We start from the raw sequence: 72089 nt of genomic DNA, 5'->3' as shown, positions 1-72089 counted from the left end.
GATACCCATGGTAATGGGATTGCTGAGTCCTTGTGGCTCATAGATTACTACAACAACAGTTGCAGGTACAGGTAATGCGATGATCTGACACGAGTGCAATGCTTGCTTCTTTGGAGTTCTTCTTTTGCATCTTCTTTGATCAAGGGATATAGGTTCCGGGTCGGGAGCCTGGGAAAGCAGGGTGGATGTCGTTCTTCTCTTTCGCTTGATTTCATCCGTAGTCGGATCCTGCTCTTCTATATGATGATTGCTATGTATTGATGTATTGTTGTATTGATGTTGTAGCTTGTGGCAAGTGTAAGCCTTTATCTGGTACTATCATCTATTCAGTACATTGTATGTTGTATTGATATCCACCTTGATATGCGCTCGAAATGTGATTGTGAGTCGCATCTTGGGTGCTACACCTACCTGGCGCGCCAAAGATGTCGTGGGAAACCACGACCACCTATGGGGCCGTGAGCCCCTTTTGGTTCGGCACGGGGATAGACACGTTGCACAAAGAGAGAAGAAGCACAACACAGCATGGCAGAGATCACACGGGCAGTTTTACCCAGGTTCGGGCCACTGCGAGGCGTAAAACCCTACTCATGCTTTGGTGGATTGATGGTGGACTGTGGTGGAAGATGCAGTGCTCTTGCCCGGCCGGGTTGCCTCGGGGAAAGAGCAGCTATTTGTATGAGTGTACAGGGATCCGAATGGCCAAAGCTCCCCACCCTTTCTAAGGTTGCCATGGGCCTCCTTTTATAGAGAAAGGGGTCACCACAATGGCAAATCAGTCTTTGTGTACTAATTAGATAGCAAACGAGCTATCATACCTATCATACATGATTCTGCAGGCGGATAGAGCGCATTAAATGCATTGCTTAGTGTCACATCATAGCATGCCCGGCAAGCCTTGCCGGGCTAATTTTGCCAGCTTCGCGCCTGCTTGCTTGACATGTCTCAGGACGGGTGTCATTTGGAGGTGTTTTCTGTAGGAAGTGGCCGCCATGTGGCAGGAAACAACCACTTAGTCAATTGGGGGCTAGACACCGCACCGATCGATGACTTGCGTTGTGGTGAGGTAGAGCGGTGAAGCCTTGGCGGGGTAATCCGCCCTTGCTATGCCCAGCAAGCCTGTCGGGGCGGTATGTTGTCTTGTCTCCGGGGCAACCTTGCCCTCACCAGGCTCTCTAGCCCGGCAAGGGAGGTTTTGCCCTTAGCAACATCTTGCTCCTCTAGCTTGACTTGGTCTTCTTGATCTGCATTCTAATTCTTCAAAGAGTTGATCTCTTATGCTTGGTCTTCGTCTTGGATGCTGCAACCTTATCCTTAGACCTGTGCACAGTCTAGGCAACAGACCATGGTTTGTTGCACTGACACCAGACGTCTAGCCCAACAACAAGGGCCCGGACATCCAGCCCCTATTTGTGCATAGTGAATGGGCCAACGGTGTCGCGCCCAAGATGCGATTCTATCCCAATCACGTGATGAATCCATGATTAGGCACAATCGCATTTCGAGCGCATAGCAAGGTGGATGTCATTACAATTACAACATACCATGTACTGAATAGATGAGAATACAGGATAAAGGCTTACACTCGCCACAAGTTACAACATTCATACAAAAATACATCAATACCTAGCATTCATCAAATAGAAGAGAAGGATCCGACTACGGATGAAATTAAACGAAATAGAAGAGCGACATCCACCCTGCTATCCCAGGGTCCGACCTGGAACCTAAATCTCTTGATCGAAGATGCAGAAGAAGAACTCCAAACAAGCAAGCATCGCACTCGCGTCAGATCATCGCATTACCTGTACCTGCAACACTTGTTGTAGTAATCTGTGAGCCACGAGGACTCAACAATCCCATTACCAAGGGTTTCAAGACTAGCAAAGCTTAATGGGTTTGGAATGGATAAGTGGTGAGGTTGCAGCAAGCGACTAAGCATTGTATGGTGGCTAACTTATGAGTACAAGAATAAGATGAGAAGCTACGCAAACGGTCGCAACTAGTAATGATCAAGAAGTGATCCTGAACTACTTACGTTCAAACATAACCCCACCGTGTTCTCTTCTCAAACTCATGTGAAAATAGACCATCACAGTTACACACATGCTTGGTGTATTTTAAATCGAGTCTGGTGTCCGGTTCTCTACAACCGGATATTAAAAACTCCCATCTGCCACATAACCGCGGGCATGGCTCTCGAAAGTTTAAACCCTGCAGGGGTGTCCCAACTTATCCCATGACAAGCTCACGATCCGCGGAGACAATCCTCCATCACGTGACATCCGATCAAACTCGGGATCCCGGTGCACAAGACATTTCGACAATGGTAAAACAAAACCAGCAAGACCGCCCGATGTGCCGACAAATCCCCGCACGTATCTCGTTCTCAGGGCACACCGAATGAGCAAAGCGTACAGGAGCCAAATACCCCAAGTTTCCTAGGGGCGGTCCCGAACGATGCTCTAGTTTGGACCAACACTCAGAGGAGCACTGGCCCGGGGGGTTGATTAAGAGTCCTCGGGTGCTAGCCTATCCCTATGTATGTTTTAGTTGTTATTAGGCAAATGGTAAAACCAATGTTGGGCCTTGCTGGAAGAGTTTTATTCAAAGCGAACTGTCAAGAGGGTCCCATGAACCCTCATCATGTAAGGGACGCAAAACAAAGGAACATACCACCAGTATGAGGGAAACTAGGGCGGCAAGAGTGGAACAAAACACTAGGCGTAAGGCCGAGCCTTCCACCCTTTACCAAGTATATAGATGCATTAATTAAATAAGAGATATTGTGATATCCCAAGATATCCATGTCCCAGCATGGAACAACCTGCAACTGCACCTGCAACTTGCAACACTATAAGAGGGGCTGAGCAAAGCGGTAACATAGCCAAACAACGACTGCTAGGATGATGGAAAAAGTTAGAGACTGTTCATGGCATATAGGGAGACTTGATAAACAAGTGGTGGGTAGCATGACATAGTGATAGCATCGAGACAACTAGCATAGCAAAGATAGTAGTGGGATCCAGGGTAATGGTCATTAAGGGAGTCCTGGATTACGGGGTATCCGGACAGCCAGACTGTATACAACGTCCGGACTATTGAAGCGTGAAGATACAAGACTCAAGACTTCGGCCCGTGTCCGGATGGGACACTCCTTTGCGTGGAAGGCAAGCTTGGCGATCCGGATATTATATTTTCTTCCTTGTAACCGACTCCATGTAAACCCTAGCCCTCTCCGGTGTCTATATAAACCAGAGAGGTTGGTCCTTAGAAGGCCGATCACAATTACAATCATACCATCACAGGCTAGCTCTTAGGGTTTAGCCTGTATGATCTCGTGGTAGATCTACTCTTGTACTACCCATATCTTCAATATTAATCAAGCAGGAAGTAGGGTTTTACCTCCATCGAGAGGGCCCGAACCTGGATAAACATCTGTGTCCCTTGCTTCCTGTTACCATTATCCTTGATGCACAGATCGGGACCCCCAACCCGAGATCCGCCGGTTTTGACACCGACATTGGTGCTTTCATTGAGAGTTCCTCTGTGACGTCGCCACAAGGCTCGATGGCTCCTTCAATCATCGTCAGCGACACGGTCCAGGGTGAGACTTTCCTCCCCGGACAGGTCTTCGTGTTCGGCGGCTTCGCACTGCGGGCCAATTCGCTTGGCCATCTGGAGCAGATCGACAGCTACGCCCCTGGCCATCAAATCAGGTTCGGAAACCTAAACTACATGGCGGATATCCACGGAGACTTGATCTTCGACGGGTTCGGGCCCGCGCCAAGAGCACCGGACAGTCACGACGACCATGGCCTGGACCTGCTGTCGGACAATGCTCGGATGTCACCCCTGCAGCAGCCCCGAACTCAAATCGAGAGCAGGCTGCGTTGCCTAGGGATGGAGGGATGGACTCCGCCCCGCAGGCCGTACCCTCATCGGCGATGGAGCCGAACACAGGCCTCGCTTCTGAGGAAGCCTGTGATTCCGGACCTCCAGATTTGTATCCGGTTGTAGGATCCAGTCTGCGCATTCCCGAGCTCGCCGAGCCTGGTTGGGCTCCGGTAATGGAGTTCACCGCTGCGGACATCTTTCAATACTTGCCCTTCGGCGACATGCTGAACTCATTAAAGTCTCTCTCTCTGTCAGGAAGCTCCCGACCGAACTATGTCCGGCTCGAGTGGGAGGCAGGCGACGAAGGAATTCGCTGCCCACCCACCACCCACTTCATAGCCACGATCGATGATTTAACCGACGTGCATGACTCCGACTCCGAAGACATTGACGGTATGGACGACGATGCAGGAGAAGTACAGGAGCCACCGCTCACAGGGCAGCGGACGGCAACGGAGGATGGCTCATACGATATATATATGGTGGACACTCCGAAGGAAACTAATGGGGATGAGGCAACGGAGGATAACCCCTCGGGAAGAAAAGCAAAGCATGGGCGTCGTCGGCTCCGGTCCAAGCCCCGCCACAGCAATACCGGCCCCGGAGACGAAAGTAATCCGGATGGCGCCGAAGAAGAATATGACCCTGACCAGCCCGCCTTCGAGCAGGCCGAACAAGAAGATGAGCAGGTTAGCCCAGAAGAACAGGCGACAGACACATACCCAGAGGAGGATAACTACATGCCCCCCCTCCGAAGACGAGATTAGCCTCGGCGACGACGAATTCGGCGTGCCTGAGGACCCCATGGAGCAGGAGCGCTTCAAGCGTAGGCTTATAGCCACTGCGAGGAGACTGAAGAAGAAGCAGCAGCAACTCCAAGATGATCAAGACCTGCTCACAAATAGATGGACTGAAGTCCTGGCAGCCGAGGAATATGGACTCGAACGCCAAATGGCTGACCGGCCACCCCGTGGCCGGTATAAAACGGGATATCAGCCCGAATACCAGCCTGCACCCCCACGCCAATACACTACGGCCCAGGGCAACAGGCAAGACCTGCAAGATATTCTGGAAAACAAAGCAGGACAACCAAGATCGATCTACGGATCGCGGGGGCGCGCCCCAGCGCGCGAGGATGACCGTCGTGCCGGATACATCATCAACAAGTCCGGTCGGGCCGAACACAGCAACCCAGACCAATTCGAGCTGCGTAGCCACATAGCCCGGCACAGAGGCGCCGCACACCCCCTCTGCTTCACTGACGAAGTAATGGATCATGAATTCCCAGAAGGGTTCAAACCCGTAAACATCGAATTGTACGATGGCACAACAGACCCCGCTGTATGGATCGAAGGTTTCCTTCTCCACATTCACATGGCCCGTGGAGATGATCTACACGCCATCAAGTACCTTCCCCTTAAGCTCAAAGGACCAGCCCGACACTGGTTAAATAGCCTGCCCGCAAATTCCATTGGCAGTTGGGAAAACCTGGAAGACGCATTCCTCGACAACTTCCAGGGCACATATGTGTGACCACCGGACGCTGATGACCTGAGCCACATTACTCAACAGCCCGAAGAGTCAGCCACAAAATTCTGGCCTCGGTTCCTAACTACAAAGAACCAAATAGTCGACTGTCCAGACGCCGAAGCCCTGACGGCTTTTAAGCATAATATCCGTGACAAATGGCTTGCTCGACACCTCGGCCAAGAAAAACCCAAGTCCATGGCAGCTCTCACAACACTAATGACCCGCTTTTGTGCGGGTGAGGACAGCTGGCTGGCCCGCAGCTGCACCACGCCATATTCCGGCACTTCAGACGGCCGTGATACTAATGGCAAGCCACGGCGTAACAAACATAAGAGATGGAACAACGGTGACAATGCTGAAGACACGACTGTCAACAGATCTAAGTCCGGTCAGCGGAAAAAGCCGTTCAAAAGAAATAACCGGGGACCGTCCAGTCTGGACGGCATACTGGAGAGCTCGTGCAAAATTCATGGCACCCCGGACAAGCCAGCCAACCAAAACAATAGAGACAGTTGGGTGTTCAAATAGGCCGGCAGAAAAAACGCTGGAAATAAGGACAAGGGGCTGCACAGCGACGACGACGAAGAGCCCCGGCATCCGAACACGGGGGGTCAAAAGAAATTTCCCCCCAGGTGAAAACGGTCAATATGATATACGCCACTCATGTCCCAAAGCGGGAACGGAAGCGAGCACTACGGGACGTCTATGCGATGGAGCCAGTCGCCCCCAAATTCAACCCATGGTCAGCTTGTCCGATCACCTTTGATCGTAGAGATCATCCTACTAGCATCCATCACCGCGGCTCAGCTGCATTGGTCTTGGACCCGATCATCGACGGATTCCATCTCACGCGAGTCCTTATGGACGGCGGCAGCAGCCTGAACCTGCTTTATCAGGACACAGTGCGCAAAATGAACATTGATCCTTCAAGGATCAAGCCAACCAAAACCACCTTGAAAGGTGTCATTCCTGGAGTAGAGGCCCGCTGTACGGGATCTATAACATTGGAAGTGGTCTTCGGATCCCCGGACAACTTCCGGAGTGAAGAGTTAATGTTCGATATCGTCCCTTTCCGTAGTGGTTACCACGCACTGCTCGGACGAACCGCATTCGCTAGATTCAATGCGGTACCACATTATGCATACCTCAAGCTCAAGATGCCAGGTCCGTGCGGGGTCATAACAGTAAATGGAAACATGGACCGCTCTCTCCGTACAGAAGAGCATACCGTAGCCCTCGCGGCAGAAGTACAATGCGGCCTCCTCTGGCAAACCTCCAATCCAGCAACGACAACCTCAAGCACCATCAAGCGAGTCCGGAGCACCCTGCAACAGGATCATCGGGAACGCCAAGAGTGTGATTAGCAGTCCGGCCTCCACTCAAGCCCCATCAAAGCAGCATTCGTGCCACGCGTACATAATTACGCACTCGAGATACCATGGGCATGGGTGGAGGCGCATCAACGACTCAGACAATAGTACGGGTAACCGCCAAATACCTTCATAATCTTTCCCTCTTACCTTTCAGGACATCGCTCTAGTGTAGCATCCTCAGAAGAGCCGAATTGCCGGACTTACATGGTAGAGACATCCACAGACGCTACAGACGTTGTGCACAGAAGGAAATACCCAGGTGGAATCTATTTACGATCATTATACTTGATTTATCTATCTGTACCCAGCCTGCCCCTGGATCGGACATGTCAAACAGTCCTATTTATCTCCGCTTAAGGCATCCATTGTAAACATACGCTTAAATGTATTATTCATTAATGGGAGATCATATATAGCGTCGGCTTATTATTCTTATTTGAGAATTTTTACACTTATAAATGTTTATTTGATATTGCATCCGTACACCTTGGTACGGTCTATTTGCCAGGGGCTTCTCATGGCGCCGCGTAATATGGCAAGTAAAAGTCTGAACACTTTCAACAGTGCGGCACCCCGAACTTATAGCACTATATGCATCAGCTCCGAATAATGTCTTGGGTCTACAGTTGGGATAGCCCGGCTCCCTTGTTTTGGTGCCTTACGTTCCGTTATATCGGCTAAGGTAGAGCAGGGAGAACTACTGTGATTGTGTGCCGATTCTTCCGAACGAGCACCTCAGTAGAGAAAGCCGAAAACTGACCGGCATGATGTGGCGAGAGCTGGTCGCTGTTCGAGAGGTCCTAAAATCCTTAAAGATTTTCCGCTTTAGGCGATGAATCGGCTTCATCCAATCTAGGCGTGTACAGCGCCCCAGTTCCGCCTTCCGAATTCTAGGGGCTTCGCCGAAATTTAAAATTGTAGACTTCTATGGCTAAGTGAAAGTTATAAAGCCGTATAGTCCGATTGCCTTGTTCGCAGTGCCGGACACCTCCTTAAGGGACCAAACACTTGGATAAAGAGTGTTCGGGTTTTCCACGAACACCCCAGTACTAGTTACGTGGGGGCGGAAGCTGACGACTGGCCTACTTTCAGAGTTTTATAAATAGCCGCACAGAAGGTAATATTTTAAATAACAAAAGCACTACATAGCACGAGTAACTTCGTCTTTAAATTACAAACATGACAGAAGTGAATTCATTCAAAAATGGTGTCCTTGGTACACTCATCGGCCACGAGACGAGCACCCTTCATAACGCCATCATAGTACATATCGGGATGGCGATGCGCCTTTCCCTCCGGCGGCCCGTCCTTGACCGGCTTCTCCACATCCAGCTTGCCCCAATGCACCTTGACGCGGGCAAAGGCCCGGCGGGCACCCTCAATGCAAACGGATCGCTTGATCACTTCAAGCCGCGGACAGGCCTCCACCATCCGCTTGATCAGGCCAAAGTAGCTAGTGGGCAAGAGCTCACCAGGCCAAATCCAGACTATGAAACCTTTCATAGCCAGTTCGGCCGCCCTGTGGAGTTCGACCAACTGCTTCAGTTGGTCACTCAGAGGCATCAGATGTTCAGCCCCGGCATACTGGGACCAGAACAACTTCTCCATTGAGCTCCCCTACTGGGCACAGTAGAACTCCGCAGCGTCTGATACGCTGCGTGGCAGATCTGCGCATGCCCCTGGAGAGCTCCGAATTCGAGTAAGTAAAACAAACGCCTCCTGCACATGTTTGCTTTGCATAAAGAACTTCTTACCCGCTGCTATCTTTTTGGCCTCCTGGATCTCCTTCTGTGCTTTCTCGGCTTCGGCCTTGGCGTCTTTCAAATTCACAAGGGCCTTCGCAAGCTCGGCCTCTTTCATCTTCAGATCATGCTCCACGGACTCGCACTTCTTGCCGAGGTCCCGGAGCTCTTGCTGTACCTCGCCCACTCTAGCACTTTGCTTTTCGCGCTCCTTGCATTCCAAGGCCGCTTTGTCTTCGGCCTCGGACAGCACTTTCTTCAGGGACGCCACTTCGGCGGTGGCCCCTATTACACAGTCACGACGCTTTGGCGTTAGACTAGCCAATTTTGCCTATCTTTAAATACATGCGAGCGGGGAATCGCTCACCTTTATTCCCCTCGAGCTGCCTCTTCGTGAGGCCGAGCTCTCCCCGCGCCTGCTCTAGGTCCTGCTTCAGTTCGGCAACCTCGGCAGTACGAGCAGCAGCAACAAGCAGCACAGCTTGCTTATGCACACGAATATTTATCGTTAGACTCCTACGGATTATTATTGACCCTCTGTTTGGTTTTTCTTTCCGAACACCACACAGAGTATCAGGGGCTACTACCTATCGGGTGGTAATTTCTCAGACTTTTATTACTTACCTCAAAGCCTGTTAGGAGGCTGGTGCAAGCTTCGATTAGTTCGCTCTTGGCGGACGAAACCTTCCGAATCACCGCACTCATAAGAGTACGGTGCTCTTCATCCATGGAAGCGCCGCGCCGCGCTTCCAGCAGACAATCCGGCGCCTCGGGCGCGACGGAAGTCCTCGATGCAGACGGATTGCCCTCCCTAACGAGGGGCTATCTGCCTGAGTTCGGAACTATTGAATATTCCGGGACAGTGTGCGGCTGAGAGCCCGGCCTAGTGTGGCTCTCATCGACACGATCCGCGGGGATCTTGAACCCCGCGTGTCCGACGTCTGGGATCCCGCCTCGGGGCGTCTCCAGAGTCACCTCCCCATGCTCTGGGAGCCTTCGGGACAACACCTCCGTGTCATCCGCGGGCTGAGGAGTAGTGGCTGTCGGAAGCGAATTGATCTCCGAATCGCTCAGGGACCCGGAGGAAGACACTTCGGGGTGAGCCCTGGCCAGACTGCACATATGTTCGGCATTAAACAAAAGCTATAGAGTGAAGTTATGATGGAGTGCGGACACTGACGATCGCACTGGGGGCTTCCCCCTGGGCAGCCACCCCTCCTCACTATGAGCGGCCATGGCGGAGTAGTCCAGAAGGGACACCTTCCCCTTCTTGGACGTCCCAGCCTCCCCCTCCGGGGTGGCTTTTCTCTTCTTCTCCCCCCAGTGCGGGGAGGTGGATTTTCTTCTTGATTCCCCTACCTCCGCAGGAGGAATCTGTCTTGTCATCATCAGACGACAGGGGTATGACGGCCTTACGCCGAGGGCCTTTTCCGGCCCCCTGGTCCGCCTACCCGTGCCCCTCATCCTTTTCGGATGGGGCGTCTTCTTCTTCTTCCTCCTCCCCTTCGTGGGAGGAGTGTGCCTCGTCATCTTCGGACGAGGCTTTTGGCATAACCTTACGCCGGATACCCTTTCGGGTCCCTAGGGCCTTCTTTTCGGCCTTCTTCTCCGGCACCTTGTATGGTGCCAGGACCAGCATCTCCGTCAGGAGAGCATCAGTTGGGCCTTCTAGCAGTGGAGCCGGACAGTAAACTTGCTCCGCTGTCTCCACATAATCCTGAAGCAAATATGTATAACTACTTAAAGCTCTCCCATGGATATATTGGGAAGAACCGGGTCCGGTGGTAGTCTGAGAGCTCACCTGACTAGGAGCCCGCACGGCGTGAAGCCCGCAGTCCTCGGATGTGGAAGGAGGTACTTCATAGGCCTTGAACAACACCTTCCATGCGACTTTATGCATCATGTCGTAGAGCTTCCAGAGCGTCTGGTGTTCGGCCGGGACGAATTCCCAGAGATTGAATGCCTGCCTTTGGCAGGGAAGGATCCGGCGAACGAGCATGACCTGGACCACGTTGACAAGCTTGATGTTCTTGTCCTTCATGCTTTTGATGCATGTCTAGAGTACGGTCAGCTCCATAGAATTGTCCCAGGACAGGCCCTTCTTTTCCCAGGAAGTGAGCCGCATGGGGGCTCTGGATCGGAACTCGGGGGCCGCTGCCCAGTTGGCGCCACGTGGCTCGGTGATGTAGAACCACCCCGATTGCCATATTTTTATGGTCTCCGTGAAGGAACCGTCCAACCAGGTGACGTTAGGCATCTTGCCCACCATGGCCCCTCCGCACTCCGCTTGCTGGCCGCTTACAATCTTCGGCTTCACGCAGAAGGTTTGCAGCCATAGGCCAAAATGAGGCCGGATGCGGAGGAAGGCCTTGCATACGACGATGAACGCCGAGATGTTGAGGACAAAGTTCGGGGCTAGATCATGGAAATCTAGCCCGTAGTAGAACATGAGCCCACAGACGAAGGGATGGAGTGGAAATCCCAGTCCACGGACGAAGTGGGCGATGAATACGACCCTCTCATGGGGTCATGGGGTCAAAATGACCTGCCCGGCGTCCGGTAGCCGGTACGCTATGTCCACGGCCAAGTATCCGGCCGCCCGAAGATTTGTGATGTGCTTCTCCTTGACGGTGGAAGCCACCCACTTGCCTCCTGCTCTGGACATGTTTAGCTGTGCGGAGAAGACTTGGGCTTGGGTGCTGGAGCTCACGGGGGCAAGAGTGGGCAAAGAAGGAAGAAGGCGTGGGCAAAAATGGGGAAATCTTATCCCTTTATAGAGGCACTGAAAGCGGTACACCTCCCCACTTGCCCGTTGGGAATCGCTTGCTTCCCAAGCACCACGATTGATGGCGTGGTGGGATTACCCATACCCGTATTGATGAGAATCCCGTGATAAGGGGACACGATCTCTGCTTTGACAAGACGTGTCACAAAAACTGCCTCGTAATATGCGTTGTAGCTGGTTGTGGGAAAACGGTTCGAGTAATGATCCGACCGTAATAACATGTCACGTCATCAGAAAAAGTTGTCAGCAGATTGCGTTTGTGAAATATCATTCTCTCTACAGCGGTGTGTAAAGATCATTTTGTGGATCCGGACATGATTCAAGTGTTCGATAACTACTTTGGAGTATTCGGAGAAGGAACCCTCCTTGCAATGCCGAAGACAATACTGCAAGCCAGACTCATTGTCATTGAAGCCTGGTTCAGGGGCTACTGAGGGAGTCCTGGATTAAGGGGTATCCGGACAGCCGGACTGTATACAATGTACGGACTATTGAAGCGTGAAGATACAAGACTCAAGACTTCGGCCCGTGTCCGGATGGGACTCTCCTTTGCGTGGAAGACAAGCTTGGCGATCCGGATATTATATTTCCTTCCTTGTAACCAACTCCATGTAAACCCTAGCCCTCTCCGGTGTCTATATAAACCGGAGAGGTTGGTCCTTAGAAGGCCGATCACAATTACAATCATACCATCATAGGCTAGCTCTTAGGGTCTAGCCTCTACGATCTCGTGGTAGATCTACTCTTGTACTACCCATATCTTCAATATTAATCAAGCAGGAAGTAGGGTTTTACCTCCATCAAGAGGGCCCGAACCTGGGTAAACATCTGTGTCCCTTGCTTCCTGTTACCATCAGCCTTGATGCATAGATCGGGACCCCCTACCCGAGATCCGCTGGTTTTGACACCGACAATCATCTTGCCTGAAATCCCGCTAGGAAGAAGATCGAGTCCATGAAGAAGACGAACGGGCATAGACAAACCAAGCGTAGTCGAACAAATCCTCATGATCGCAACGAAACAGGAACTATCAAGAAGAAGCATAACCGGAAAGAAGGAAACAACATGGTAAACAACCATCACATAATCATGACCAGATGCGTAACCAAGTATGATGCATGTCCGGTTTATTGATTCATGGCATGGCAAAGTGCAACAAACAATACTACAAATTAAGTGGAGCTCAAGATGCAACAAGTTGCATATTGATGAAACACCACATGCAATTATTTTGCTTAATCTCGTTTAAGCTACCCAACAATATTAAATGTTGTTAAACATGGCAAGAGGTGAAACCTAAGTAATCTACCTATCCAGGCAAGTTTAAATGAGGCGGAAACAACAAACAACAATTCCGGAAAATCCTCATATGCAATTTATGAATTTTCTACCATTTTTCCCTATACACAATTTTAGAGTTGTTAATCATGTAAAGTAATGCCACCATGTTAATCTATGCATTTTTCTACCCCATTTACATATAAAGTTTAATTAAAACCAAGCTATGGTTATTTAGTTATGAAATAAACCAATTTAACATGTTATTTAAGCAAATTAAAGAAACAACAAGTTTACGCATTTTAACATGGATGAAAGTGGATATTATGAAAGTACACACAATTCTAAGCATTTTACATGTTTAAATCATTTTAATCTGATGCACGGTTGTGAAGTTATTAAATGCATGAACAAGGGGGGCCAAACTGTAAAACTGACATTCTTTGGATAATTAGCAAAATCGCAGAACCTAAAAAAACTATATGGGCCGAATCTGGATAGCCCAGCAATGCAGAAGAGGGGTTTGGGCAGCTGCTCACATTGGGCCAAATCTGGCCTGTCGGTTGGGGAGATCGGACTCAGACCGGTTGGGTCAACGCGCAACGACAACGGTCATCTCGTCTCTGCTCGAACGAAGCTGAGGCGTGACACGGCGAGGCTTCAGGGCATGGCGAGGCGTGGCTCCAGCAGGCAGGGGCCTAAGACGGGGCGGCAGAGCGGCATGGATCCGGGCGCTGGACGACGTCACAGGCGAGGCGCTAGGCGAGCGTGCGGTCGCTGGAGCGGTCAACGCGGGGCAGCGAGCGCTCATCCTCCTACTCGAAGTAGAGGATGCAGGGGTCGACGACTGCGGCCGGGCATGGAAATGGAGACGGCATGGAGACGAGCGGAGGCTGGGCACAACGTATGGGTGGTGGACGTCCTCGCCGGAGAAGGAACTCGACGACTTGGTGGTTCTCGGTGTCAAAAACGGCGGATCTCGGGTAGGGGGTCCCGATTTGTGCGTCTAAGGCTAATGGTAACAGGAGGCAAGGAACACGATGTTTTACCTAGGTTCGGGCCCTCTTGATGGAGGTAAAACCCTACTTCCTGCTTGATTGATATTGATGATATGAGTGTTACAAGAGTTGATCTACCACAAGATCGTAGAGGCTAAACCCTAGAAGCTAGCCTATGATGATTATGATTTTGTCTCTAAGGACCAAACCCTCCGGTTTATATAGACACCAGAGAGGGCGAGGGTTTACATGGAGTCGGTTACAAAGAAGGAAATATAATATCCGGATCGCCAAGCTTGTCTTCCACGCAAAGGAGAGTCCTATCCGGACACGGGATGAAGTCTTGAGTCTTGTATCTTCACGGTCCAACAGTCCGGCTAAAGTATATAGTCCGGTTATCCGGATACCCCCTAATCCAGGACTCCCTTAGTAGCCCCTGAACCAGGCTTCAATGATGATGAGTCCGACGCGCAGTTTGTCTTCGGCATTGCAAGGCGGGTTCCATCGCCGAATATTCCAAAGTAATTATCGAACAATTAAATCGTGTCCGGATCTGCAAGATGATCTTCACATACCACTGTAGAGAGAATGATATTTCACAAATGTAATCTGCTGACCACTTTAGACAACGTGGCATAACACTACGGTCGATTCATTATTCGAACCATTTTCCCACAACCATCAATAGTGCATATTGCGAGGCGGTTTCCTCGGCACGTCTTGCCAAAGCAGACATCATGTCCCCTTATCACGGGATTCCCATCAATACGGGTATGGGTAACCCAAGCGCGCCATCAATCATGGCGCTTGGGAAATAAGCAACCCTCAACGGGCAAGTGGGGAAGCGCCCCGTTTTCGTCACCTCTATAAAGGGATAAGGATTCCTCATTTTTACCCACGCCTTCTTCTTCCTCTGCTTATCCATTCCCACACCCTCGAGCTCCAGCGCCCTAGTTCACACCTTCTCCGCATAGCCAAACATGTCCGGAGCAGGAGGCAAGTTATAAAACAGGTATAACGATCGTGAACAGATTCCACCTGGGTATTCCCTTTGTGCGCAAAGCCGTTTGCCTCCTTGGTTTTCTCTCCTGTGCAAGTCCGACAATCCAGCTCTTCTGAAGAGGCTGCCCGAAAGCAGTGTCTTGAAAAATAAAGGGGGGTTATTAAAGTATGTTGCGGCTGAACCGTACTGTTGACTGAGTCACTATTCTGCCTCCGCCTATGCCCATGGTATTTTTAGTGCTTAATTGTGTATGCGCGGCACGAATGCTGCGTTGATGGGGCTGGAGCGGAGGCCAGACTGCTACTCGTGCTCTTGGCATGCCTGGCGATCCTGTTGCGGGGTGCTCCGGACTCGCTTGGCGGTGTTCGGGGTTTTTGTCGCCGGATTGGTTGTTTGCCGGAGAAGGCTGCATTGTACTTCTATCGCGAGTGCTGCAGTATGCTCTTCTGTACGGAGAGAGCGATCCATGTTTCCGTTGACTGTTATGACCCCATGGGGTCCTGGCATCTTGAGCTTGAGGTATGCATAGTATGGTATCGCATTGAGTCGAGCGAATGCGGTTCGTCCAAGCAGTGCGTGATAACCACTGCGGAAAGGGACGATATCGAAGATTAACTCCTCGCTTCGGAAGTTATCCGGAGATCCGAAGACCACTTCCAGTGTTATGGAGCCCGTGCAACGGGCCTCTACTCCTAGAATTACACCTTTGAAGGTGGTTTTGGTGGGCTTGATCCTTGAAGGGTCGACGCCCATTTTGCACACTGTGTCCTGATAAAGCAGGTTCAGGCTGCTGCCGCCATCCATAAGGACTCGCGTGAGGTGGAATCCGTCGATGATTGGGTCTAGGACCAATGCGGGTGAAACGCCATGAAGGATGCTGGTAGGGTGATCCTTACGATCGAAGGTGATCGGACAGGCTGACCATGGGTTGAATTTTGGGGCGACTGGCTCCATCGCGTAGAGGTCCCATAGTGCTCGCTTCCGTTCCCGTTTGGGAATGTGGGTGGCGTAGATCATGTTGACTGTTTTCACCTGGGGAGGAAATTTCTTTTGTCCACCCGTGTTCGGACGCCGGGGCTCCTCGTCATCATCGCTGTGCAGCCCCTTGTCCTTGTTTTCGACATTTTTTTTACCGGCATGTTTGAATACCCAGCAGTCTCTATTAGTGTGGTTTGTTGGCTTATCCGGGGTGCCCTGAATTTGGCACGAGCGGTCAAGTATGCGGTCCACACTGGATGGTCCCTGATTGTTTCTCTTGAACGGCTTTTTCCGCTGACCGGATTTCGAGCCAGTCAATCCGGCGTTGACTGTCGTGTCTTCAGTGTTTTTACCGTTGTTCCGTCAGCTATGTCTGTTGCACCGTGGCTTGCCATTGTTGTCGCGGACATCCGAGGTACCGGAATTGATTGGCGTGGTGCTACTGCGAGCCAACCAGCTATCCTCACCCGCGCAAAAGTGGGTCATGAGTGTCGTGAGGGCCGCCATGGACTTTGGTTTTTCCTGGCCGAGGTGTCGGGCGAGCCACTCATCACGGATATTATGCTTAAAGGCCGCCAGGGCTTTGGCATCCGGACAGTCGACTATTTGGTTCTTTTTGGTTAGGAACCGAGTCCAGAATTTCCTGGCTGACTCTCCGGGCTGTTGGCTAATGTGGCTCAAGTCATCGGCATCCGGTGGTCGCACGTATTTGCCCTATAAGTTGTCGAGCAACGCGTCCTCCAGGTTTTCCCAACTGCCAATGGAATTTGCCGGTAGGCTGTTTAGCCAGTGCCGATCCGGTCCTTTGAGCTTAAGTGGAAGATATTTGATGGCGTGTAGATCGTCTCCGCGGGCCATGTGAATGTGGAGAAGGAAATCTTTGATCCATACTGCGGGGTCCACTGTGCCATCGTATGATTCGATGTTTACGAGTATGAACCCTTCTAGGAATTCATGATCCATCACTTCATCAGTGAAGCAGAGGGGGTGTGCGGCGCCTCTATGCCGGGCTATGTGGCTACGCAGTTCGAATGATTCTGGTTGGCTGTATTCGGCCCGGCCAGACTTGTTGATAGTGTATCCGGCGTTACGATCATCGTCACGTGTTGGGGCGCGCCCCCGTGATCCGTAGATCGATCTTGGCTGTCCTGCCTTGTTTTCCAGTATGTTTTGCAGGTCCTACCTATTGCCCCGGGCCTTAGTGTATTGGTGTAGGGGTGCGGGGTGGTATTCGGGTTGATACGCCGTTTTATCCCGGCCACGAGGTGGCCGGTCAGCCGTGTGGCGCTCGAGTCCGTATTCCTCAGCTGCCAGGACTTCGGTCCATCTGTCTGTGAGCAGGTCTTGATCAGCTTGGAGCTGCTGCTGCTTCTTTTTCAGGCACCTCACAGTGGCCATAAGCTGGCGCTTGAAGCGCTCCTACTCCATGGGGTCCTCAGGGCACGCTGAACTCGTCGTCGTCGAGGCTAATCTCGTCTTCAGAGGGGGGCATGTAGTTGTCCTCCTCTGGATATCCCTCCGTCGCCTGTTCGTCTGGGCTGACATGCCCGTCTTCCTGTTCGGCCTTCTCGAAGGCAGGCTGATTGGGGTTGTATTCATCTTCGGCATCATCCGAATTGTTTTCATCTCCTGTGCCAGTATTGCTGTGGCGGGGCTTGGAGCGGCGCCGACGACGTCCATGCTTTGCTTTCTTCCTTGAGGGGTTATCCTCCATTTCTTCATCGCCATTGGTTTCTTTCGGAGTGTCCATAATATATATATATCATATGAGGAGGTGGCTGTCCACCGCCCCGTGGGCGGTGGTTCTTCTCCTACATCATCATCCATACCGTCGATGTCTTTAGAGTCGAAGTCAAGCACGTCGGTTAAATCATCGACCGTGGCAATGAAGTGGGTGGTGGGTGGGCCACGAATTCCTTCGCCACCTGCTTCTCACTCGAGCCGGACATAGTTCGGCCAAGAGTCTCCTGACAAAGAGAGAGACTTTAACGAGTTCAGCACATCGCCAAAGGCGAGTGCTGGAAGATATCCGCAGCGGTGAACTCCCTTACCGGAGCCCAACCAGATTCGGCAGGCTCGAGAGTGCGCAGACTGGAACCTATAGCCGGATACGAGTCCGGGGGTCCGGTGTCACAGGCTTCCTTGGGTGTGAAGCCTGTGTTCGGCTCTACCGCCGATGAGTGTGCGGCCTCCGGGGCAGGGTTCATCCACCCGTCCTCGGGGGACGTAATCTGCTCCAGATTTAGGTTCGGGGCTCCTGCAGGGGCGATATCCCGAGCATTGTCCGACAGCAGGCCTAAGCCGTGCTCATCGCGACTGTCTGGCGCTCCTAGCGCATGCCCGAATCTGTTGAAGATCAAGTCTCCGCGGATATCGGCCGTGTAGTTCAAGTTTCCGAACCTGACCTGATGGCCAGGGGCGTAGCTGTCGATCTGCTCCACATGGCCAAGTGAATTGGCCAGCAGTACGAAGCCGCCGAACACGAAGATCTGTCCAGGGAGAAAAGTCTTACCCTGGGCCATGTTGTTGTTGATTGAAGGAGCCATCAAGTCTTGCAGCAACGACACAGAGGAACTCTCAATGAAAGCACCAATGTCGGTGTCAAAACTGACGGATCTCGGGTAGGGGGTCTCGATCTGTGCGTCTAAGGCTAATGGTAACAGGAGGCAAGGGACACGATGTTTTACCCAGGTTCAGGCCCTCTTGATGGAGGTAAAACCCTACTTCCTCCTTGATTCATATTGATGATATGAGTGTTAGAAGAGTTGATCTACCACGAGATCGTAGAGGCTAAACCCTAGAAGTTGGCCTATGATGATTATGATTTTGTCTGTAAGGACCAAACCCTCCGGTTTATATAGACACCGGAGAGGGCTAGGGTTTACATGGAGTCGGTTACAAAGAAGGAAATATAATATCCGGATTGCCAAGCTTGTCTTCCACGCAAAGGAGAGTCCCATCCGGACACGGGACGGAGTCTTGAGTCTTGTATCTTCACGGTCCAACAGTCCGGCCAAAGTATATAGTCCGGCTGTCCAGATACCCCCTAATCCAGGACTCCCTCAGCGGGGTCGACGGATCCCGGCGGAGGTGGCGCTTGACGGCAGAGGCGACGCGAGGGGTTCAGGCAGAGGCATGGGCGTGCAGCGCCGGGGTGCTGCAGACAAGGACCAACATCGGGGGAGCTTTGGCATCGAAGGAGAACGGCAGGACGCCGGTGCTTGTTGGAACCGAGCGGAGGAGGCAGGCTTGGCGCGGAACTTGGCGAGGCAGAGGGCGAGGTCGAGCTCGGGGACGAGCCCCTGTCGCTCGGGGAGGCGCGAAGCAGAGGAGGCTCGAGCAGGGGAGCTCACGAGCAAGGGGCACAGAGTTCCGGTGCAAAAACCATGGTGGTCGGTGCATCCTGTGCTCCCTAAGAGAGAAATGAAGGGGGAGAAGGAGAGTTACGATAGAGATGAGGGAAGGAGGGATCAGAAGGAGAAGGAGACAGGAGGCTAGCCTGGCAGATTAGCGCGGTAGAGCTGCTTGGCCTCGAGGTGCTGCTCGATGAGGTCGACGTGATGCAGGGAAACCAGATGCCTCGGGCGTTAGTTGCAGGAGCGAGAGTGAGGGAGTCCTGGATTAGGGGGTGTTCGGATGGCCGGACTATGACCTTCGGCCGGACTCCCGGACTATGAAGATACAAGATTGAAGACCCCGTCCCGTGTCCGGATGGACTTTCCTTGGCGTGGAAGGCAAGCTTGGCGATACGATATGAAGATCTCCTCCCATTGTAACCGACTCTGTGTAACCCTAGCCCTCTCCGGTGTCTATATAAACCGGAGAGTTTTAGTCTGTATGACGAACAACAATCATACCATAGGCTAGCTTCTAGGGTTTAGCCTCTCTGATCTCGTGGTAGATCCACTCTTGTACTACCCATATCATCAATATTAATCAAGCAGGAGTAGGGTTTTACCTCCATCGAGAGGGCCCGAACCTGGGTAAAAACATCGTGTCCCTTGTCTCCTGTTACCATCCGCCTAGACGCACAGTTCGGGACCCCCTACCCGAGATCCGCCGGTTTTGACACCGACATTGGTGCTTTCATTGAGAGTTCCTCTCTGTTGTCACCTTTAGGCCCGATGGTTTCTTCGATCATCAATCACGACGCGGTCCAGGGTGAGACTTTCCTCCCCAGACAGATCTTCGTATTCGGCGGTTTCGCACTGCGGGCCAACTCGCTTGGCCATCTGGAGCAGATCGAAAGCTACGCCCCTGACCATCAGGTCAGGTTTGGAAGCTTAAACTACACGGCCGACATCCGCGGGGACTTGATCTTCGATGGATTTGAGCCACGACCGAGCATGCCGCACTGTCTCGATGGGCATGATCTAGCTCTGCCACCGGACAGCGCCCAGAGCGCCGCTCAGATGTCCGCTCCGACCATTAGCCCGGAGCCGACTACGCTAACCAGGGACGGACGGTTAGACGCCGCCCCAGGAGCTGCAATCTCTACGGCGATAGAGCCAAATACCAGCCTAGTCCTTTGCAAGGCCCGTGACTCCAAGGTGCCGGACTCCGTTCCGGACTCCGAATCTTCCGCACCCCTTCCGATCGAACCCGATTGGGCTCCGATCATGGAATTCACCGGCGCGGACGTCTTTCAGCACTCGCCCTTTGGAGATATCCTGAATTCACTAAAGTCTCTCTCTTTGTCAGGAGAGCCCTGGCCGGATTACAGTCAGCATGGTTGGGATGCGGATGACGAAGAAATTCGAGGCCCACCCACCACCCACCTCATAGCCGCTGTCGACGATTTAACCGACATGCTGGACTTTGACTCCGAAGACATCGACGGTATGGACGCCGATGAAGGAGACGACCAAGAACCAGCACCTATAGGGAACTAGAAAGCCACCTCGTCATATGACATACACATGGTGGACACCCCCAAAGCAGGGGATGGCGAGGAAAAAACGAAGGATGACCCCTCCAAGAAGCAACCCAAGCGCCGACGTCAGCGGCGCCACTCTAAGTCCCGCCAAAGCAAAAACAGCGATTCCGGCACCGGAGATAACAACACGCCGGACAGTGCCGAAGATAACCCCCTCCAGCAGGATCCAGTGTAGGAGGACGAAGGAGCCAGCCCTCATGAGAGAGCGGCCGACAGAGAGGTTGAGGACGACAACTATATGCCTCCCTCTGAAGACGAGGCAAGCCTCGACGACGACGAATTTGTCGTGCCAGAGGATCCCGTCGAACAAGAGCGTTTCAAACGCAGGCTTATGGCCACGGCAAGCAGCGTCAAGAAAAAACAGCAGCAGCTTAGAGCTGACCAAGACTTGCTAGCCGACAGATGGACCAAAGTCCTGGCGGCCGAAGAGTATAGACTCGAACGCCCCTCCAAGAGCTACCCAAAGCGCAGGCTGCTACCCCAACTTGAGGAGGAAGCAATTAAACCTACATCACCAGCATACGATGCGCCCGAACAGCCACCCCGTGGCCGCGATAGAGAGTCCTTCAGGCCCTCGACCCAAGCCACACCCCGGCACCGCTCAAAACATACCAGAGTATGGGGAGACGCAACAGACTTGCAAGACATATTGGAGAATAAGGCAAGGCAAACAAGATCGATCTACGGATCGCATGGGTGCCCCACTTCACGTGACGCTAGCCGTCACGCCGGACATGATAAGTACGGCTAGGCCGAATACAACAGACCAAGCTCATCCGAGCTGTGTCGTGATATAGCCCAGTACAGGGGCGCCGCACACCCACTATGCTTCACAGACGAAGTAATGGATCATCAAATCCCCGAGGGCTTTAAACCGTAAACATCAAATCATATGATGGCATAGCAGATCCTGCGGTATGGATCGAGGATTACCTCCTTCATATCCACATGGCCCGGGGTGATGATCTACACGCCATCAAATACCTCCCGCTCAAGCTTAAAGGACCAGCTCGACATTGGCTTAACAGCCTGCCAGCAGAGTCAATTAGTTGTTGGGAGGACCTGGAATCCGCATTCCTTGACAACTTCTAGGGCACTTATGTGCGACCACCAGACGCCGATGACCTAAGCCACATAATCCAGTAGCCAGAGGAATCGGCCAGACAATTCTGGACATGGTTCCTAACCAAGAAAAATCAAATAGTCGACTGTCCGGACACCGAGGCCCTTGCAGCCTTCAGGCACAACATCTGAGACGAATGGCTTGCCCGGCACCTAGGACAGGAAAAGCCGAAATCTATGGTAGCCCTCATGACACTCATGACCCGCTTTTGCGCGGGAGAAGACAGCTGGCTAGCTCATAGCAATAACATAACCAAGAGCCCTGGCAATTCGGATACCAAGGACAACAATGGCAGGTCACATCGTAACAAACATAAGCGCAGCATTAACGGCGGCAATACTGAAGATACGGCAGTCAATGCCAGATTCAGAGGCTCTAAACCCAGTCAGCGGAAGAAGCCATTCAAAAGAAACCCTCCGGGCCCATCCAGCTTAGACCGGATACTCGATCGCTCATGCCAGATACACGACACCCCCGAACAGCCAGCCAACCACACCAACAGGGATTGTTGGGTGTTCAAGCAGGCAGGCAAGTTAAGTGCCGAAACCAGAGATAAGGGGTTGCATAGCGATGACGAGGAGGAGCCCCGGCCGCCGAACAACAGAGGACAGAAGGGATTCCCCCCGCAAGTTCGAACGGTGAACATGATATACACAACCCACATCCCCAAAAGGGAGCGGAAGCGTGCTCTCAAGGACGTTTATGCGTTGGAGCCAGTCGACCCAAAGTTCAAGCCGTGGTCCTCCTGCCCGATCACTTTTGATTGAAGGGACCACCCCACTAGCATCCGTCACGGTGGATTCGCCGCATTGGTCCTAGACCCAATTATCGACGGATTTCACCTCACCAGAGTCCTAATGGATGGCGGCAGCAGCCTGAACCTGCTTTATCAGGATACAGTGCGAAAAATGGGCATCGATCCCTCAAGGATTAAGCCCACAAAGACAACCTTCAAAGGTGTCATACCAGGTGTAGAAGCCAGCTGTACAGGCTCGGTTACACTCGAAGTGGTCTTCGGGTCCCCGGATAATTTCCGAAGCGAAGAGTTAATCTTCGACATAGTCCCATTCCATAGTGGCTATCACACCCTGCTCGGACGAACCGCATTTGCAAAATTCAACACGTTGCCGCACTACGCATATCTCAAGCTCAAGATGCCAGGACCTCGCGGAGTCATCACGGTAAATGGAAACACCGAACGCTCTCTCCGAACGGAGGAGAACACGGCGGCCCTGGCGGCAGAAGTACAGAGTAGCCTCTCAAGGCAATTCTCCAATACAGGTGTCAAACGTCCGGACAACGTCAAGCGAGCCCGAAGTAACCTACAACAAATCCGGCTGGCACGTTCCGAGCAAGCATAGCAGTGCGGCCCCAACTCCAGCCCTCGCTAAATGGTGATATCGGTACCACGCGTTCATAATTACGCCTTAGAGATACCATGGGCATAAGGGGAGGGGCACAACTACGGCATGCCCAGAATGCGGCTCAACCGCACTAAGGGGCTCCTTATTCCGCCGTTTCCTTCTTACACACTTTCAGGACCAACTATTCGGAAGGCCTGTCCAGCAATACACTCGCCGAACACACGATGCAACAGCCAGGGAGAGAACAAGCCGCGTCAAATGTCCAGGTGGTCTCTATAACAAGCTTAATACCTGTTTTACTTAAAATCCCGCAGCTTTCCCCTGGAGGGGAACATGTCAAATAATCCCATCTCTTTCTTATCGCACTACTTGTATCGTTCTGCTTTCGTAGCAGCCCTTTTTTAATAAACAATACATAGCTCTTATCTATTATTGTACTCATTTATTTTTTATATATACAAATATGTTCAGTCATGACATTCTGCAACCGTACACTTTGGTACGGCCAATACACCAGGGGCTTAAGCACCCCATAACATGGTGTGAGAAGACCGAACACTCTCATGAGTGCAGCACCCCAAACTTATAGCACTATATGCATCGGCTCCGAATCATGTCTTTGGTCAATAGTTGGGTTTGCCCGGCTCCCATGTTTTGGTACCTTACGTTCCGCAATGTTGGCTAAGGTAGCGCTGGGAGAACTACTGCGATTGTGCCCCAGTTGAGCTGGGTTAACACCTCAGTAGAGAAAGCTAAAACTGACCGTCATGATAGTGCGAGAGACCGGTCGCTGTTCGCGAGGTTTTTCGAGTCCTTAAAGACTTATGCCGCTTAGAGCGAGGAACCGGACTTATCCGGCCTAGGCGTGGATAGCGCCCCGAACTCGGTCTTCCGAATACTAGGGGCTTCGCCGAAATTTAAAATTATAGAATTATATGGCTAAGTGAGAGTGATAAAGCATTATAAGTCCAACGGCCTGGTTCGTTGTGCTGAGCACCTCCCTAGATGGACCCAAGAATGGGAACAAGAGCGCTCAGGTTTATCCCGAACACCCCAGCACTCGTGGCATGGGGGTCAAAGCCGACGACTTGCATCTCTCAGATTTGATAAACGGCCGCACAGAAGGTAATATTTTAAATTAACAAGCGTTGCTTAACGCACATGAACAAAGTTTTCAGCGTACATGATAACAAATGCGAGTCTACTCAAAAATTACATCTTTGGAGCACTCATCCGCTATACAGCAGGCACCCTTTAGGACGCCCTTATAATACATCTCGGGCGTGCGATACTCCTTGCCCGGCGGTGGCGCATCCGTCAAAAGCTTCTCCGCATCTAGCTTGCCCCAGTGCACTTTAGCACGGGCAAGGGCCCGACGGGCACCTTCAATGCAGAGCGCTTGATGACCTCAATCCACGGACAAGCATCCACCAGCCGCTGCACCAGACCGAAGTAGCTCCCAGGCATGGCTTCCCTAGGCCATAGTCGAACTATGAGGCCCTTCATGGCCTGTTCGGCCACCTTGTGGAGCTCGACCAGCTGCTTCAGCTGGTCGCTCAGGGGCACCGGATGCTCGGCCTTAGCATACTGAGACCAGAACACCTTTTCCGTTGACTCCCCTCCTCGGCTCGGTAAAATGCGGCAGCATCAGACACACTACGGGGCAGATCGGCGAACGCTCCTGGAGAGCTCCGGATTCGGGTAAGTAATAGATAATTTACTTTTACATGCTTGCTTTGCATAAAGAATGCCTTCCCCTATGCTATTTTCTTTATCGCCTCGATCTCTTGGAGGGCCTTCTGGGCTTCGGCCTTCGCGTTTTTGGCACTCTCAAGAGCCAAGCGAGCTCGGACTCTCGAGTCTTCGAGTCATGCTCCAAACTCTCATGTTTTTCCACGAGAGCCTGGAGCTCTTGCCGCACCTCCGCCACCCGCGCCTCCTGCTTCTCTCGCTCGGTGCGCTCCAAGGCCGCACTGTTCTCGGCCTTGGACACCGCCTCCCTCAGGGTCGCCACCTCGGTCGTGGCCCCTGCAACGTTTACGTTGGTCCTGTCATTATTTGCAACCAAGTATTTCTATATACATTTACATATGGTACTACGTACCCTCTTTATCCTCGAGCTGCTTCTTGGCACGGCCGAGCTCGCTCTCGGACCGCTCGAGGCTTTCCTTCAATACATTGACCTCCACAGTCAGTGCGGTAGAGGTCAGCAGCGCAGCCTGCATTCCCATATTGACATATTTTTATTAGACTCCTGCGTATATCTTTTTAGATCCTCAGCTCGGCTTTTCTTTCCGAACACCGAACTGAGCATCAGGGGCTACTGTCTATGCGGTAACATTTTTATATGTTAATGAACACATACCTCAAAGCCTGTTAACAGACTTGTACAGCCTTCTGTCAGCCCGCTCTTGGCAGACTGAACCTTCTGAATCACCGCACTCATAACAGCGCGGTGTTCCTCATCGATGGAGGCGCTGTTAAGCACCTCCAGCAAATTGTCCGGTGCCTCCGGATGGATGGAGGTCGCCGACGTCATAGGCTTTCCCTTCTTATGAAGGCGCCGCCTGTCGGACTCTGGAACCATTGATGGTTCCGGAGCAGTGTCCGTCCCGGGGCCGGACTTGGATCCCTCCGAGGCTTTACACCCTTTGGGCCTGGAGTCCGGAAGGTCGCCCGGCGGCGCCTCCAAGACCACCTCCTCCTGGTTTAGTCCCTTTCGGGACTCCACCTTGGCGTCGTTCATAGGGAGAGGGGAGGAGGCCGTCGGAAGTGAAGTGCTATTCACATCCGACGAATCCAAGGAGCCGCTCGTCGAATCGTCGAGCTGAGCCTTGGGCGGACTACATGATCAAATACGGCGTCAGAAAACGCCAAATAATGGAGGGGCGTCGTAAGTTATTCGGATAGCCAGACACTTACGATCTTGCCATGGGCTTGACCCTGGACGGCCATTCCTCCCCACCGCCTTCCGCACCGGAGGCGTAGTCCAACGGAAGGGTTTTCCCCTTCTTGGACCCTCTGGCCTCCCCAGTTGGGGCGGCCTTTCTTTTCTTTCCTCCCCCCGTCGAAGGGGGAGAGGCTTCTTCTTCCTCCTCCTCCTCGTCTTCAGAGGCGGAGGGTGCTTCGGGGTTGTTGGGCGATGAACCCGACTCCCCCAGGCGCCGGGAGCTCTTCCGAGTCTCCGTGGCCTTCTTCTTGGCCTTCCTCTCCGGCACCACGTGAGGTGCCGGAACCAGCAGCCCTGTCAAATGGGCGTCCGCTGGGTCTTATGGTAAGGGAGCCGGACAGATCATCTGCCCGGACGTCTTCTGCCAGTCATGTTAAAGGAAAGGGAGATTAGACCCTACATAGAATCAGACTATGAAAGATAAAGGTCCCGTAAAGGGTAGAGTAGCTTACCTTGCTGGCCTGGCGCCGCGAGCTGAATCCGTGATCTTCGGTAGCGGATGCGGGTGCCCCAGCACCCTTAAACAGCACCTTCCAGGCATCTTCGTACGAAGTGTCGAAAAGCTTGCTCAAGGTTTGGTGTTGTGCCGGATCAAACTCCCACAAGTTGAAGGCCCATTGTTGGCATGGGAGGATCCGGTGGATGAGCATGACCTGGACTACATTGACAAGCTTGAGATTCTTGTTCACAAGCTTTTTGACGCATGTTTGAAGTTTGTTCAGCTCCTCCGAATCCCCCCATGTTAAGCCCATCTCTTTCCAGGAAGTGAGCCGTGTGGGGAAGCCAGATCGAAATTCGGGGGCCGCCGCCCATTTGGGATCGCCTGGCTCAGTGATGTAGAACCACCCCGATTGCCATCCCTTTATTGTCTCCATGAAGGAGCCCTCGAGCCATAGGACGTTGGCCATCCGGCCCGCCATGGCACCTCCGCACTCCGCTTGGCGCCCGCCCACTACCTTCGGCTTGACACTAAAAGTCTTCAGCCATAAGCCGAAGTGGGGCTGGATACAGAGGAAGGCCTCGCACACGACGATAAACGCCAAGATGTTGAGGATGAAGTTCGGGGCCAGATCGTGGAAGTCCAGGCCGTAGTAGAACATGAGCCCCCAGACGAACGGGTGAAGAGGAAAACCCAGTCCGCGGAGTAAATGGGGGAGAAATACAACCCTCTCATGGGGCCTAGGGGTGGGGATGAGTTGCCCCTCATCTGGAAGCCGGTGCGCGATGTCGTTAGACAAGTATCCGGCCTTCCTCAGCCTTTTGATTTGCCCCTCCATAACAGAGGAAGTCATCCATCTACCTCCCGCTCCGAACATGATTGGAGAAGGTTGAGGTGGGAAGTGCGGGCTTGGGCGTTGGAGCTCGGGCGCACAGGGACGAATAAGCAAAGGAGGAAGAAGGCGTGAATGGAAAGGGCGGATTCTTATCCCCTTATATGGGCGGCCGAAAACTATGAGCCCCCACCAGCCTAATAAAACTCGCTTATCTCCCAAGCGCCGCGGTTAATGGCTAGGGGCTAATCGATTATATAGTAGGTGGGTTTTTGGCTAGGGGCTAATCGGACCCTCCGATCGTAATTGAGCGGTTTGAGAATAATAGGCTAGGAGAGTCCAACAAAGAACCAAAGATATTTTAGGGATGTTTGGGGATCATCCGGACCCATCAGTCACAAGTGCCCGGTTTAGTTTCGGGGAAGTTCTGGACAAGTTACGATGTGGGAAAAGTGGGTTGTGCAGAGAAATTAGGTGGTCGCAAGTGCGGTTAGTTTCAGAACAGTCAATGAAAACACGGAGAGAAGTGGCGGCTACCAACGGATGCAAAGAGAGAAGGGGCAAGTGTGAACGGCTATGAGTTCTATGAAAACATGCGGGATGCAATTCGCATGATGCTATGATGAAATGCAAGAAACAAATAAAACACACGACGGAACTCGGAATAGCTGGAAGTCTTCTGCAGCGTCGGTCTCGAGGCGTCACAACTCTCCCACACTAACAAAGGATCTCGACCCGAGATCCTAGCGATGGCACCGGAGAGAAATGGAAAAGAAAGAGGTAAAACTAATTTGCTTCTTTGACAAACGAGTGAAACCAACAAACCTTGAGAGGTTGAACAACTTGAAAGAAAAAATACAATGGAGATGAATGAGACTGCAAATAGTCCGTTGGACAAGAGGAACAAGGAATACAGTGAGAATGACAAGATAGACATTGAAACCACTGCGGTTAAAACAAGATAGAGGGGGAATAAGAATGAAATAATTCGGACAGCACTCCAACTGAAAATGGAAGGTATTAACATGAACTTGGGAAGATTGGATAATACTTGATGAAATCAACAACACACTGTCTCCAGAACTATTGAAAGAATAGCACAAGTAGTAAGAAGAATTTTAGACAGCACCCTGGTTGAAAAGAGGCAAAACTTGATAAGATGAGAGAACTTGGATGGAGGACACGACACCCCTGTTAAATGGACCAGAAAGAAAAAAGAACATGATCTTGACAAAAGGAGATGACGGAACGAAGAGGGCAACATCATGATGCCTTCGGAATGAAAGAATATAAGTTGGACCATTGGAAAGAAAAGAATTGAGAAGACAATGGCATCTTGTACCACAATTGAATTGAAAAGCATCCTTACGAAGAAGGATTGAATGGGGTTATGGAAAACATCTCAAAATTATGTGGTGACAACCAGCCACTAACGGAAACAATTGCTTGCTTGAGATCAACGAAGAGATGAATTTTTTTTCACCAAGATGATAACAAGATAACTTGGATCATTGTTAAACACCACAATTAGCAACATTCTTTAGGGAAGGCTTTAGGAGAAATCTTTACCAAGGTAACTCCAACGAAGAGATTGATGAGTTTAAATATCACCTGAATGAAGAGAAAATGATGGGTTTAAATATCTCATGAAGAAAGAGAAAATGATGGGTTTAAATATCTCATTCTTAACAACTTGTGAACCTTGAAACACGAAGGGAAATTGTCAAGAATGACATAACACCACCTCAAAAGATAAGGTTGAAAGAATTGCACACCGGAATACACCATGAACAATGCTTGATCTTCTCCAACAAGGGTGTTGACCAACACTTGAAGAATGAATTAAATTCTTAATGAACCACTTTGTTGAGCCTTTGTCAGAACTCTAGTAATAAAAGAATGATCCAACGAAAGAAAAGTTGAAAAGAACGAGATGAAGCCTTGCAATGATTTTAGATGGTTCTTCATGACAAGACATCCAAAAAAAGCTCGGAACTCCGAAAAAGAAGGATGAACAACTGAGAACCGAGAATTCAATATCGTGAACAAACTCCGAAAGAAGGAATTAAACCATCTTGATGGAATAAGAATAAGAATTATGTCATGCTTACCCTTCATCAACTTAAATTGATGACAAGCAACGGATAGGCATGCTACTTATTCTTGTTGAAAGGGTTAAGTGAGATATAACGCAAACTTGAATAAGGTGTTTAGCGAACCACCAGTAGGAATTGAAAATGGACATAGCAAAGGTATGAATCACCGGGAAGAATTAGAAAACGAATTTAGATACTTGGGGAAAGGTACAAGAGAATGAAGAGATCACGAGCTGACTAGAGCATACTTGAGCGATGCACTGGTAAGATTAGGAGAACGAGAGCTGAAAGCTCAGAATGAATAATTCTGAGATGATGGGTTCTGTAGAATCAAACTGAAAAGACTCCTGAATTGCTCCAGATGGGTGAAAAGAATTCTCACAATAAAAAAAACAATTATGAGAGGATGGCATAAAGCTAGAGCCATGCATCTTCAAGAGAACGGGCAAGATTTGAGAGCAACTCTTCTTTGGTATTCAAATGCTGAGAATGACGACAAGAACGACCAAAATTATTTGAGAACTCCGGAGAAATGAAGAACAGAGAGGTTAAGCCAAAGATTAAAAGAATTTGAAAGCTATCTTGGACAAGGCATATGAATGATGATAATTCATTCTTACGTCAAACATTGAAAGAATTTGAGAATCGCTCTGGATAAATTAGAAGAGTCAGTTAAGATCCTAGGAAAAGACCTGTGGGTTAGGGCCCACTCAAATGAAAACACCATTGAACGATTCCTTGAAAGGGAGATTGCACCGATTGATTTAAATGGCTTGAATGAGATATCAACCTTGAAACAACTTGGACGGGTTAAGAATGGAAACATGAATCTTCTGAGATATCTTGTACAATCTGGATATGAATAGAGGTGAATAAATAAGAGAGCCTTGGATAAGGCATTCCAACATTGGAACACATGTGAAACTAAAGGAAGAGATATAATCAACGCCAAAGCTTGAGTTTAGTCCACCGGAGAAGAAAGAGAATGAATAATGATGAACTTGTAGAGCATCTTCATGAGAACCACCGGGTACAACATGAAAGGAAAGGAATGAAGAGACTTATCACGAATAAAATGGATAAATGATTAAGAAATATGAGTCCTTGAAGAAAAGGGTGGGATGGCGGGAAAACAAAGGCACCTTGGGACGGATGAAACAAACACCGTTGCGAAGAACTGATAATTGATCTAACAACAATTGAAAGGATAGGATTAACTTGAAGAGAAGCACACCGGTTGAAAAATAATTGACATGACAATCTTGATGACCAAGAAGAATTAGCACTCCCATAGTAATATGAGAACAACGCTTAGGGCAGATATGGAATCAATCGTTGACATTAAGAAACTTGAATACCACAACTCAAAACAAAACAAAGGATTGGCTTGCAGAAATAAGCCGGAAACAAACATATGATAGAGATTTCGCCCAAAGTGTTCGTGATGAGGCCCCATGGGCACGACGTAGGGCGGACATCACAAATGACAAACAAGACGTCCCCGAATTAGCATAGCCAAGGATTCTTTAAGACGCCTTGCGACCATTGTAAATCGACCGTGAAAAACGAACCACTAGACGTTGGACCACAATCTCACATCATGCATCTGTCAGGAAGATATCCTAGGTAACTACTTGAATTCCCACCTATGAACTCCTGAAACTTTCTTGTTATGCAATCTGGTGTTGGGGACAGAGGGATGCACAAATATATCACACAACTAACAAATCCTACACTCCAACTATATCCATCCGTCAACACATAACCAAGAAAACCCTGGAAATCGTGTACCTCAGACCTTCGAACACACAACAATACTAGTCATGGAGGATCATCCGTGCTATCTCCTCTAGTACTAGGGATAAGTCACGACACTATTTGCCACCATGAAAAGTATGGGAGCATTTCGATGTCGGCGTCCTCTAGTATTCCGGAACTGAAAGATAGCACTATGACGAAAACACCTTGGAGCTCAACTCCCCGGGTCCAATCCATACAATCGGGAGGCACCAAGACAGAATTCCCATCACATCAATATCGCAACGATTCCAACAATACCCGCATGATCCTAAAAAAATTTAGTGAAAAAGAGGAGAGTGAAGTCAAAACATCCACGTCATGAGTCCTCACCAGAGCGACGAAGGGGCTGAGGAGTAAAAAGAAATCCTACTCTCCGATATAACTAGACTCAAAATAATTTTTTTCTAGAGTCAACAATGGCAGCGGTTCGATCAATCAAGGGGTCTCCTAAGGTCAGTAAGGCACTGATACCAACTTGCCGTGCCCAAGATTCGATTACATCCCAATCACATGATGAATTCATGATTGGGGCACAATCGCATTTTGAGCGCATAGCAAGGTGGATATCATTACAACATACCATGTACTGAATTGATGAGAATACAAGATAAAGGCTTACACTCGCCACAAGTTACAACATTCATACAACAATACATCAATACATAGCATTCATCAAGAAGAAGAGCAAGATCCGACTACGGATGAAATCAAACAAAAAGAAGAATGACATCCACCCTGCTATCCCAGGGTCCTGACCTGGAACATAAATCCCTTGATCGAAGAGGCAGAAGAAGAACTCCAGACAAGGAAGCATCGCACTTATGTCAGATCATCGCATTCCCTGTACCTGCAACTGTTGTTGTAGTAATCTGTGAGCCACGGGGACTCAACAATCCCATTACCACGGGTATCAAGACTAGCAAAGCTTAATGGGTATGGAATGGATAAGTGGTGAGGTTGCAGCAAGCGACTAAGCATTGTATGGTGGCTAACTTACGAGTACAAGAATAAGATGAGAAGCTACGCAAACGGTCGCAACTAGTAATGATCAAGAAGTGATCCCGAACTATGTACGTTCAAACATAACCCCACCTTGTTCGCTTCTCAAACTCACCCGAAAAGTGACCATCACGGTCACGCACGAGGTTGGTGTATTTTAAATCAAGTCTGGTGTCAAGTTATCTACAATTGGATATTAAAAACTCCCATCTGCCACATAACCATGGGCACGTCTCGAAAGTTTAAACCCTGCAGGGGTGTCCCAACTTAGCCCATGACAATCTCACGATCCGATCAAACTCGGGATCCCGGTGCACAAGACATTTCGACAATGGTAAAGCAAGACTGCCCGATGTGCCGACAAATCCCGATAGGAGCCGCACATATCTCGTTCTCAGGGCACACCGGATGAGTGAAGCATACAGGAGCCAAATACCCCAACTTGCCTAGGGGCGGTCCCGCACGGTGCTCTAGTTTGGAACAACACTCAGAGGAGCACTGGCCTAGGTGGTTGATTAAGAGTCCTCGGGTGCTAGCCGGTCCCTATGCAAGTTTTAATTGTTATTAGGCAAATGGTAAAACCAATGTTGGGCCTTACTGGAAGAGTTTTATTCAAAGCAAACTGCCAAGAGGGGCCCATAAACCCTCATCATGCTAGGGATGCAAAATCAAGGAACATAACACCGGTATGACGAAAACTAGGACGGTAAGAGTGGAACAAAACACCAGGCATAAGGTCGAGCCTTCCACCCTTGACCAAGTATATATATGCATTAATTAAATAAGAGATATTGCGATATCCCAAGATATCCATGTCCCAACATGGAACAAGCTGCAACTGCAACTAGCAACGCTATAAGAGGGGCTGAGCAAAGTGATAACATAGCCAAACAACGGCTGCTAGGATGGTGGAAAAGGTTGGAGGTTGTTCATGGGATATTGGGAGGCTTGATAAACAAGTGGTGGGTACCGCAACATAGCGATAGCATCGAGACAACTAGCATATCGAAGATAGTAGTGAGATCCAGGGTAATGGTCATCTTGCTTGAAATCCCGCTAGGAAGAAGATCGAGTCCATGAACAAGACGAACGGCCGTAGGCGAACCAAGCATAGTCGAACGAATCCTCATGATCGCAACGAAACAGGAACTATCAAGAAGAAGTACAACTGGAAAGAAGGAAACAACATGGTAAACAACCAACACATAATCATGACATGATGCGCAACCATGTATGATGCATGTCCGGTTTAATGATTCATGGCATGGCAAAGTGCAACAAACAGTACTACAAATTAAGTGGAGCTCAAGATGCAACAAGTTGCATATTGACGAAACACCACATTCAATTATTTAGTTTGATCTCGTTTAAGCTGCCCAACAATATTAAATGTTGTTAAACATGACAAGAGGTGAAACATAAGTAATCTACCTATCTAGGCAAATTTAAATGACGCCGAAAACAACAAACAACAATTCCAGAAAATCCTCATATGCAATTTATGAATTTGCTACTGTTCTGCCCTATACACAATTTTAGAGTTGTTAAACATGTAAAGTAATGCACCATGCTAATCTATGCATTTTTCTACCCCCTTTACATATAAAATTTATTTAAAACCGAGCTACGGTTATTTAGTTATGAAATAAACCAATTTAACATGTTATTTAAGCAAATTAAAGAAACAACAAGTTTAAGCATTTTAACATGGACGAAAGTGGATATTATGAAAATACACACAATTCTAAGCATTTTACATATTTAAATCATTTTAATCATATGCACGGTTGTGAACTTATTAAATGCATGAACAAGGGGGACCAAACTGTAAAACTGGCATTCTTTGGACAATTAGCAAATCGCAGAACCTAACAAAACACTATACGGGCTGAATCTGGCTAGCCCAGCAGTGCAGAGCACGGGGTTTGGGCAGCTGCTCACATTGGGCCAAATCTGGCTGTCGGTTGGGGAGATCGGACGCGGGCCGACTGGGTCAACACGCGACGACAGCGGTCGTCTCGTCTCTGCTCGAACGAAGCAGAGGCACAGCACGGCGAGGCTACAGGGCACAGGGAGGCATGGCTCCAGCGAGCAGGGGCCGGAGACGGGGCGGCGGAGCAGTGTGGATCCGGGCACTAGACGGCGTCCGAGGCGAGGCGCTAGGCGAGCTTGCGGTCGCTGGAGCGGTCAACACGGGGCTGCGAGCGCTCATCCTCCTGCTCGAAGCAGAGGATGCAGGGGATGACGGCTGCGGCCGGGCTTGGCGAAGGGGATGGCGTGGAGATGAGCAAAGGCCGGGAGCATTATACGGGTGGTGGAGATCCTTGCCGGAGAAGGAACGTCGATGGCTTGGCGGGGTCGACGGATCCGGACGGAGGCGCCGCTTGACGGTATAGGCGACATGAGGGGTCGACGCAGAGGCATGGGCGCGTGGCACCGGGGTGCAGCAAACAAGGACCGGCATCGGGGATGGCTTTGTCGGATGTTGGGTTCCGGCAGACCCTTAAGGTTCGAACTCTGGGGTGCGCACGAAGATCTCTCCCCTACCGATCTACGTCTGATCGCCTCGTGAGATCTAAGCTGAAAACGATGAACAACACAAGGGACAAGAGATTTATACTGGTTCGGGCCACCGTTGTGGTGTAATACCCTACTCCAGTGTGTGGTGTGGTGGATTGCCTCAGGGGCTGATGATGAACAGTACAAGGAAGAACAACCTCGCGAGAGGTGTTCTTGAGCTGGTGCGATGAACTACTCGGATGAGTTCGGTCGCCTCTCTCTCTCTACTCAGTCTCCCCCTTTCGCTCGGTGGTGGCTAGTCCTATTTATAGAGGCCCTGGGCCTCTTCCCAAATATTGAGCGGGAAGGGTGCCAACAACGGCCATTTTGAAGGGGGAACATCTAGTACAAGTTATCCTGACTAAAGTTAGTCTTCGGCTGCCAAAGGCACTGGCGATGATGCTGTCTTGGGCTCCATGATGAACTCCATCATGCCGCTCTGCTGGTCTTGGTCTCGTAGCGCTGAAATGGCAACCTTTGCCTGATGCCTCGGTACTCCACGTCTGTGCTTGCCCCCTTTGAACCAAAGAGGAAACAAGGACACTGCGCAGGCCGGCGCCCGCCTGGTCTCGATTGTCATGGCTTGCATCACGAGCACCTCGCGAGGTACCCTGCCTTGATCTCTCTGCCTCCTTGCGAGCCTGCCTGGTGAGGCCGTTCCTGAGGAAGCCTAGCGTCGTCCGCCCCGCGAGGCTTGTCCCCTCGCGAGGGTCTTGAGTCCTATGGTGATGAAGTGGGCCGTACTGGGTCACCACTTGAGCCACGCCGCAGGCCGCAGGCAGGCAAGTCTGGGGACCCCCGTTCCCAGAATGCCGCAGTACCCCCCGGGCACAAGGCGTGATCGGACTTGGCTTAGCGGAGAAGCAAAGGGGCAAGTGCGGAGCGCCGCGGGCCCCATCAGCCTGCGGCCTTGGGCGCCGCGTGGCGGTTGATTGGACGTGGGTGTCTCCGCTTTCCCACGCTGCCTCGGCAACCGCTCGACTTGACAAGTCCCTGTATGCAGAAACGGGTCATGATTACCTGCGATCGTGGAGGCCGACGGTTGGCTTCCTCCCGGTTATAAATGCGGGAGGGTGCAAGCCTCCACTGTACATCTCCCTCCTTGCTTCCTTCTTTCTCCCCATCCCAGCTACTCGCCATCTCCCATGGCGCCACCGAAGAGGTTCCCGGCCGCAGAGAAGGGGAAGGCTCATCAGGAAGGGCCTGACTCTCCCCCGCCCAAGCGTGGCCGAGGTCGTCCACGCAAGCATCCTGCGGCTACCGCAGCGGCTTCTCGTGGTCATGGTGGCGATCCCCTGCATGGCGAAGGGCGCCAGGTTGTCGAGGGAAGGCGCGCCGTGGCTGCAAGGCCTCCCAGGCCGCGCTTCCACTCGGCAAAGGTGCTGCCGGAGTTCGCCGTGTGGTCGGTGGACCCAACTAGCACCTAGCTCCAGCTTTCCCGCTTCTTTGTAGGTGAACTTCCGGGCGGCGCTTCGGGCGGCCTCTGGCTTCAAGCGGACGGTTGCTGCAGCAGGACCTCCTAGGCTTTACTGGAGGTCTCTGTCGCCGGGAATGTGGCCCTGACTCGCGGCTAGCAAACATTTGCCCGCGCCCGCGGCCTGAGCCAGCGGTGCACCTTGCACTTCAAGTTTGATGGCGACGCCACCCTCTACGTGAGGGTGTTCGGAGAGGACGGTCGCCGCCCTAGGTGCTGCCCCGAAGGCGAGGACCGCGTCCGGCTTCCCAGCCCCGGCGACGATCGGGACGAAGATGATGGCAGGCGCATGGTCGGCAGCGTTCGTGGCTCACCAAGCTTCGGCGGCTCTCCTTCGGACAGCAGCCCCTCCAGTAGTGGCTGCGACCAGCCTCCATGCCGTCGCGCTCGCCTTGAGGGAGGTAGCAGGTCCGTCCGCTGTCGTGCCTCGGTGAAGCACGAGGAGGAGTCTGACTGAGCTCTAGAGGTACTACGAGCCCTCGCCGCGAGTTGGTGCCGAGCAAGCCACGCCTATTTTGTCTTTCTCCCTTCCCTGCGCAAAGAGAAAGTAGTTTAGGGCCCCGTGGGGGCGTGCTGGACTGTTGCTGTTAATTATCATGTTGTTTCCGCTATTTCTATGCTATGTTTTGGTGCTGCATGCCCGCGTGCAGGAATTACTTAGCTCGGGGGGTGGGGGGGTTGCCGCAGTCTTCGGTTCCCGAGGCTGAGGCCTTGCCGTGTGCTTCATGTCCTGCAAGGATTAGTCAGGAGTGGTAACTTCCGGTCTCGGTCATGGAGGCGACCGACTCAGGTCCTGTGTTCGTGTCGTGATGCCCGTGGGGCACATACTGGGATGGGTGCTCCCGTAGTGGACTTGGATAGGAAAGCCTCACACGACTGGGGCAGAAAACACTCACGAGGGCGCCCGCGTAGCCCCCTCGCGAGACTTGCGCGAGAGAAAACGAGGCAAGTAGGCGAAAAAGACAGAGTCACAAGTCAAGGATGGCAACAACTCCAATAAAACTTCAAATAGGGGCGAATAAGCCAACTGCAGAAAGCAAATGAAAAAGCCGCGTACGGCACCTAATCTAGTCTTCGACGTCTTCTCACCAGCGCGGAGCTAAGTGCTGCCACTGGGCGTGTGCAGGAGCCCCCGAGGCCCGAGGGCGGCTCTCCGGAGACTCCGGGGCTTGTACAGCCCCAACTCATTATTACGTGAGAGTGTCATGGGCGGTGAGCTTCACAGGCATTGGCCTTCTTCACAAGCTCCGGGCCTTTCCCGGGGCGATGAACTTCACAGGCATTAGCCATTCTTGGTTCGTCTAGCTTCACAGGCGCCGGGCCTTCTTTACAGACACTAGGCCTTCCTTCAAGGGTAGAACTTCCGGAGGTGCTGGATGTTCCACGCGTTCGGAATGGGCACCCCCTCCTGAGGCTCCAAGTGTGCGGCGCCAGGCCTAGAGACATGAACAACCTTGAATGGGCCCTCCCACATGGGCGAGAGCTTGTGCAGCCCCTCCCTAGAGAGCACCCGTCTGAGTACAAGGTCACCTACCTCGAGGGTCCTGGGGCGGATGATGCAACAGTGGTACCGCCGCAGCGCCTGTTGGTATCTCACAGCCTGAAGCGCAGCCTCCCGACAGCGTCCCTTCCCAAGCATGAGGTCCATCCCCCGCATGGCGTCCTACTGTGCTTCATTGAAAGAGAGGACCCGCGCGGAGCGATTGCTTGACCTCGAGAGGAAGGACCGCCTCAGCACCATAGACGAGGAGAAGAACGGGGTTTTGCCGGTCGACTTGGTTGCGGTAGTGCGGATGGACCATAGCACGGACTGGAGCTCGTCATGCCAGCCCCTGCCGTAGGCCTCCAGCTTCTTCTTGAAGGTCTGGGTTTTGAGGCCTTTCAGGAGCTCCGCGTTGGCGCGTTCAGCTTGGCCGTTGCTGCGAGGTTGTGCCACTGAAGCGTAGCATATCTGTGTTCCAAGGTTACCACAATATTTTTGGAAGAGATTGCTGGTGAACTACGAACCGTTGTTGGTGATGATGCGATTAGGTACCCCAAACTGGCTCACGAGGCCCTTGATGAACTTGACCGCTGAGCCAGCCAAGATGGTGCGGACAGCCTCCACCTCTGCCCAATTCGTGAACTTGTCAATGGTGACGTAGACGTAGCGGTAGCCCCCTGGCGCCCGAGGAAACGGGCCAAGGATGTCCAACCCCCAAACAGCAAAAGGCCATGAGAGGGGAATGGTCTGGAGGCCCTGAGCTGGCTGATGAATCTGCTTGGCGTGGAATTCACAGGCTTCACAAGCCTTCACTAGCTCCATTGCGTCGTCGAGTGTTGTTGGCCAATAGAATCCGCTGCAAAACGCCTTGCCGACGAGTGTGCGTGAAGACGAGCGGTGCCCGCAGTCTCCACCGTGAATGTCTCCCAATAACTCTTTCCGTTGCTCCCTGGAGATGCACCATAGGGTAACGTCATTTGGCCGCTTCCGGTAGAGCTCTCCGTCTTGGATGCAGTAGGCCTTGGCCTGCTGCGCCACGCGTTCGGCGTCCTCCTCCTTTTCTGGCAGAATCCCTTGTACCAGGTAATCCTTGAACTCCGTACTCCAGCATCCCTCCTGAGGTTCTAGCGCTAGGAGCAGGCGCACTCCTGAGGTCGGGCCACATGCCGGGGCCCTCGAGGCAGACGGTTGAGGGAGCTCCTCCCGTGGATGTGCTGCGCTTGATAGTGATGGTGCCGCTGAAGGTTTGAAGAGCTGTTCCTCAAAGACGCCAGGCTCCTGAGGTAACTGCCTGGATGCACTCCTCGCGATGTCATCCGCCTCTTGATTGGTGCCGCAAGGCACATGCTGCAACTCCAGCCCCCAAAATTGCATCTCCATCCTGCGTACCTCCGCAAGATATGCTTCCATGTGTTCGTATTTCGGCTCGTGTACCTTGTTGGAGAAATTGACGAGGAGTTGTGAATCGCCTTTGATGATGAGGCGCTTTACCCCTAAGGCGACTGTAGCTTTCAAGCCAGCTATCAGGCCCTTGTATTCTGCTATGTTGTTGGAGACCTTTTTCCATGCTGGAAGCAGAGTTGCACGGCATAGTAAAGCTTGTCCTGAGTGGGAGATATGAGCACCACGCCAGCCCCCGCGCCATGTGGCGAGAATGCCCCGTCGAAGTACATGACCCAGCCGTCCGGCGCCTCACTTCCTGGGGAAAGTGACCGGTCCTCGCCTGCTTTGAGCCCTGGTGCCTCCATCCATTCTGCCACGAAATCTGCAAGTGCAGCTCCCTTGATGACTCTGGTCGTGCTGAATTCCAGCTCAAACGCTTGCAGCTCAATGTTCCATCCAGCGACCCTTCCAGCTGAGTTGGGGCTCCTGAGTACCCTTTCCAAGGGATATGCCGAGACGACCTTGATGGGATGGCCTTGGAAGTAGTGCCACAGCTTGCGTGAAGCCACTAAGAACGCGATTAGGAGTTTCTGGGGTATGGGGCACCGCGCCCTCACGTCCAATAGCACCGTGCTGACGAAGTATATAGGGTGCTCGAAGAGGTTGAGGGTGCTGGCGCAGCCCGCGTCTTCCGGAGGTTGAGGCGCCTCCTAAGGCAGCGGAACCCCCAGCGCCTGGTCGCCTGGCGGGGCCTCCTCCGTTCTGGGTGCGTCCACCTGCTGAGGCTGATCCTCTTTTGCTGCGGTCATGGTCTTCGCAAGGTTTTCTTGGCACTGCTCCGCCTCGGCCGGGGCCGCGGCTGGCGAGGCCTTGGCCCAGTGCTCCTCCCTAACTGCCACCAGGGCTATGCTTGCGGAGTAGGGTGTGGCCGCGAGGTAGAGCACCAAGGGCTCCTGAAGGTGCGGAGCTACCATCACCAGAGGGCTGGTAAGGTACTTCTTGAGATCTTGGAATGCCCTGTCGGCCTCTTCAGTCCATTCGAACGGGCCCTTCTTCTTCATCAGCTTGAAGAAGGGCAGCGCTCACTCCCCCAGCTTGGAGATGAAGCGTCCCAACGCGGTTACGCGCCCGGTGAGCTTCTGCATTTCTCTGAGGGTCTTCGGTGGACTCATGTCTTTGACTGCTTTGACTTTCTCCGGGTTGAGCCACATGTCCACTTCACGAAGGCTCTCAAAGGTTTCTTCCAGGTCCTGTATCAGGGTTTTCGCCTCCCGAGACTTCACCACAATGTCATCAACGTAGGCCTCAGTGTTCTCTCGAGCTGCCGGCTCAAGGCAATGTGCATCAGCCGCTGAAAGGTCGCACCCGTGTTGCGCAACCCGAACGGCATGCAGGTATAGCAGTATACTCCGCACGGGGTCAGGAAAGACGTTTTCTCTACATCTTCCACTACCATCTTGATCTGGTGATAGCCCGAGAAGGCATCCATGAAGCACAACAGGTCACACTCGGCGGTGGAATCGACGATCTGGTCGACGCGAGGGAGCGGGAATGGATCTTGTGGGCAGGCCTTGTTGAGGTTGGTGAAGTCGACACACATGCGTTCCTTTCCTCCCTTTTCGGCACAACAACAGGGTTGGCCAACCATTCAGGATAGCAAACCTCGCGAATGACGCCTGCCTCTTCTAACTTGTGAGTTTCTTGGACGATGAAGGCCCGCTTCTCGGTGGACTGTCGGCTTGCCTTCTGCTTCACGGGGCGCACGTTGGGGCACCCATTGAAGTGGTGTTCAATCACATCCCTCGGGACCCCTTCCAGCTGATCAGGTTCCCACACAAACACCTCCTTGTTTGCGCGCAGAAACTTCACTAGGGCCTCCTCCTGCTCAGGGTCGAGATTGGCCCCTATGGTGAAGGTGGCACCAGAGGATCCATCCTCATCGACTGGTACTTGCTTGGTCTCCGCCTTGTCTTGGGTAAATAGCTGCTTCTTCTTGGTCGGTGCAGCCCCCTTGGGCTCGAGAGTATCCGTGCTGGCGGGCTGCGCCACTGCGGACATCTTGAAAGCAAGCTTGAGCGCCTGCAGCGCATCTCTGGTGTCTCCGGGCACGGTAAGGACGTCGCTACTCCCAGGCATGAGGTTGTAAGCCGGGTGAGTCGCTGCCTTGAATTGGGCAAAGGCTGAGTAGTCGAGGATGGTGTTGTATGGAAGGCCGGTGGGGGCGATGTCAAAGTGGACCAGCTCCGTGCGGAAGTTTTCGTGGGTGCCGAAGGTCACTAGGAGGCAGATCTGCCCCAGGAGCCGGTGGAACCGCCTCCGACGCCCGAGAAGGGCCTGCTAGGTTGAAGCCACTCCAGTGGCACATGGAGGAGGCTGAAGGACTCCATCGAGAGCACGTTGAGGCCAGCACCGCCATCGATGAGGGTCCTGGTGACGGCCACCTGGTAGATGGTGGGGGTGCATAGCATCGGGAGTGCACCCAAACAGGTGGTGTTGGAGGGGTGATCATCCGAGCTGAAGGCCAAATCAGCCTTGGGTGCCACCCAGCCGGGGGGGGGGGGTTCGCGGCTCTTGAGGACGGCGCAGCATGATGGGCGAGGAAGAGGTTGCGCAACTCCTCCCAGGAGGCCACAGAAGTCGGTGGCAGGTGGAGGAGCCACATGCACGGGACGCCTGTGAGGGCCATGGGCAGCCAGTTCGCCATGACCTTGCCGTCGCCTCCGGCCTTGAGGACGGCTTCTTCATATGCCAGTAGGAAGGCCAGCGGGTCGGCCGCACCGTTGTAGCCCGATGGCATGTCCGGCTTGAACTTGTTCGGCCACTGCACCTGTCGCAAGGCGGGGGCCAGGGCTCGGAGCCCCCTGGTTTCCGCGCCGGCGTCGAGAGCCGGAGCAGGCGATGTGTTGGCCGCCATGAGGGCAGAGCGCGGTGTTGATGGAGAACGGGTCGACAGAAGGGAAAGCTCCAGCGCACCCCTACCCGGCGCGCCAAATGTCGGATGTTGGGTTCTGGCAGACCCTTAAGGTTCGAACTCTGGGGTGCGCACGAAGATCTCTCCTCTACCGATCTACGTCCGATCGCCTCGTGAGATCTAAGATGAAAACGATGAACAACACAAGGGACACGAGATTTATACTGGTTCGGGCCACTGTTGTGGTGTACACAGGGGACATCAATTATTTAGTTCTCTCTCGATTATGTATCCAACAATATTAAATGTTATTAAACATGACAAGAGGTGAAGCATAAGTAAACTAACTATTTAGGCAAGTTTAAATGAGGCTGGAAACAACAAACAACAATTCCGGAAAATCCCCAAATGCATATTTCGAATTTGATATTGTTCTGCCCTAAAACATATTTTAATGTTGTTAAATAGTAAACCAAGTGCACCAAGTTAATCTATGCATTTTCCACCCCATTTACTTATAAAGTTTATTAAATTTAGAGCTACGGTTAAATAGTTATGAAATAAATCATTTTAGCAAGTAATTTAACCAAACAAATGCAAACAACAATTTTAAAGATTCTAAACATGGATGAAAGTTGGATATTATTAATCTATGTAAAATTCTAAGCATCTTACATATGTAAAACATTTTAATCCGATGCACGGTTGGTGATTGATTATATGCATGAACAACAGGGGGCAATTTGTAAATATGCAGTTTCTGGACAAAAATAGCAAAATTCACAACGCATGGAAAAAAATACGTGGGCCGAAACAGAAGGATATGTGCTGCTCACATTGGGCCAGGCCCAGTCGGTGGAGAGGATGCATGCCGACTGGCTTGGGGTTGGGCCTTGGAGGCCGCTGGAGGCGCGGTCAATGCTCGGGACGAGCGGGCTCCTGCTGCTCGAATGAACCGAGGGAGAGGCGCCGTCCTCAGGAAGCCGAGGAGTGACAGCGTGGGATTTGCAGGTTGGCGCGCGAGCCGGCAAGGAACTACGGCGACAGGGATGGAAGCAGGGGCGCGATGCAAGGGCAGGGACCAGCGGGCGAGGAGGCAGGGGCCCGTCCTCGTCCTCGTGAAGCAGGGCGACGGTGGGGCTTCGGTTCGTCCTGGAGGCAGCGCAAGGACGACGGGGATGGAGCTGCGGCGAGCTTGAGGCGGATCCGGTCCCTGGGCCATGGATCTGATCGGAGATGGGAGAGGGAGGCGTGGTCATGGAGCTCCAAGCGGCGGCGCCATGGTTCCCTGAGAGAGAAACACGACCAGGGGGTGGTCAGAGAGAGCTTCAGCAAAGAAGAGGAAGGGAAGGGAGAGGGAGGTGGAGCACGGGCCTGGGGCTGGTGGTCGCCGATGACGCAGCTGGTCGCGAGGACGGGCACTGGGTTCGGGCGTGAATGCAGCTGAGCTCCTGCTCGGGATGGAGGTGGTTGCGGGAGCCTCTGGCGAGCTCCTACTCGGGAGAGGAATGCGGAGGCCTGTGTGGCCGGGACAGGAGGCTCGCGGCAGCAAGGCTGCGGGTGTGGTGGCTTGGCAAGAGGAGAAGGAAGCTGCGATCTGGTTGGGCGGCGCTAAAAGCAAGGTGGAGGTGCTCGGGTGGATGGGGAAAATGAGGTGGATCTGGCGAGTGGGTAGTTGGCTGGCGGCGGGACGGGGCAGATGGGACAAGCTCCCTAGGATCTAGGGTTCATCTTCTTATATAGCAGGTAAGTAAAAGGAGGGATGATTTGGATCATCGGATCGGGATCGGGCAGACGAAAAATATGGCTAGGCAAGTCAAAACAAAGAGCCGAAGGAATCTTTGGGATGTTTGGGGGATGATCTGAATCCACCGATGATAACTGAGCGGGTCAGGTCCGGGGCAGGTTTCGAACCCGCGAGGGGGGCTAACAATGACAAAGGGGCCTGGCAAGGTCAACGGAGACGAAGTGAGAAGGCGCAACTACAAACGACTAGGAGTTTTATGAAAACATGCGGATGCAATGGAGATGATGACATGAGATGAAATGCATGACATGAACAAAATGCAAAACAAAAGACAAAAACCCAACCACGAAGGAAAATCACAACACATAGCCGGAAATGGCAAGAGTTGGGGTTACAAATATTGAAAGTTACATCTGGGGTGTTACAACACTCCACCACTACAAGAGGAATCTCATCTAGAGATCTAGGATGGCACCGGAGAGAAACGAAAGAGGAAGAGAAGAGGTAAAACTAAGTTGCTTCTTTGACAAACGAGTGAAACCATGAGCCTTGAGAGGTTGAACAAATTGAAAAAAAGAATACAATTGAGATGAACACAATTGAGAGCACTGCAGTAGAAAATAGAAACAAGGAACACCATTTGAACCTTGGAGGTTGCAAAGCTATGAATGGCGAGTACAATGGACAGGAAGGAATTGGAACCACTCTGGTTGAAATGAGATAAACAAGGAACAAGGAAGATCAAATTCAGATAGCACTCTGGTTGAAAAGAGATGCAAGACTTGATAAGATGAAAAGAACTTGAAGACATGACACAACACTCCGGTTGAATGGATAAGCATGAAAAGAACACGATGCTCAATTCGAGATGATGAGTGAAGAGAGCAACATCATAATGCCTCCGGAAGAATGAATAGAAGATAGATCATTGGAATAACAGAATGGCGAAGAAAAAGCCAACTTCTACCACAAATGAGCTTGGAAAGCACCCTTCCAAGAAGGTTATAACAGAGTTGTTGGAAAACCAGCAACGAAACAAATAAGCTTGTAGTGGGCTTATGGAAAACTTCTTAAAACTGAGGCGAAATTCTACCACTATGGAAACAAGTAATATAATTGATAACATGAACGGGATGAAAAACTTCTTTCACTGCGAGAATAGGTGGAAACTTGGATTATCGATAGAGACGACAATTAGCAACATTCCTTAGGGAAGGCTTTAAGTGAAATATATACCAAGATAAGTCCAACGAAAAGATTGATGGATTTAAAATACCTCACTCTTGACAACATGTGAATCATGAAACATGAATGGAAATTGTCAAGAATGATATAACACCACCTCAAAATATAAGGTAGAAAGAATTTTACTTCAAAATGCAAGAAGAAGAATACTTGAATTCCTCAGAAAAAACATGTGTTGGGCACCATGTTTAATTTTGAGTATAGCTTGACGTATCTTAGCTTCAAGAGAAATCTTGAAGAACAATTGAAGAATGAAAAGAATACTTGACGAACCACCATGTAGAGCCTCCATGAGGAACTCCGGTAATAAAAGGATGATAGAAAGAAAGAGAAGTTGAAAACACAAGGTGAAGCCTTGCAATGATTTAGATCGAGCTTCGCGGTGATATAACCGAGAAAACTTAGAACTTCAGAAAAGGAAAAGATGAAACACTAGAACCGATAATTAATTCATCATGAACAATCTCCGGAATAAAAAGAATTGAATCACTTCGAGGAAATAAGAATAAGATTTATTGTATGCCTATCCTTCATCAAATTAAATTGATGACAAGCAATGGATTTGGCATACTACTTATTCGCATTGAAAATGATTAAAGAGAGATATAGTGTGAACTTGATAAGGTATTGATGGAACCACCTGTGGGATTTGGAAACAACGAATAAATTGATATGATGACAAAGGAAGTGAAATCTTGAACTAACCACCGTAAGAATTGAAAATGAAAGTAGCAAAGGAACAATTCACCGAGAAGAATTTGGAAAATGAATGAAGATACTTGAGGTGATTTAGATACATGAGAACAAAGAGATCATGAACTCATTAGAGGGTATTTGAACAATGCACTAGTTAGAATTGGAGAACGATAGCTACATGCTGAGAATGAAGAATTATGACATGATGGCCTTCGGAGGAAAGAAATGGAAACAACTCATGAAATGCTCCGGATGGGTGAAGAATTCTCACAATCTAAATCAATTATGAGAGGATGGTATAAAGCTAGAACCATGAATCTCCGGAAGAATGGGTAAGGATTTAAGAGGAACTCTTCTTCGGTCTTCAAAATCCAGGAATGACGACGAGAAACACCACCATGAATTGTTGAGACACTCAGGAATGAAAATTAGATAGGTTGAACCAACGATGAAAGAATTTGAAAGATCTTGAGAAAGACATTTGACTGATGATAATTCATTCTTACGTCAAACTTTGAAATGAATTTGGGAATAGCTCCGAGAAAATTAGGAGAGTCAGGTAAGATCCTGGAAAAATACTTGTGGGTTAGGGCCCACTCGAAAGAAACATCGTTGAAGAATTGCTTGAAATAGAGATCGCACCGGTAGTATTATATAGCTTGAATGAGAGAAAAACCTCAAAGTAACTCGAACGGATTAAGAATGGAAACACAAATCTTTTGAAATATATTCAACACTCCGGAACAAATGAATAGCAAGGGGTGAGTGATTGAGAGGTGCACCAGCATGAGAAAGCATTTGACACGAGGAAAGGAATATGATCAACACTGAAAGCTTGACTTGAATCTACCGGATAGAAAATGAGGATGAGGAATGATAAACTCGAAGCTTTCTTAGCATCTCTGCGAGAATCGCCGGCTAAGAACATTGAACGAAAGAATGATGTGACTTCACATCAATAAAAATATACTTGATTAAGAAATCTGGGTCCTTGAAGAAAAAGGGTGGGAGGGCGGGAAAACAAAGGCAACTTGGGGCAGATGTAATGGATACCATTGAGAAAAACTTAGAATTGATCTTGCGGATGTTGAAATGATCGGATCCACTTGAAGAGAAGCACACCGGTTGGAAAGAATTAACATGACAACCTCGATGATCAAGAAGGATTAGCACTCTCATAGAAATATGAGAACACCGCTTAGGAAAGGCATGGATTCAACATTTGACTTCGAAGCAACTCGAATACCACAAATAAAACAAAACAAAGAATTTGGCTTGTAGAATAAGCCAGAAACAAACATATGATAGAGATTTCGTCCGAAGTTTTTATGGTGGGGCCCACAAGGGCTCGATCGTACAACACCATCATGTACAAGGTAGTGCACATGACATACGAAGCGTCCCCGAGTTACCATAGCCAAGGACTCCTTAAGACACAACGAGACCACTGTAAAAATGAGCGTGAATAGGCGGACCACTAGACGTCCAACCCCAATCTCATATCATGCATCTGTCGGAAAGAAAAGAAAACTAGAGCTACTTGGATTCCCACATATAAACTCCTGAAACTTTCTGGTTATGCAATCTGGTGTTGGGGATATACAGGGGAAGCAATAAATATCTCACCAAACTAACAATACCTACATCCAAGTTGTATCCAGCCATCAACACATAACCAAGAAACCTTCGGAAATTGTGTACCTCAACCTTTGAAAAGCATCCATTATACAAGCTATGGCAATACTCCCGAACTCTCGCCCCAGTACTGGGTGGCGTCGAGGTTATCTTACCACTAGCTGCATAAAAGAGATTTTTGATGTCGGCGGACCTCAGTTATTCCAGAACTGCAACGATAAAATTATGACGACAACACCTCGGAGCTCAACTCCCCGGGACACTACCACAACCCCTAATGTCAGGAGGCACCAAGAACAATGTTCTCGTCACAAGAATATCGGAACGATCCCAAGATACCCGTGTGATCCTAAAAAAATTCGTGAAATTTGAGGACAGGAAAGTCAAAACATCTATGTCAGGAGGCCTCACCAGAGCGACTAAGGGACTGAGGAGTAAAAAGAATCCTACTCTCCGAAATATATAGTCCTAAGACTCAAACCATTTTTGTTCTAGGCTCAAGAACGTCAGCGATTCGATCAAGCAGGGGGCTCCTAAGTCGGGGATGGCTCTGATTACCAGCTTGTCACGCCCACGATGCAGCTATATCTCCCACGTGTCGAGGCACGACTTAAAGGCATAACCACATTGTGGCTGTTTCGCAAGAAGGGTCATTTTCACACAATCCCATGTAACGAACAAGGAAGGGATAAAGAGTTGGCTTACAATCGCCACTTCACACAAGTACTTAAATAAATCATACATCATTCAGAGTACACACATAGATCCGTCTACAGAGAAATCCAAAAGAAAGAAGATAACCCCAAATGCTAGATCCCCTATCATCCCAACTAGACTCCACTACTGATCATCCAGAAAAGAAACATAGTAATGACCCAGATCCTCATCGAACTCGCAACTAAGCTTGATTGCATCACCTGCACTAGTATCATCGGCACCTGCAACTGTTCGGTAGTATCTTGTGAGTCATGAGGACTCAACAATCTTAAAATCCACGAGATTAAGACTATTTAAGCTTAAGGGTAGGATAAGGTAATGAGGTGGAGTTGCAGCAATTGATAAGCAAAATATGGCGGCTAAAGGCAAGTACAAGAGTAAGGAGAGAAACTACGCATCGGTCGTCATCTAGAAGTGATCAAGAAGTGATCCTAAAGACTACTTACATTCAAACATAACCCAAACCGTGTTCACTTCCCAGACTCCACTGAAAAGAGACCATCATGGCTACACACGCGGTTGATGCATTTTAATTAAGTCAGGTGCCAAGTTCTCTACAACCGAACATTATTAAATTCCAATCTGCCACATAACTGCGGGCACGGCTTTCGAAAGTTTAAAGCCTGCAGGGGTGTCCCAAGTTAGCCCATCATAAGCTCTCATGATCAACGAAGGATATTCCTTCTCCCAGAAAGACCCGATCAGTCTCAGAATCCCGGTTACAAGACATTTCGACAATGGTAAAACAAGACCAGCAAGACCGCACAGATATGCCGACAAATCCCGATAGGAGCTGCACATATCTCGTTCTCAGGGCAACACCGGATGAGGCTAGCTATGAGTAAAACCAGCCTTCAAGTTTCCCCGAGGTGAATCAGGGCACACCAGATGAACACTACGTACAACTAAAACCAGCCCTCAAGTTTCCCCGAGGTGGCACTGCAAGTGGCTCTAGTTCGGACCAACACTTAGGGAAGCACTGGCCCGGGGGATTTAAATAAAGATGACCGTCGAGTTTATAACTCCCAAGGGAAAGTTAGTAGGTTGTTAGCCAAATGTAAAACCAAGGATGCTGGAGGAGTTTTATTCAAAGCGGACTCTCAAGGAGTTCCCATAAACCCGACCGCGTAAGGAACGCAAAATCAAGGAACATAACACCGGTATGACGGAAACTAATAAGGCGGCAAGAGTGGAACAATACACCAGGCATAAGGCTGAGCCTTCCACCCTTTACCCAGTATATAGATGCATTAATTAAAATAAGAGATATTGTGATATTCCAACATAAACATGTTCCAACATGGAGAAATCTTCAACTTCACCTGCAACTAACAACACTATAAGAGGGGCTGAGCAAAGCGGTAACAAAGTCAAACAACGGTTTGCTAGGAAGGGTGAAAAGGTTAGAGGCTGACATGGGAATATGGGAGGCATGGTAAACAAGTGATAGGTAGCGCAACATAGCAATAGAACGAAGCAACTAGCAAGCAAAGATAGAAGTGATATTGAGGGTAATGGTCATCTTGCCTGAGATCCCGCAAGGAAGAAGAACGAGTCCATGAAGTATTCGAACCAACGTAGTCGAATGAATCCTCACAACTCCGGAACAAAACCTAAGCTAACGAGAGAAGCAGACCGGAAAGAAGCAAACAACATGGTAAGCACACAAGCATAAACATGGCATGATGCAAAAAAATATGATGCATGACCGGTTTAATGAGGCATGGCATGGCAAAGTGCAACAAACAATACTACAAGTTAAGTGGAGCTCAATATGCAACGAGTTGCATATTGACGAAACACCACATCAATTATTTAGTTCTCTCTCGGTTATGTACCCAACAATATTAAATATTATTAAACATGGCAAGAGGTGAAGCATAAGTAAACTAACTATTTAGGCAAGTTTAAATGAGGCCGGAAACAACAAACAACAACTCCGGAAAATCCCCATATGCATATTTCGAATTTGGTACTGTTCTGCCCTAAAACATATTTTAATGCTGTTAAACAGTAAAACCAAGTGCACCAAGTTAATCTATGCATTTTCCACCCCATTTACATATGAAGTTTATTAAATTCGGAGCTACGGTTAAATATTTATGAAATAAATCATTTTAGAAAGTTATTTAAGCAAACAAATGCAAACAACAATTTTAAACATTTTAAACATGGTTGAAAGTTCGATATTATTAATCTACGTAATATTCTAAGCATCTTACATATGTAAAACATTTTAATCCGATGCACGGTTCGTGATTGATTATATGCATGAACAACAGGGGGCAATTTGTAAATATGCAGTTTCTGGACAAAAATAGCTAAATTCACAGCACATGGAAAAAAATACATTGGCCGAAACAAAAGGATCTGGGTTGCTCACATTGGGCCAGGCCCAGTCGGTGGAGAGGATGCAGGCCGGCTGGCTTGGGGATGGATCTTGGAGGCCGCTGGAGGCGCGGTCAACACTCAGGACGAGCGGGCTCCTGCTGCTCGAACGACTCGAGGGAGAGGCGCCGTCCTCCTCTGCTAGAAAGGAAGCAGAGAAGCGGCGGCGTGGGATTTGCAGGTCAGCGCGCGAGCCGGCATGGAACTCCAGAGACAAGGATGGAAGCAGGGGCGTGATGCAAGGGCAGGGACTAGTGGGCGAGGAGGCAGGGGCTCGTCCTCGTCCTCGTCCTTGTGAAGTAGGGCGACGACGGGGCTTTGGTTGGTCCTGGAGGCAAAGCAAGGACAACAGGGATGGAGCTGCCACGAGCTTGAGGCGGATCCGTTCCTTGGGCCATGGATCTGACCGGAGACGGGAGAGGGAGCCACGGTCATGGAGCTCCAAGCGGCGGCGCCACGGTTCCCTGAGAGAGAAACACGACGAGGGGGTGTTCAGAGAGAGCTTCAGCGAAGAAGAGGAAGGGAAGGGAGAGGTAGGTGTAGCATGGGCCTGGGGCTGGTGGTTGCCGGTGATGCAGCTGGTCGCGAGGACGGGTGCGGGGTTCGAGCTTGAACGTAGCTGAGCTCCTGCGCGGGATGGAGGTGGCTGCTCGGGAGAGGAACGTGGAGGCCTGCGTGGTCGGGAGAGGAGGCTCGCGGCAGCGAGGCTGCGGGCGTGGTGGCTTGGCAAGAGGAGAAGGAGGCTGCGATCTGGCTGGGTGGCGCTAAAAGCAAGGTGGAGGTGCTCGGGTGGATGGGGAAAACGAGGTGGATCTGGCGAGTGGGTAGTTGGCTGGCACTGGGACGGGACATATGGGACATGCTCCCTAGGATCTAGGGTTCATCTGCTTACATAGCAGGTAGGTAAAAGGAGGGAGGATTTGGATCATCGGATCGGGATCGGGCAGACGAAAAATATGGCTAGGGAAGTCCAAACAAAGAGCCGAAGTTATCTTTGGGATGTTTGGGGTATGATCCGAATCCACCGATGATGACTGAGCGGGTCAGGTCTGGGGCAGGTTTCGAACCCGCGAGGGGGGCCGACAAAGACAAAGGGGCCTGACAAGGTCAACCGAGACAAAATGAGAAGCCGCAACTACAAATGACTAGGAGTTTTACGAAAACATGCGGATGATGACATGAGATGAAATGCATGACATGAACAAAATGCAAAACAAAAGGCAAAAACCCAACCACGAAGTAAAATCACAATACATAGCCGGAAATGGCAAGAGTTGGAGTTACAAATATGGACAGTTACATCCAGGGTGTTACAACATGTATCTAGCGCGAGAGGGTGGGAGGGAGAGGGAGAGGGAGAGAGAGAGAGCTCGGCATGGGGTGCAATGGCGGGTGTGTGAGGTAAATACATTTGGTAACAGAATGGAAAAAGGGGGTTATCTAGTTGAGAGAGTTAGAGATCGAAACATGAAGAGAAAGAATGAACATGTGTTGGAAACCGATAGCTTCCTAAGGTGGTTAGGATAGGAAGATTGGTGGATACAGGAAGTATGTATCGTGTATGCCGGGGGGGCTAAAAACAACATTTGAATGTAGATAGTACGAGACATAATATCGATGTTTCAATTCGGTGTACATTGTAAGATTTGAACTGAGGACCATGCATATGGGTAATTATTTCAAATTCATGCCATACTAGATTTGGAAAAGTTGACATTGACTCGATTTGTTGTGCTAATTTGTAGGTCATCTGTTTGAATTCATCCAAAAGTTTTCTCACTACCATGGTGTTCATCATATACATATGAATTTGTATTAAAAAAGTAGCGTGGATACAGTGAAATGCAAAATCCACGTTAGAATTGGAGATCACTATGTGACACACGCTCTAATTCAAATAACTAATTATGTGACACACACTCTAATCCACATTAGCGTGGATACCGTTTCGTTTTTCAAATAACTCCTCATTAATTAATTTATAGTATCTCATTTCGAATGACTAATTATTTGCAAGGAAAACACGGGTATGATAATACATACAGATTCGTTTGCAAATGAAAGAAGATTCATTTGCATTCTCAAATGTAGGCACACCAGGCAGACCAGGGTCGTGTCGTGGTGGTCGCGTGTGTCGGACGGACGCTTAGCACCCAGCCACCCACCCCCTCCCTCCCTCCCCCTCCCCCCCAAAAAAAGGATGACGACAAAATAAGTTCGCGCTTCCATGTTTCGGATTGAAATGTCTCGCGGCCCCAATTCCAGCCCTGCAAAATCTCCCTTCTCCAACGTCCCCTTCCACGCCCAGATTGCTCAAATCCCTAATTCGCCGCCAACCCAAGCTAAGTTCGAATCATCCCTCGTCTCGTCTCTTTCCCCACCTCTGTGTCGGACGACAACAACGAAGAAGAACATGGTCGTGCTTCACCACTGCACCGGAGCTACCTCATATCCGCCCTCGTCCACCACACCGGGTGGTCCACCGACAATGTCGGCCGCCGCAATGGACGTGCCTCACAGACACCGACTTCCACTGCATCAGGTGCACTTCACCAATGCCGTCTCCCACCTCACCGGGGCTACTTCACCGAGCACATCGTCGCACCTCCGTCCCCAGAGGCCGTTGGGGCTTCACCAACGGTCTCGTCCACTGCATTGTAGCGCTCTGCTGCCCCTCAAGATCTGCATCCGTGCGTGGCCAGCCAACGCTAGTGCATCACCCTCAACGGCTTTGAAGTAACCCGCACTCTAGCTAGGCTAGCATTCCCAAACGCCGGCCCGAACTAGGTATCCACACGTCACTCCCTTGTTCACTATTCCGATGATGTTTGGATATCCTTTCACTTCTCTCTTAGCTTACATGCCTATGCAACTCTAACTATAACTCTTATTTCTTCTGGAGATATCATCTGAAACAAGCAAAACCATTTTTTATTGAAGCATGATGGCGCTACGGGATCTGGTACACATCTTGCACACTCGTATAACCTTGTAAGTATCTGTCCTCCGGTACAACAGCAAGGTCGATTCCTCTTATTTGATCAACCATTCCCTATGTCAAAAATGCAGAGGGGGATGCAAGGAGCACAAGGCCTGCACATCCAAGCAAGTGGTAACATGGACTTGTACATGGAACATCCCAAGCCCAAGCAGAGCTGCAGTGGGCCTGTACAACAAGCTAGCATAAGTCCCTGCATTTCATTTAATTCGTACTAGCATTCCTGTATGAATTGTGTGCAGTGGAGGATCCACGAATTCAAGTTACCGGAGGCGAACATTTAACTTAAAAAATACGAAGGCACTTGCACTTCGGAAATCAACATAACTTGAGAAATGTGAAGCTACATGCACTTTGAAAACCAGCTAATGATCCAAAGTAGTTCAGATTATAAACACTAAATGATGCAAGCACCAAAAAACACAAAATTTAACATGGTGTACAAGGACTACAAACATGGTCTGTACCTGCTTGAATTATTTGTCTCTGGCTTAAAATATCGAAGTGTAATTGCACCTATAACCAGTGCGCAAACTACATATCAATATATCTATCATGCACAAGTGCCAATAGTTTCAAACATCAGATTAGAAAAGTATTTATGCTACATTGTCATGATACGGGTACTTTCTGGTAGATGGCCTCGACGTTTCCTCAAGCCATGAAAATGCACTATCATTTGCTTGTCATCAATGCCTGCAAATCTCTATGTATCTCTCAACATAGAAGATCATCATTAGACACCAAATCCTTCAATGGGAGCTTGCAAAATGCTTTCATTATAACCCTCACTAGACACTATATGTTCATCACCAGGAGCATGTAAAATGTTTGCATCAAATCCTTCATTAGCAGTCTGTTCATTAGACACTTCAGGCTCAAGAAAAACACGAGATTGTATGTTTGCACCGGAAACTTGATTAGATACATAAGATTCAATCAGTTCAGTATTGATTTGGGGAGTTATAAAATAAGCAGAAATTGGTTTCATTTTCTCATAGATTCCCTACATACAAGCAGTTTTACAACACCGTCGGGTTTAACTATTGGCCAGAAATTGAACAGTTGAATTAGATATAATTAGGGATGTGATGTACCTGCTCGTTGCGCATGCTACTCTTGCAAGCTGCGACTGTCCGTTTGCGCAAGCTCGATGCCATGCCCGTGCTGCCGTCGCTACCTCCCACGCACGCTACACCCAGGGTTGGATCTTCATCTTCTTGTCCTTCCGTTCGCTTGAAGCCCGGCGACCACCCTCCTACGAGGGCGCAAGCAAGTGTTGTGTCGGTATGTCCAGCGGCGGCTAGGTTAGGAGCAAATCAGACTGGAGGCTGGATTGAACGAACTGGGATTTTTCCTGCTGTCGATCGATATGGGAGGTACTCGTTTGGGCCACGAGCCTGCTATAGGGGATGCCTTGCACTTATATTATTGGCCCATCCAAATTGAAACATTTTTCTTCATTTTTTATATTTCCTGCTCGTGCATTGGGACGAACAAAACTAGCCTGGGCCAACCTGGATGACTCAAACTAGGTGCATACTTTCCAACCACCCAAGGCGGCCGCCCATACCAACCCCTATGGTGGTGTCGCCCCTTTTCGTGTGTATGATTGGGGTAGTGAAAAATATTCTGGTGGCGCTTTTGATTTACCCACAGAATGGTTGAATTGCTTGTTTCTATGAACTGAGTTCGCCAATAATGTGAAGGATGCTAGTCTTTTCATCCTATTGTAGATTGCTTAGATCTATATATGCCAAAAGTAATTGCATGAAATATACAATAAAAGCCAGTGTGATGTGTGTGGCTACAACTAGTCTGACTACACGTCCTCATATAACATATCAAGGACGCACCATCTTACCAGATTAACCATTCGACTTACCAATGCAGTGTGGGAAGAAAGAAGTATTGGGACTGCGTATCCAAGCAATTGATGGCATGGACTCCTTCGTACAACCTTGTAAGCGAAAAAGAAGTTGTAGTGTGCCTGTACAAAGAGCTAGCGTAAGTTCAGTTACCTGCTTCTCGGAATTTTAGTTAGCCACTTATTGCAAAATTGTTCAATTACGTTGCTTGGCTTAATTTAGTTTGCTACTGATTACATAATGCCATAGCCTGTTAATCCTATTATAGACTGCGCCTATATATGTGTTTGATACTTACTCTTAAGAATTACATGTTTCCCTAAACTTAAATAGCTACTAGCTTGTTTAACTGCTTTCCTGCTGCAACAACGAGTTACAATGATGTTAATAACTACTTTTCAGCACACAATTGAAACTCTTTAATTCCTTGTTTGTTTAACTGGTTTGCTGTTATAACTCCCAGTTGAGATGTTTTGCTAACTTTAGCTTTACTGAATCCAATCAGAACTTTAATGGCAAAACAGATTAGCCCAAGATCAAAGAGCAAGGTCCCCATGGACATTGTATCATCCCACAGCAGTGGCACCAACCCAATTGTGCATTATGAATTGCCAACTGCTGATGCTCTAGAGGCTAAACTAGTAGTAGAAAGAGATTCTGCTTCTGCACTTAGAGATGAAGTTAACATGTTGAGGAAGCAAACAACACAATCACAAAAGTACTCAAGACAACCATTAAATATTTGGTGGATTTCAAAACAAAGCAAGCTGAGACTGACCACATTGTTAAGGTCCTGAAGGAAAAAAGGAAATTAAATTCCCAGTTGGTAAATCATAGGTGAAATGTTCTTTCCATTGTTTAATAACATTTGTGTTGTTTGTTCATGTAATCAATCAGACCATTTGTTTTAGAGATCATGTAATAATTGATTTTCTTTTTTGGTTTGTAATTTTATTTGAGCACAAGTCTGTATTAATTGATAAGACTCGGAGACATTTCATTTTGATTGTTGTGCCAGACCTACAACTATGCCAATTGGGCTGAATGTGCATTCGAAATAATAGTAGTATAGATGGACCATAAGTGGCACGCATCAGAAAGGGCCAAGATGTTGTAGTAGCTTGTCTAAAAAAAGGATGTTGTTGTAGCAAAAAAAGTACAGCGGCCTGGCCTATGTATGTTAGTTGATATTATTGGTCCATATACTCCATAAGTGTTTATATGTCTGTCAGTTCTGTACATTCGTGGTTGACTGACTCGGTATTTGAATCTTGATACATCACTTGTGTACATATATAAATGGGAGTACACATTATGCTGCGTGTGACATTTGAGTTGGACATGAAGTGTTCCAAATATTTGAATTCACCTTAAACTGGATTCTAGCTTCTGAATTTCAGTATCGGCATTTGTAAACCATATTCATATATGACAGTGGAATACATCTTTGTTGTGCTTTTGAAGATATATAAAAATACATAGAATGATTTATAAAGATTCGTATAGGAATACAAAATTGATTCGAATTTAGTTGCCAGGGTAAACGTGGATGCTTATTGTCCCAAAATTCAAAACAAGCGGCAAAATGTCCACTCCCATGTCGGCTGCCCGAAGCCAAGTGTTTGGGAGATGGAAATTACTGTCTACCCATTACACGGACAATCTATCGGCCTGATTTCCACTTCTATAAATAGGGTAGGTTAGTAACTTCAGTTAGATGTGACACGACCGCCTCTGAGACCATTCCGATACGGTGGGCACCAAATATGGGCGGCAAAACACATTTGATTCAAGCTCGTCCGAAAGACCTCTGTTTCTCCCTCCATTTCCCCATTCATACATGGTAGGCTGCGAAACAAACTCAGCTCGGCCAAAATCGATGTAGGCAAATATTTTCAATAGGAGCAGGTTTGTAACTTCACTCAGACGTGACACAACCGCCCTACCTATCAGCCCCCTTCATACACCATGGGCGCCAACCATGGGCGCCAACCACCCTCTCCTCGCCCGAAATTGCTCTGGGCAAATATTGGCGAGATGCGAGATTACCGTCCTATCCCCAACTGACGAGACGTCCAAATTTTAAATGGGGGCTAAGTGTGTAACTTTCACATATTTCAGATAGGCGCGTCCCAAAAACATGGTTCCCCGTACCTCTCCCTCCATTTTCCCATTCATACACCGCCCGGGCTAGAACACCATCCCCACACCAACCTCCTCCGTCCGCCACCCCATCCATCGCCACCGTCCTCCACCCCATCCATCGCCGCTGTCGTCCACCCCATCCATCGCCATCGTCCTCCACCATGGCGGAGCGCTTACCAAGACCGCGTCGTCCACTTCTAGAGATGGATGTTTCTCATCCACGACGACGGACCAAGAGCCTTGCATCGTGTCCTATCGCTTCATTGGCGTCGTCATCCTCTTTGCAAGGGCCGCTCACACGACCTTCTCTTCCACCGCAACGGGACTTATCCCCCGATGCACCCGTCTACCATCACAGATCTGCTTCAACACCACCGACAGCCATCGCACCCCCGATGCCTACACGGTGCCGCAAGAGAGGTGGTACTTCATATCTCCTCAACTTTTTGATCTCAACCAGAAAATAGATTGTAACTTGGTTACTCTACTTTCTTTTCAGCTCTTAGAATTTAGTTCTTAGTTCGAAGCAAACAATGGATGGTAAATATTATTTCTCCGGTTTGCAGCTTAAAATCTGCCATGGCACAGTCATAATACGGTTTAATTGATCATGCTTAGGGTTTAATTGATCATGTTGGTTCCGTGGTGGTTTCTTTAATAGAAATCGGAGGGAATACCCTCATTTGCTAAAAAAAATATGCTTAGAGTTTCCCCCTTTTATGATCACTATACGATTAGAATACGTGCTTTGTGTCATAATAGCACTCCTCCACCCATCAAGCTAAACAAGCTTAGTCATTCAAATACGAATCTGATATTATTAAAACAGAGTCATTTAATTGGTGAGCTAAATGTTCCTAAATTAGTTTCGAAAATGCATGTTTGCTGCTCGGGTGTATATCTCTAGAAGGTTCCAATGGTGGGCCGGCCCACCCTGGGATTTTGGGTCGTCCTAGGCCCCGATTCCCCTCTGTTCTGCTGCGTGCTTCCGATCTCTACTCGCCCCCAGCCGCCTGCCTCGTCGGCGACTTGCCGTCCCCGGACGGCATGACTCTAGGAGGAGACGCCAGACTAACAGGAGGTCAGGAGCCGCTCTCCCAACAGCATCACTGCTGCCCGGCCATGCCACCGTGCCTACCTTCCCAGTCCGTTCAGGGCTCAGCCGTGCAACACCAACTAAGCCAACCCGATTTATCCTAAGATACGTTCTCAACACTTAGCAGCCACTCCTCATCACCCATTTTCTAATTGATTCATTACTCATTAGGCAGGACTGTCATTAGGGTTTGTTGTGTGCTGAGTGCTACCTACACTTAATGGTTCACATGTATTTCAGTAATCTTTAGTACCTGTAAAGTTCATAGGGTTTTCAAAATTCCGGTGCTAGGAACAGACACTAGTCATTTTGGATTGTTGGTCGTAGTGACATTAACCCAGATTACTACTGCAAGACAGGTTTGTCGACAATTTTACTTGTCTTTCTTACTAATTCGATATAATATCCAATTATTCACGTCTATTAATTGCAAACAATAAGTGCTAGACAAACTTCTTGATTCATATTTTGGACGGTCTCTTACTGCAGTTACAATTCTGCATACTGGTCCTAGTAAGCTCACAAGTAAATGATTGATTCACTTCATCTATGCTTGCCTTGTCATATTTGTTGTCAATATTCTTTTAGGGTGGACCACCCTGTTTCAAAATACTAGAACCGTAGACATGAGTGAATAGTATTTCTCTATGTGATCTCTTCCATCATGTGTGGTCAATGAACACTGCATTGCATAAAAAGAAAGTCTCATTTCCAACTTTTACATACGCTTCGATCTTTTACATGGAAAACAATCTGCCTACTTGCTTTGTGTCGCACTACCAACACTCCACCCTTGAAGCTAAACATTATGCCACTCATAATTCCTTAGTTTATTTGTTCAAATACGAATTTCATATGATTCTAATGTTCATACTTCAGATTTGAAATGTGTGTCTGCCTGTTATAGAGATATAAGGGGTTTGTATTTCTGTGTGTGGTCTGGTCAACACGGTTGGGGGGTGAACTTTGCATAAGCAGGGGTTTATAGGGAGACACTTTTCGAGTTGAATGCGCAATGCATTCCATAGATAATCTGACTATTTTTTATGATTTCATGAATCTCAGATTCTGAACAACACCATAATGATTATGAGCTTGCGCGCATGAAAAGAATAAAGCAGAACTATGCCTTGGCTATCAAACTTGGTATTAAGGGACTGAAATCAAGTCTGGATGCAATGCAATGCAAACGCTCTCCACCTATAGATTCATGCTCAGAATATGATCCTAACAGTGATTCTGAGCTAGAGGGAGACCTAAGTCAATGTAGCTCCCTAGTGGAGGAGTCAGAGGCAGATGCCCTATCTTATTCAACCATCAAGGTGCTTGCTCTAACTTTGCAAGGTTATATTGGTCGCACATATCTTGCAACCGATGCTTTGCATTGCTTCTACTTTGTTGAACTGCCATTAGCTTAGTTTACACATTGTGTATGTGAATACGTCCTGCCTATCCATTTTCAGTACATATTCCATCTGTCATCATACCATATTTATCCATTCAAATGTTGTTCTTGTGTATCAGACGTTCAAAAGAAAGAGGGATATTGCTGATCGCGGAGGAGCATAAGGAAAGTATTTGGAAAAGGTAGTGGCACCTGATAAATCAAATAGCCCATTAGGTGTAGTTGCAATATCACCAGACCCACAAAACACCCCAACTCTAGCAGACTCTAGCCCTACTACATAGGTCATTTCTGATGCCCCAACTCAGCATACCCCAACTGTAGCAAACAATATGATGATGCCAGTTGACATAGCACCACCTCTACGACGCAAAACCCCCATTCCAGCAAAGAGTACACAAAATCCAGTTGCCAAATCCATTTTCGAACTAGAGAGAGCCCTAATTGCAGCAAATAGGACCCCTATTCCATTTCTTCCCAGTTTAGAATATGAAGCTTATATTGTTGTCAGGAACTTTGCATCTTTCCTTCATGGAAAGATTATACCGCAAACACAGAACAATTTCCAGTCTTCCTCCACAACTTACGTGTAAGTAATGTACTAATGTTATTCATGGTCATTACTTCATATGTTTCTACTGACAGAAGACACAAGATTACATTCTTTTAAATAGGCGAGGACCAAACTGGATTGTGAAGACGAGCAAGGGTTGGTTGCACTTTTCAAGCACTCGTTGATGAAGTATCGTTCTTACCTGAGGCAAGCCTCTAAATGAAATTTCTATAAAGTCTCCGGTGCTACATTTATCCGACGGCGACTGGAATAATCTTGTTACACATTGGTCTCAGTTGCAGCGTAAGGTACTGTCTATGATATCACATCACAATTTGAACTACATTTCTGCATTTGCCTTAACGTATCACTTGTATGAAAACTTTTAGCAGAAGAATATTGATTCTCAAGGGACCACAGAATCTCGCAACTATACTGCACACTGCATTGCTCTTGTGAGTACCTCTTGCCCTGTATGACCATACTTACTTTCATGGCTATTTGATTATGTAGCATCACTACACATGTTAGCATCATTATCGTCCATTTGGTGGACATTATAAGATCTGTATGGACTCTTACATAAATTTAGAATCAACCCAATGCTTTTGAAGAGGTTTAGCTCTGCAGTCCTCTTGTAAGGATTTAACATCGTCTATCACTGTACTTACATTAACAGCTACTCCCTCCATCCCATAATATAAGAACATTTTGTACAGTAGACTAGTGTTCAAAACACCCTTGTATTATGGGAAGAGGGATTGGTTCATTGTGTAGCATTCTGCATCTTATCTCCCTCGCCCACCTTTTACTAAAATAGATCAGATCTATATTGAATCTTACCAAAAAGTAGAGTACACAGGCAATGCCAGTGCAGAAGTGTAGCCCATTGCTCTTGTCGGTACATTTTGTCCTGTAACGCTTGTACTTATAGGGATTGGTAGATGATTATGTAGCATCAATCTGCATCTTATCTTCATTATCCTCTATCCCTTCCAGTATTATCATATCTATAATTACTCTCTACAAAATGTAGGGTACATGCAATGCTTATGAAGAAGATTCTGTGATGATATTCTTGAGTTATCCTTCCCTTGACATGGAGAAGGGCATTATAAAGCCGGTGTTAATTGTTAATGTAAGTCAGTCCTTCTAAAGCCTTTATCCTGAACTGATGTTTAACTTGATCATACTCCGTATCATTTACTGCTATTTAGTTTGTTGTTTCTATCAAAATGTATGTTCGCATGAACCGTAAGTTCTAAGTTTTACATGCAAAACCAAATTCATTATTCATACCATGCACATTACTCAATACTCCCTATATGTATGCTTGTTTTTGTGGATCTATAATCTAGTGTGTGGTGAAGCAGCCCATGTTTTCACTTGTCATCTCATGTTTTATCTTACTGATGTGGCTGATGATATGAACAACATGCCATGCACATTAACTATCATAGATACAATGACTTTCTTTGCCCTTCATCTATGCTTGTTATGTTGACATGGTAATCCAGTAGTGTGGTGAAGCTCCCCGCATTATGAACAATGCCAAATTATGCTATTGATATTTTGAACTTACTCTTTGTTTTCCAATTTGAAATTGGATGGAATTGACAACACAGTTATCATCTTTGTTTATACACGTGCAAAACATGTCATCTCTCTGCCTTGTTTCAGGGTGATATGCCTGATGGCATGCACAAGTCTGGTGAAGGCTGTGAGACAAACCCAACATATATTGCAGCAAAGAAGGAAAAACATCCTGAAGATATGTCTTGATATAGTGTTCAAGTTACTTGAGACTAGCAGTCAGACAAGCTCACAGAATCCGTTGTCTGAATCAGTTCAACTTCTTCAGTCCCAAGTTCTAGCAGAAAGGCATTCTGCAACTCAACTTCGACTTGAAGTCCTATCTCCAAGAAAGATTGCGGAGAACACAAATGAGAACCTCATCGCTAAACAACTACACCTGGATGCTATGACCGACATGCTAGGACGGTCTCACAGCCTTGCTCAGCAGCTTGCGCAGCAGTTCCCGCGCAAGAATAACCTTTCTTGAACTGTCTTGGAAGTGGTCTCGGTTCAATATTATTTTGTTACGCTGCATGGTGCCCAGTTTTTGTAATCTGCTTCTTCGTTGCACTTTATGATCACTGGTGGCGAACTTCGATGCCCAGTGGATGTAATATACCATAAATCCTTTATTGTACAGTGTAGGTTTATTCTTAGTTACTATGCCATAATTCCTTTATTGTATAGAGTAGGTTTGTTCTTAATTCCTACTAGTTACTGCCATCCTTCGCTATCTAACAAAAATCTGATGTAGTCGACCGAGCCGAAACATTCGCCTCTAACGGGCCTGGTTTTTAGCGGGCCACAATTGGGCTGCCCTGCATCTTACTTGGGCCTAAATGATTGGGGCCTTCACACTTTGCGCTAGGCCCACAACTTAGACCGACCTATATTTTAGTCGGGCCTTTTGTGGACCCAGTGCTTAGTTTGTCACAGGTAGCGTTGGGCCATTAACAGGCTGAATATTCTACTGGCCTGTTACGGCCCAGATGAAACCATGGGCCATTAGCAGGCCGAAATGCATGTTGGGCCTCAATTTTCACTAGTCGTTGATGGGCCTTCAGCAGGCTGAAATGTAGACCAGGCCTTTTGGGGCCCAGTTATACCACAGGCCGTTACCAGGCCGAAACATATCTCGGGCCTTAGTTGGCCCACTGATATCATGGGCCTTTAAGAGGCCGAAAGCTTAGTACAGGCATCAACAGGCCGAATTATATGACATGCCTTTAGCAGGCCCAAAGTCACGTTGGGCTTCAACGGGCCGAATTATATGACATGCCGTTAGTGGGCCCGATGTCCTGTCGGACCATATATGGCCCATGGGCAGCACAGGACATTCCCACGCCAAAAGTCACACCGGGCCGAATTGGGCCCTTGTCTACATCGGTCCTCTAACAGGCCAAAAGTAACTGAGCTGTAATTCGGCCCAAATATTCGGCAAACAATTAACGGGCTAGATCTGGCTTCGGGCCGTAAATGGGCCTTTATTAAACATGCCATTATTGGGCTGGCCCACTAGTACCTGGGTAAGTACTACGGGCCTTTGAGTGGGCCGGCCTTTTTAACCTATAGGGGCCTCTGTTGGCCCGCCACCTATCAACGTATCATAGGCATGTCTCCTCCAATGGACGGGTGACATCTGGCACACTAACGAGCTGACAAGTGTTGCCTCCGGCCAATCAGAATTTTACACGTGGAAATTTCCCATTGGTCCCGGCTGTTAACGGGTTATCGGATCCAAAACTGGACCCAATAGCTTAACAACGTTCCGTTACGGTGGATGCCACGTGTTCGTCACCCTTGCCGAAAGAGCTTCTGTGATGGTCGATTTATCGTCATGGAAGTGGACACTTCCGTGATGATAATTTTGGTAATGTCATGGAACACTTCTCCGACAACACATGTATGACTATCTTGATTCTATCATAAAATCGTCATGGATGTACATGCATGACAAAAAATGCGACCTACTGTTACAAATACGTATCATCACAGAAGTGTATTTTTTTGTAGTGTAGGCACACGAACCACATAAAGTGGATATCATGGATCCTCCGAGGCGAGAAGGCTTTTCTCAGTCAACAACACATGGTCGTGCAGTCTCCTCAGATCCCTTGATTTGACCTCTAATGGTTTCTGCGGTAGGATAAGCTCGCCCGCAACATGCTACATCACCGCACCTTTGGCTGGTACACGGTCTACGCAATCGGTCAGCTGGCTGCTAGAAATTTTGGTAGCTTTGGCGGTAGCAGAGCCTGTCTTCAGCAGTCTATTTCTCTCCTTTTTATTGGGTTGGCCTTCCAGATCCTTCATTACCCCCGCAACCAATGTTTTCGAGCTAAGCACTGTACGACCCTCAGCTAGTTTAGCCTGCATTGAGGCGACATCTGGAGGTGTGTCCTCTAAGGGTGGCATGAAGAGAGACTTCTTGCAACTAACCCTAGGACATTCTTGCCCAGGCGAACCATCCATCTCCTCATCTGCATGTTGATTGCCCGAGTCATATGGCCGACTCATCATTTGTCTGTCATCATAGGCGCGTGTATTGAGGAACTAAAGAGGGTCCTCCTCATCCATCTCATCATTCACTCCTTGTTCCATGGGGGCGTTTACATCATCCACTATTGGACCCCATTCCTTGCTCTCAGCAGGCACTAGAGGATGGTAATTGCGTACGTGGGGTGGTGGTCTGCATACCTGCTTGCTGATGTGTGGTTATTGTTGTGCTCTCGGACGCCTCCAGGTGAAGAAGATTCTTCAGCCATAGCAACATCCAACCCTTGCATTCTCCAAGCTGTATCGGGGTCTCATCCTCCTCTCCCCTGAGACGTACTAGAGGAGGAAAATCCTCGTGCCCTGCTTTCACACTTGACAAGGTAACCCTGAAGTTGCCAATGGGGATTGGCTGGCCGTGGAACGTGAGTTCCAAGGGGTTTGTTGTAACTGCCTTTCCCACGTCCACCTTCTTGCCTTTGATCATGTAGAGTATGGTGCACGGGGTTTCGTCGGCCTGCAAAGACATGTCTGTATCGTAAAACATCTGAAAGGCAACAAAGACGGAAGACTATAGATATATGTTGCTGCAACGTGTAATTACCGTGAGGGCGTCGAGGTCAGACAAAGACGAAGGTCCACCTAGTATGCCAGAGATAGAGGATGGGATGCTATGAGTGGATGGGGGTGCGGGAACAGGTGCGGTTGCGAGAGGAGGTGATGGTGTGGTTGCAATGTTTACCGAGTTTCTCCCGATGAAGCTGGGCATGGGAAAATAATGTGTCATCTTGTCTCGATTTTCATTCGTCCAGCTGATGACAACCGGAATCAAGTTAGTAGCAAAATCATTTCAAGAGGCAGCTACAGCTGCATCGACTGCCTGCTAGACCAACTCATTTCTGGCCTCAGCTGCTTTTTTCTCGTCCTTAGCTGCTTTTTTATCGACCACAAGCTTCACCTTCTTGTTGTCTTCTCTTGACTGAACTTATTTCTCTGCTTCTTGACCTCTGGGCCCTCATCCTAATAGTACTTCCATGTGGCGCTGTCTCCGACGTCATGCACACGTCCATATTGTGGCCGCTGGTCCAAACGGAGCCCTTCAGTTAGTTCATGGCCCGGTTGAGAGGGGTGTCCCACTTGGGCCTCATCAGTGACTGAGATGACGATTCACTTTCGGCTACAAGCCTGTGATGCTCCTTCTACAAAAGGAATGTGAAACATTTACAAATGTGTAGTCGACTTGATCAAAAGCTAAATGTAAGGTGGTAGAAGAATAACTACTAGTATTGTAGTCAATTTCCTCATGATCGGGTCCGTGTACCAAACCTTATTTTCCTTCTCCCCCTTGTATCGAGCCGTGATGAAGTCACACTCCAATGGGTCAGTGAACTCCGCAAAGGGGTCTGGAATCCCCGCGGCTTCACATTCTCCATCCTCCTTATTCTATATGGGCCTTTCTCCAAGGTAACCACGGCTTCTGCGGTGTCGGTTTTCCATTTTCCTTTGCTGAAGCTCCTTGTATTTATCAGACTTAAGCTTGGCTGCCTCGGTAGCGCAAGTGTCCTTGAACTTTTCGAACTCCTTTTCCGTAAGTGTTGGATTGTCTACTAAAATCTTAGTCAGGGATTCTTCAGCCTCAATAGCTCGTTTCACCCTCCCTTTCCAGGAGGCCAAATCACTGTTGAACATTCCCATGGCGTGGTTGTTAATCTTTTTCATGGCATGATCATCCCACGGGTGTTCTATTTGGTCATTCCAGTCGAGGAACTGGAATCTCTTGTGCTGCTTCGTTAGGAGCTAGTGCTCCATATGTGCGTTACTCCTTAAGTCAACATCGTTGATGCTTGCGCTTTCCTGTAGGATGCATTCGACATGGTTGTTGTAGCTGTCGGCATTCTGGGAATGGGGGTCCCCAGACTTGCCTGCCTACGGCCTGCGGCGTGGCTCAAGTGGGGGCCCAGTGCAGCCCAGCTTCATCATCTCAAGCTCAGGACCCTCGTGAGGGGCCAAGCCTCGCGGGGTGGATGATAGGAAGCCTCCTCAGGAGTGGCCTCGCCAGGCAGGCTCGCGAGGAGGCGGAGAGATCAAGGCAGGGTACCTCGCGAGGTGCCCGTGAGGCAAGCCATGACGATCGAGACCAGGCGGGCGCCGGCCTGCGCAGTGTCCTTGTTTCCCCTTCGGTGCAAAGGGGACAAGCACAGGCCAAGGCATCAGGCAAAGGTTACCGTTTCTGTGCAACAAGACCAAGACCAGCATAACAGCAGGATGGAGGTCATCGTGGAGCCCGGGACGGCGTCATCGTCAGAGCCTTTGGCAGCCGTAGACCAACTTTAGTCAGGATAAGTGTACTAGATGTTCCCCTTCAAAATGGCCAATTGTTGGCGCCCTTCCCGCACGTTATTTGGGAAGAGGCCCAGGGCCTCCCTCTATAAATAGAGCTAGCCACCAGAGGGGAGGGATCCAGATTCCGGGTAGACTGGAGAGAGAGGCGATTGAACTCACCAAGCAGTTCATTGCACCAGCTCAAGAACAGCCCCTCGCGAGGTTGTTCTTCCTCTGTATTTTTCACGATCAGCCCCTGAGGCAATCCACCACACCACACACTAGAGTAGGGTATTACACCACAATGGTGGCCTGAACCAGTATAAACCTCGTGTCCCTTGTGTGTTCTCCCTTCTAGCTTAGATCCCTTGCGAGGCTACGAGACGTGAGTTGGTAGGGGAAAGATCTTCGCGCGCACCCCAGAGTTCGAACCTCAAGGGTCTGCCGGAACCCGAAATCCGACATTTGGCGTGCCAGGTAGGGGTGCGCTGAAGCTCTCCCTTCCGTCGACCCGCTCTCCATCGACACCGTGCTCCGCCCTCATGGCGGACAGCACGCCGCCCGCTCCGGCTACCGATGCCAGCACTGGGGCCAGGGGGCTCCGAGCCTTGACCCCCGCCCTGCGGCAAGTGCAGTGGCCATGCAAGTTCAATCCAGAGATGCCGCCACGCTACGGCGCGACGGATCCGCTGGCTTTCCTACTGGCATACGAGGAGGCCATCCTCAAGGCCGGGGGCGGCAACAGGATCATGGCTAACTGGTTTCGCATGGCCCTCACCGGCGTTCCGCGCATGTGGCTGCTCCAACTGCCGACGGCTTCTGTGGCCTCCTGGGAGGAGCTGCATGCCTCTTCCTCGCCCACTACGCTGCGCCGGTGCTCCCGATCGTCGCAGCTCTCCTGGGCGGCTCACAGGCACCACCATCGAGCCGCCACGGCAAGCCGTTCACCCGCCAGATCGGCGCCGCCTCCAAACACCGAGAAGCCCCCCCCCGGGCTGGGTGACGCACGAGGCCGATCTGACGTTCAACTCGGACGATCACCCCTCCATCCCCGCTGGTTCGGGCGTGCTCCCAATGCTATGAACCCCCACCATCTACCAAGTGGTCGTCACCAGGACCCTCATCGACGGTGGTGCCGGCCTCAACATGCTCTAGGTGGAGGCCTTCAGCCTCCTCGACGTGCCGCTAGAGCGGCTTCAGCCTAGCAGGCCCTTCTCTGGCGTCGGAGATGGTTCCACCGGCTCCTTGGGACAGATCCGCCTCCTGGTGATGTTCGGCACCTACGACAACTTCCACACAGAGCTGATTGACTTTGACATCGCCCCCATCGGCCTCCCGTACAACTCTGTCCTTGGCTACCCAGCCTTGGCCAGGTTTATGGCAGCAACTCACCCGGCGTACAACCTCATGAAGATGCTCGGGAGCAGCGGCGTCCTTACCGTGTCCGGAGACACGAGAGATGCACTGAAGGCGCTCAAGCTTGCTTTCAAGACAGCTACGGTGGCGCAGCCCGCCAGCACAGACGCCCCCGAGCCCAAGAGGCCTGCACCAGCTAATAAGAAGCAGCTATTCACCCAAGACAAGGAGGAGACCAAGTAGGTGCCAGTCGACAAGGATGGATCCACTAGCGCCACCTTCACCATAGGCGCCAACCTCGAACCCGAGTAGGAGGAGGCCTTGGTAAAGTTCCTGCGCGCGAACAGGAAGGTGTTCGCACGGGCACCTGATCAGCTAGCAGGGGTCCCAAGGGATGTGATTGAACATCATCTCAATATGTGCCCCAACGTGCGCCCCGTGAAGCAGAAGGCAAGACGGCAGTCCAAGGAAAAGCAGACCTTCATCGTCCAAGAAACCTGCAAGTTAGAGGCAGCGGGCATCATTCGCGAGGTCCGCTATCCTGAATGGGTGGCCAACCCTATTGTTGTGCCAAAAAAGGGAGGAAAGGAACGCATGTGCGTCAACTTCACCAACCTCAACAAGGCCTGCCCGCAAGATCCGTTCCCTCTCCCTCGCATCGACCAGATCGTCAAATCTACCGCCGAGTGCGACCTACTGTGCTTCCTAGATGCCTTCTCAGGCTATCACCAGATCAAGATGGCGGTGGAAGACGTGGAGAAAATGGCCTTCCTAACCCCGTGTGGAGTGTACTTCTGTACCTGCATGCCATTTGGGTTGCGCAATGCAGGCGCGACCTTTTAGCGGCTGATGCACCTTTCAGCGGTAGCTCGGGAGGAACACCGAAGCTTACGTCGATGACACTGTGGTGAAGTCTCGGGAGGCAAAAACCCTGATACAAGACTTGGAAGATACCTTCGCGAGCGTCAACGAAGTGGACCTGCAGCTCAACTCGGAGAAGTGCGTGTTTGGAGTCCCCTCGGGCAAGCTTCTGGGCTTCCTCGTGTCCCACAGGGGCATCTAGGCCAACCCAGAGAAGGTCAAGGCAGTCGAAGACATGAGCCCGCCGAAGACCCTCAGAGAAATGCAGAAGCTCATCGGGCGTGTAACCGCGCTAGGACGTTTCATCTCCAAGCTGGGGGAGCGAGCATTGCCCTTCTTCAAGATGATGAAGAAGAAGTGCCCCTTCGAATGGACTGAAGAGGCCGACAAGGCATTCCAAGATCTCAAGAGGTACCTCACCAACCCTCCGGTGATGGTAGCTCCGCGCCCTCGGGAGCCCCTGGTGCTCTACCTTGCAGCCACCCCCTACTCCACCAGCGCAGCCCTGGTGGCTGTTAGAGAGGGGCGCCGAACCAAGGCCGCAGTCACCGCCCCGGCCGAAGCAGAGCAAAGCCAAGAAAGCCCCACGAAGACCACGACCGCAGCCAAAAAGGATCAACCTAAGCAGGGGAGCACACCCGGAGCAGAGGAGGCCTCCCCAAGCGACCAAGCGCTGGGGGCTCCATCATCTCAGGAGGCGCCTCAACCTCCGGAGGATGCGGAGCATGTGGCGCGGCAGGCCACGGCCTACTATATCAAGGACGGAGAGCTCTACCGGAGGCGACCAAACGACGTGTCCTTATGTTGCATTTCCAGAGAGCAAGGGAAGGAGCTGTTGGCAGACATACACGGTGGAGACCGTGGGCACCACTCATCATCACGAACCCTCGTCGGCAAGGCGTTCTGCAGTGGATTCTACTGGCCCATAGCACTCAACGACGCCGTCGAGATGGTGAAGGCAAGTGAGGCCTGCCAATTCCACGCCAAGCAGATCCATCAGCCGGCAGGGGGTCTGCAGACCATACCCCTCTCGTGGCTGTTCGCGGTTTGGGGACTGGACATTCTGGGCCTGTTCCCTCGGGCACCAGGGGCTATCGCTACATCTACGTCGCTGTGGACAAGTTCACCAAGTGGGCTGAGGTGGAAGCTGTCCTCACCATCCCAACGGGCTCCACCGTCAAGTTCATCAAGGGCCTCGTGAGCCGATTCGGGGTGCCTAACCGCATCATCACCGACAACGGTTAGCAATTCACCAGTAATCTTTTCAAAACGTACTGTGCTAACCTTGGAATGAAGATATGCTACGCTTCGGTAGCACACCCCCGGAGCAACGGCCAGGCTGAGCAGGCCAACGCGGAGGTCCTGAGGGGCCTCAAAACCAGGACCTTCAAGAAGAAGCTGGAGGCCTGCGGCAGGGGCTGGTGCGACGAGCTCCAGTCTGTGCTGTGGTCTATCCGCAGACTGCGACCAAGCCGACTGGCGAGACCCCGTTCTTCCTCGTCTACGGAGCTGAGGCCGTCCTCCCTCACAAGGTCAGGCGTCATTCCGCGCGGGTCCTGGCGTTTGATGAGGCGTAGTAGGACGCCATGCGGGGGATGGATCTCGTGCTGGGGGAGGAACACCATCGAGAGGCAGCGCTGCGACGATACCACTGCCGCAACATCCGCCCCAGAACTCTTGAGGTAGGAGACCTCGTGCTCAGACGGGTCCTCTCCAGGGAGGGGCTGCAGAAGCTCTCTCCCATGTGGGAGGGCCCATTCAAGGTTGTTCACGTTTCCAGGCCCGGCTCCGCACACTTGGAGACCCACGAGGGGGTGCCCATCCCGAACGCGTGGAACATTCAGCATCTCCGGAGGTTCTCCCCCTGAGAGAGGCCCAGTGCCTATGGAGAAGGCCCGGAGCTTGTGAAGAAGGCCAATGCCTGTGAAGCTTGCCGCTTTTGGGAAAAGGCTCAGTTCCTGTGAACAAGGCCAATGCCTCTGAAACTCACCGCCTGTGACACTCTCACGTAATAATGAGTGGGGCTGTACTCACCCCGGAGTCTCCAGAGTGGCGCCCCTGGGCCTCGGGGGCTCCCGCCCACGCCCAGTGGAAGCACTTAGCTCCGTGCTGGTGAGAAGACGTCGAAGACTAGATTAGGTGCCGGACGCAGCTTTTCATTTGCTTTCTGCAGTTGGTTAGTTCTTCTTTATTCAAAGTTTTAGTTGGAGTTGCTTTCAGTGTTGTGCGGCACCTAGCCCGTGTTTTCCGTCTTTGCTCTTCGCTTGAACCTGCTTTCCTTTCGTGACCCTCGCGAGGGAGGATGCACGGACACCCTCACGAGCGTCACCTGGTTTAATTTCGCGAGGTTACCCGACCTAGGTTCACAGCGGGAGCACTCCTCCCAGTCAATGCCCCCCGGGCATCACAACACGAACACCGGGCTCAAACTTTCCACCCCCGCGGCCGGGGGCTGAAACCTAACTCTCCGACAAGTTCCTCCTTACAGGCCGTGAAGACCCGAGACAAGGCCTCCGGCCGAAGCCTCCTGAGGCTGGCGCCACAACGAGTCCCTCCTACTGAGCTAAGTTGTTCCTACGCATGAACATGCGGCACCATAGCACGGCACAGAGATAAAAGGAACATCATGATAATTAAAAGCAATAGTCTAGCACGCCCCCACAGGTCTCCATGCTTCTCTCTCTACACAGATAAGGCAAAATAGGCACGGCCCGACCGTCTACAGCACGAAGAAGAAGATTTGTGTCATCTCCCGGAGCTCAAGCGATCTCCTCTTCGCGCTTCACCTGGGCGAGGTGGTGGGACGATCCACCTCCCCCTCGAAGCGAGCACGACGACGCGGTGGCTGGTCACGGCCGGCGCTGGAGGAGCTGCCGTCGGAAGGAGAGTCGCCAAAGCTTGAGAAGCTGCGGGCGCCGCTGATGACCCCCAAGTATACGGGGTAGTTGTAGCCTCTTTCGATAAGTAAGAGTGTTGAACCTAACGAGGAGCTAAAGGTAGAACAAATACTCTCTCAAGTCCTATCGGCCACAGATACGACTCTACGCATGCTTGAT

This window comes from Triticum aestivum, chromosome 3B, assembly GCF_018294505.1.
Source record: "Triticum aestivum cultivar Chinese Spring chromosome 3B, IWGSC CS RefSeq v2.1, whole genome shotgun sequence".
Taxonomy (NCBI): Eukaryota; Viridiplantae; Streptophyta; class Magnoliopsida; order Poales; family Poaceae; genus Triticum; species Triticum aestivum.
Note: the sequence above shows the minus strand (reverse complement) of the source record.